The sequence below is a fragment of the Silene latifolia genome, chromosome Y, assembly GCF_048544455.1.
Source record: "Silene latifolia isolate original U9 population chromosome Y, ASM4854445v1, whole genome shotgun sequence".
Taxonomy (NCBI): domain Eukaryota; kingdom Viridiplantae; phylum Streptophyta; class Magnoliopsida; order Caryophyllales; family Caryophyllaceae; genus Silene; species Silene latifolia.
In genome coordinates, this window is record NC_133538.1 from 139,935,284 (window position 1) to 140,007,372 (window position 72,089).

The 72,089-nt window shown below is 39.6% G+C and overlaps 2 protein-coding genes and 2 non-coding genes across 4 annotated transcripts; 2 read left to right on the forward strand and 2 right to left on the reverse strand.

The window, feature by feature from the left end:
• Positions 1–9,947: 9,947 nt before the first annotated feature.
• Positions 9,948–13,025, reverse strand: LOC141629055 (serine/threonine-protein kinase STY46-like). The gene is made up of 4 exons (XM_074442125.1): positions 12,871–13,025; positions 11,467–11,592; positions 11,278–11,332; positions 9,948–10,536 (listed from the first exon to the last, which is right to left on the reverse strand). The coding sequence occupies exons 1-4, from the start codon at positions 13,023–13,025 to the stop codon at positions 10,363–10,365; spliced, it is 510 nt and encodes a 169-aa protein (XP_074298226.1). The 3' UTR covers positions 9,948–10,362.
• Positions 13,026–22,780: 9,755 nt separating this feature from the next.
• LOC141635120 (small nucleolar RNA R71) lies at positions 22,781–22,887 on the forward strand. Its single transcript, XR_012539825.1, has one exon. It is a non-coding gene; the product is annotated as a small nucleolar RNA R71 (small nucleolar RNA).
• Positions 22,888–42,574: 19,687 nt separating this feature from the next.
• Positions 42,575–42,681, forward strand: LOC141635554 (small nucleolar RNA R71). Its single transcript, XR_012540232.1, has one exon. It is a non-coding gene; the product is annotated as a small nucleolar RNA R71 (small nucleolar RNA).
• Positions 42,682–62,357: 19,676 nt separating this feature from the next.
• Positions 62,358–62,756, reverse strand: LOC141629056 (uncharacterized). The gene has a single exon (XM_074442126.1). It carries the CDS (start codon positions 62,754–62,756, stop codon positions 62,358–62,360), a length of 399 nt encoding a protein of 132 aa, XP_074298227.1.
• Positions 62,757–72,089: the final 9,333 nt, after the last annotated feature.

Below are 72,089 nucleotides of genomic sequence, written 5' to 3' on the forward strand. Positions count from 1 at the left end.
CTAACAACTTAGATTAGGCACACACTTGAACTACGAGCATGGTTTGATTTCACCTTTTCAGGTGGATACGTAGGCAGTCCTTTCTTACACAAGAAGGATACAACCACAACACCCAAATAAAATTAACCAAACCTCAGAACTACGATCTGGTTTGATTTCACTTCACGTGAATACGAGGCGATCCTCAAGGACGCAACCATCCCCACTTCCAACTTTTTAGCTCAATTATCAACCATCCCAATTTTCAACCTTTCAACCTCAATTAACATTCCTTCCACAACCAACACCTATATACTGGGGGCTCCTTATTGTCGCCCAGTCTCTCTTTTACCAAAAGTCCAGAGTCATCTTCTTATCCTGGGGGCTTCTCTTCCGAGATGCCACCCTTCCTTTATTCCTCTCTCATTTGAGTCTAGCTAGTACTCGGTCCAGGCGATGATAAGGTCTTAGATCGATTCTCCAAGTTATCGTGCCTCAAGAGGGGTCTCTTTTACAGCAAGTGGCAGCAAAAGATGTCCTAGTAGACAGATGATCCATGGCTCATGCCTTGCTTTTATATGCCTTCATCATTCTTGCGATTCTTATACCTTTGGAACTGATACACGTTGCCACCCACACTTGGCTAAGGGTTGCGCATACTTAAGCAAAGTCTGTCTAGGTCATCCCTGTGTCGCGTCAAATCTAAGTTGGTGTCGCGTCAGTCTAAGTTAAGTCTACATTTCGCGTCGTGTCCTGGTAGGTCTACGTCGCGTCAGTCACGTGTCTAAAACCCATTTGAATATGCATATACGCATTATGAACGACAAACTTCTTTGAACAAGTTTTAAACAACTTTTATAAAGAAACGCCTTTTGCAAAACCTATGTGTTTCCTCATTCGAGGTCCATGTGATAATTGCTTACGTGCATATGTGTTTATGTTCTATTTGCATATTAGATTGCATTCTTGTGTGGCTAATATCCATGCAGGTAAGTATCAGAAGCAGTGCTCACTCCAACTGGGGGCTTCGCCCAAGTCTTCATTCTCCCAGTAGCAGCAAAGATATTTTGCAAAGATTGCTCACTCAAGATTTCTTCCATGACGATCAAGATGTTCCTAGTCGTCAAAATATTTGTCCCCAGCACAGCAGTATTTTGCAGTATTGCTCACTCAAGATTTCTTCCATGGCGATCAAGATGTTCCTAATCGTCAATATATTCCCCAACAAGAGTTCGCTTGAGACCGACGCAAGCAGATTCAACCTCAAGTTTTGCCAGAGTTCGCTTGAGACCGACGCAAATGGATTCCCCCCAGTTTCTACCGACGTCCCGCTACCCTCAATATTATTGTTTCCTCACGGAGTTCGGCAAAGGTGTCGTTCTCCAGAAGTTCCCAAACCAGAGCCTCCTTCCTTAGGTTCGTAAACCCAAAGTTAGGATTCTTACCCCTAGATTCTTAGATCCCAAAATGGCCTCCTTTAGGTTCATAAACCTTTAAGCTCCCACACCAACATCCTTAGGTTCATAAACCCATAAATCCTTTTGGAGTTCTCATGCCTCAGAAAGCTTAAGCGCGCCCATTTTAAAGCAAGAATTAGTAACCCAGTAGTTCCTAAACTTAACCCTAGGATCCCAATTCCTATTAGGTTCATAAGCCTTTAAGTCCCCATACCAGTAGTCCTTTTAGGTTCATATACCTGTGTTCGCACACCTAGCTTCTTTTAAGTTCCCAAACTCCCTAGAGTTCATACACTTATACCCCTTAGGATCATAATCCTTTAGGATCATCACTTCCTTATGGTTCCTACACTCGAACCTTGGTTACCCCTTAGGTTGAACTTATATTTGACCTCCTTCCCGACAATGATTTCCTTTAGGGCCCCACACCCTAGCGCCAATCCTTATATATCCTTTAGGTCTTACCCTTAGCTCATATGCTTAACCTTAGCTCCTACGCAACTCCGGAAGCATCTCGAGAAAGAACTCTCAGGTATGGTCTCTTCTTATGGCTGGCGAGCCTCCTTACGTAGTCTAATGGACTTTAAACGACCCTCCCTAATAGTCGACAGACTCTAAAATGTTCCCGACGACAGGTCCTTGGCTCAGACCCCTTGAGCCGCCTCGTGTCGCCATAGTCGTCAGGTTGTAATCTTCGATTGACCTGATGGCTATACTTTGACTTTCGCTTTGTCCAAGCCTCTGTCAAAGTGGGGGCTCAGAGACACCTCGTTTCGCACCTCCCGCAAATCACCCGGTGATGATTGGCCGCATGTTTGATACGCGGGAACGATTTGTGACGATTCGTAAGATTATCGTCAAGTGATTGCTCAAATATTAAATGTCTACCTCATGGTTGTCATCTACGCGCCGATACGGTCGTTTTGGCAGTAATTAGAGTACATTTGGAGTCCGGGTCAAAAACCGTCTTCATTTCTTAAAACCGTCAAATCCCGAGTCAAAGCAATGTGCTTGTCTACCTAAGGTTGGGATGTCATAAAATGTTGAGATTATATCTCATTTTGAGTCCCATGTCACTTCTTTGGGCTAAACTTAAAAGTTTACATTACAAAATGTGCATTTCATTTGGCTAAAATGATAACCCGACCTTTAGGCCCGTTTTATGAGGTGATAACCACTTTTTTGGGTCAGGCCCATTTCACAGAAAGTTCTAGATCTCTTTCTTAGCTTTCCAACGCCACCGAAATCACCTTAATCCGAGTCTTGTAGAGAAAGTTATGCCTAAAATACGACAGGCTGTCAAACGCATTTTCTACGCGCAGAGGAACCTACCCGGGAAAGGACGCAGCAAGTCGCGCCTCTTCCAAGGGACGCAGATCACTGCTTTGCGCCTTTTCCCAGGGCTTTCTTTTTGTCCAAGTTTCCGTGTTTTAACCTAAGTCGGTTATTTCCGGATCTTTCCTTCCGTATCCTAGTCTTACCATAATTCCGTCGCGTGATTAGTATAAATAGGAGCCTTCGTTCCTCATATTTCTCACGCGAGTGTCCGCCCTTCTCTTCTCCCTTTGCATTCTAGACTTCGTTCTTACTAATTGGCGCCTACGTGCTTGGACTTCCGACCACGTAAGCTCGGATCTTTCCGGGTACCAGCCTCTCCGTTGCATGACCGACCAATTTGACCACTACACTCAATCAATCTAATTAATCAATCTTGTTTTAATCGTTTTCCTCTTTCGAGGGCACTCTTTCCTTGCATTCGCGTCGAGCATCACTAATCGATCTTCTTAGTTCATCTCGCTCCAGTCAACATGTAAGTCTGAGGGTGTATTAATCTCTCTTTTATTTATTGTATTTTAATTATTGTATAACAATTGTAAGGTTTACGTCGAAAATACCTCATTAAAACCGATTTCTAAAAACCGTCTTTAAAACCTTTTTCACGGATCTTCGTAAGATCGATCGAGAAAAGACGCAAAGAATCTGCGCCTCTTGAAGGAGCGCAGAGTTCTCTGCGCGCTCTTCGTGAGGCCGCTGCAGCTTCTCGCTTCTTTTCTTCTTCTTCGCCCCTCTCGTAATTCGCTCTTGTTCGTATTTGATTTGTATTTGTTTGTTCTTTAATTCGTTCACATGATAGCATAATTAATCACATGTATATTATTCATTCATCATTAACATGTTTAATCCGACTTAAATCCTAAATAATCCATATTTATGGGTTTTCGTCATTAAATTCAAACCCGGATTTCAGAGATTCAATTTGTTCATATTGAGTTTCTCGAATTCGTCATTGATATAGTTTTCATTTGTTTATTCACCTGTTCGTCATTAATTTGTCATTAATTCATCATGTTTAGTTTGTTTCATTCACCGATGTCACTAATTAATCGTTCCATCATGTAATTAATTCGTTAATTCCGTCTCATCCATGTTTATTGCTTTTATGACCCATTCGTATGTAATTAATGCATTAAATCACTTTCACCCGAGTCAATAATCTAATCAATCTTTAAATTCACCAATCGACATTAACGGTTTTAGATTAAAACTTCAGCCGGAGAACTCACCCTTGGAACAGACGCAAAGAATCGCCGCGCCTCTTCCATAGGGGCAGATCATCGCTACTGTTCCAGGATGATTGTCTCGAACTCCTTTCGCCTTGACCTAGTTTATTAAGCTTCCGTATAACTAACTATTATCCGTAATATCGCTAATTTCATTCGTAATTCCTTCTTTTATTCTTTTATTCGTTTTATCAAACTATCCGTTTTAAAGGTATTTTCGACATAAATCGCCTATTCCAATGTAATTAATGTAATTTTCATTATTATGTAAATTGTATTTCTTTTATCATTTTGTATGTTTTCCGCATGTAAATCAACATTAAATTCCAACTTCGACCCAATTGTATGCTAATTACGTGTCAACCGACCTAGTTAAATTCTCACATGCTAGGATTAAAACTTGGATGTTGCATTCATGCATATAGCCGACGATATATCGAGTACGAATAACTTCCCTAATCATTAGTAGAGGCCGCTATCGAGGCGGGCGGGATTAGGTGTTCGATCAAAAGAGCTTCCTAATACGCACTCACCCCTTACCCGGATCTCCGTGAGCACCCGTGTTCATTGGCATCCACGAGAGTCATTCTAGACATAGAATGCTAAGGGTAACGATTGCTTAGTGTTCATGTCACTACTTTGTGTCTTGACATGGCACGAGGTATTCGAACGGTTCCAATTTCCCATAAAAATTGGTGGCGACTCCATACAAAATGCAAACGCTTGTTTTCGAGCCCCTTCACCAAGCGCCCCCGTGGGCGGCCCGCTGTCCACAGAATGCCGTCTTGACATCCATTTGATGGATCACTAAATTGTTAATGGTAGCTAAGGCAATTAACAACCTAATAGTGGAGATACGAGCCACAGGCGCATAGGTGTCAAAATAATCAATGCCTTCTTTTTGCCTAAATCCTTGAATGACTAATCGAGCTTTATACTTGTCGATTGTACCATCCACTTTCATTTTCCTTTTGAAAATCCATTTGCAACCCAAGGGTTTGCAGCCATGAGGGAGATCAGTTAAAACCCAAGTGTTATTCCCCAAAATTGAATCCATTTCATCATTTATGGCTTCTTTCCAAAAGGAAACATGATGAGACTTCATAGCCTCATTAAAAGTTCTAGGATCCTCATCAATATTATAACAATAAGAATATTGGAATCCTACTTCATCCCTTGAACCCTCAACCAAATATGTTTGGAAATCGGGTCCAAAGATTTCTTTTTCCTGATTCGTTTACCTCTACGGAGTTCAGGTGTTTTATTTTGAGGTTCTACAACCTGATTAGGTTCAACAATTTCATTACCTTCTACTCCAACATTAATTAGTTGGAGTTATCATACTTGGTCTTGGTATAGATGAAAACCGTGTTTCATCAAAGATGGCATCTCTAGATTCTATTACGGTATGTACCGACACTGCATCATTTGGTTCTATTACATAGAATCGATAAGCCTTGGAATGCATAGCATATCCTATAAAAATGTAGTCAATGCCTGTTTCTCCCAATGTTTTAATCTTGGGATCGATAGTCTAACAATAGCCCGACATCCCCAAACTCGAAGGTAATTCAAGTTTGGTTTCTTTCTATACCATAATTCATAAGGGGTAAATTTGTTTTGTTTATTTGGGACACTATTTAATAAATAGCAAGCCGTTAACATGGCTTCTTCCCAAAATCCCTCACTTAAACCTGAGTAAGATAACATGGTATTAACTATTTCTTTAAGAGTTCTGTTTTTCCGTTCCGCTATACCATTTTGTTGTGGTGTATAAGGAGCGGTTCTTTCATGTATTATGCCACATGAACCGAAATAGGTAGGATCATAGTATTCTCCTCCCCTATCCGTTCTCATCTTCTTAATTAAAGAAGACTGTTGTAACTTTACTTCATTCTTAAAAAGAATGAACTTACTCATTGCCTCATCTTTTGTATGCAACAAGAATAAATAGCAAAAACGAGTACAATCATCAATAAAAGTTACTAAATATCTTTTATTTCCTAAAGATTGAGTAGAATGATAGTCACACAAGTCGCTATGAATTAATTCTAATAACATAGATGATCGCTTTACTCTCGAAAAGGGTTGCCTTGTTATTTTGTTTAACATACAAAAATTACATTTCCTTGTATTTATATCAATTGGCGGAATTAAATCATTTTTCGACATTAAAACCATTCGTTTATAATGAACATGTCCTAAACGAGCATGCCACAATGAAGATAAATCAATTTCGGAACAAACCATAATATTATTAACTTTATTCATGCTAATTATATCAGCATTATTAAGGTTTAGCATAAACATGCCATTACATAAATATCCGAAACCAATAAACATACCAGACTTAGATAATACATAACGATCGGATTCGATCACTTGTTTATAACCACATCTAGATAATTGACCACTAGAAACTAGATTCTTACGAACACTAGGAACATGTAAAACATTCTTTAAACACACTGATTTTCCCGAACTAAGTAATAATATAACATCGCCACTTCCTAGAATTTGAGCAGTCGACTCGTTTCCCATGTAGATTATGGACCTATCTTGAGCGGGCACATACTTGGTGAACCATCCACGATCTTTGCAAACGTGTTTGGTGGCTTCCGAGTCAATCCACCATGATAAGTCATCATCCTGCATGAAACATGCTTCAGGAATCCATGATATATAATTTTCATTCAAATTAAAATCACAAACAAGATTATTACCTTGCTGTTTTAGAGGACCTTGGTCCTTAGACCCTTGTCCAACTTTCATTTTTCCTTTTCCTGCTCCTTTCTTTGCAAGTTTACAGTCTCTTTTCAGATGACCCATTTTGCCACAAATCCAACATCCCGTTTTTGACTTTTTATCCGGATTATTGGGTTTGTCGTCCAACTTAGACCCCCGTCATATTTATTCGAACGAAAATTATTCCGCAATCCCGTAAATAATTATACGAGCGTACACTCCATACTTTCTGAACTCGTATTATATTATTAGGAAATTAACCATCAGTAAACCGATCTTAATTACGCCAAATGAACCGGTAATTACTCTTAAATCACCAACACAAACAACGACCATGAAGATATGGCATTAATGGCACTTATATATCTGTCCAATGTAAGCCTGAAATAATTATTCCCATATTAGGTTTGATATAATTTACTTAAATCATTGGTCATCTGCCTTACGAGCAAGAAGTGAAGATTAATTTTGGTGATTAACAGACCCTCCAGCAAAAGAAAAATGAGCAAGCATTTTGGTAGGCCTAATAAACACTTTCAAAGTGTATTACCTGTTAGGAGAAACAAGTTGGGATTTTTTGTACATCCACCAATAAATTGCACGACATTCTTATGCTGAATTTTCCTACGGTAAACAAGGATTAATAAGAAATCGTTCTAAAAAAAAGGAATTAGTAAGAGAGGCACCGACTAAGGAAATAACGGATATGAGCCTAGTATAGACAGCACTCATATCAGAAGGGTAGGTATGTTCATTAACAACAAACTTTTGAGATTCGGAGAGCTCGGGAGGGGAGGCTTGGATAAGTATGGAATCTCTGGCTAGGGAAAGGTATAGAGAAACTTCATCAGACAATACACCTCATGATATTCACTTCCTGAAAGAACTCTTTAACTACATCGGCACTGACACGCTCGGGCTTCAGGAACTGGACTGCAACTTCTTGACCACAGTATGTTCCTTTGTAGCTTAAAAGTTTGACCATCCACAAGGTGTGTTAGGGTGCAAATCCATGTCCCACATCGGTAGAATAAAGATGAAAGATCATCTTTATAAGTATCTACAAAATATAATAGTACGAGGCCTTTTGGGAAGGAGCCAAGAGTAAATCCGTGAGGGCTTGGCCCAAAGCGGACAATATCGTACTATTATGGTCTGTGGACACAGATGCAGCAGAGGCCCAACGCGGGGATATTCACGCTTCCGCACAACAAGTGGTATCAGAGCCCAAGGTTCGGCTAATCGGAGAGTCTTTCTGACTACCTACAACGGCTGACATCTTTAGCCAAATTCAAATAGTGCAAATTACGTTCATATATAGCTTAACTTGTCAATATATAATATAAAATATACATATGTTTCTTACATAACGTAAACCGCCTATATGTCTCTTAAATTCAATCAGATTTTCTAATAATTATTCGAAACATCTAATCGAAAAAATTTTAACTTCAAAATATGAACCTATAAGCATAAGATTCTACATATTAAGTCGGAAAAGGCAGTTGAGAAGGAATCAGCTAACGAGGGCTTTGTCCCCTACCGGGGGCGTATGGAAGCAACTGCTTCTCGGACCAAGGACAGCTAGCTGTTGGCCCTTTATGGTTCTTTATATCTCGACAAATAGGAAGAGGGACTCGAACGCCAATAAGAGGAATACGAGTGGTTGGACTGAGATCGTTGGACTGCGAAGTTGCACACCGTAAGGCATGGAACTCCTAGCTTGGGGTTAGTCCGTGAGCAAGCCCAATCCAGGGTTAAATGGATGAAAGGCGTCATAGGTCTTGTGGGACAAGGACCATTTGTGTACTAGAACTGTCGATGAGGTGGACCAGGTCTGGTGGGTCCTTTCCAGGTTGGATGCCAGAGACCGTTTGTGTTCTAGGACTTCTGAAGTGACGGACCCGGTCCAGGGTATATTGGATGCAAAGGATGTTCGATATGCATGTGTAGCAAATTCCAAAGAAGGGCACAATGACATGCTAGTTTAGGAGCACGTGGGGGCACTCACTTGACCAGGCGGTGACATGTGGTGCAAGACATGGCTCGTGGTAGCATGGTGTGTCGGCTAAGGGGAGGTTATCAAAACTTGGTGATGCGAGTGTCTAGAAGTTGGGGCTGTATGGTGTGGGAAGTTCTCCATAGAGGTCAAGGGTCCGAGTCAAGATGATGGTCCTTGGTTTGAGGGGAGGATTGTTAGGGTGCAAACCCATATCCCACATCGGTAGAATAAAGATGAAAGATCATAAGTACGGGGCCTTTTGGGAAGGAGCCAAAGAGTAAATCTGTGAGGGCTTGGCCCAAAGCGGACAATATCGTACTATTATGTTCTGTGGTCACAGCAGAGGCCCAACACGGAGATATTCACGCTTCCGCACAACAAGGTGAAACTTAGTCGCAAAGTAGTAAATCACCTACAAATTTTGCAATAAGAAGAAACTTACAGATCACCATGTGAGCCAGATGCAATTTTGCACCCAATTTTCAAGAGACTCTGATCAATATCAACATCATCATTTCTATCGAATTCCTTCACATTTTTACGCAAGATAGTTCCTTGATGCTTCGTACCAGCACTAGCTGATGAAATATATTGAGATTGTGGTTGCTTCAGAAAGAACAAGTTTCATGATTAGCATAGAGAAACATTGAGATAAAGTAGATAGGACAATAGTAAGCTTTCAAAACACCTATTGGCCTCTCAAAGAAGAATCTCTAATACACCTATAGCCTATTAGCTATTTAAGATTCTCGGATTAATGTATCTATGATGTTTAAAGCCCTATAATCTATGCATGTTATGTGTTATGTTATGAGTATCATGAACTTGGGGTCGTTATTAAGAACCATCCAACTTGATATTTTGTTCCTCATTTATTAATCACCATCTTGCTCTACCGACAAAGCTACTAACCTAGAGAGATGAACACAGACTAGAAACACATGACAACATAATCCTTGCTCAATATCCTGAACTTGAAGTAACAATTACATGCACAATAAGACACCTACACATTGAGGCGACAATTAAATTATAAAGAGCAACAATCAATAACTAACCTTCATGTTTTTTATTTCTTTTTCCAGTAGACTTTTTAGCGTCTCAGTCTCGTGTCAAAAACAAGCAAAAAGTTTAATCAGATAAGCCAAGCAGGAGAACTTTGCATCAGATCTTCCGATGGCTTTATGAAATAAAGTTCCGTAGTCCATAGACACCCATAGAGATTTAATCCTAAATTTACTATGTTGCATTTTGAGAGTCTTCATTCATGAAATACTTTTTTCAAGGAAGAGTCTCTCGGTAATGTGAAGACTACATCTATATAAGTACAATTCTTGGCCACGTAACTGTGTTAAGAAATCTGATGAAGAATTGCAGCAAATGTTTAGCCTACAGTCTGATACGCAGAAAGCTGAAATACAAGCAGTACCAGCACTTGGCATTTTTTGACAACTAAAACCCATTAACCATAATTGTGAAGGATAAATTTAAAAATTCAGAGGCAACTAGACAAGTTCTAAGTGTTTTGAATAATAATCAGATGTGAATCAGCAACCAAAAACATAATCCCGAGTTCCCGACCACAACCATACAGACCATTAGTTGCACAAGGATATCTTCACAAAGCCATCCAATAACCATCCAGTCTGCCATTCCTATGAAGAGATGAACAGGACCATACCTCATGAGGCCAGCCATCAACAACGAAAACATCTAATGAGTAGCCATCAGCCGTGGAAAAGGCATGAGCCTCTAGAATGTTCAAGCTCATCTCAGACAGAAGTGAAGTCAGCTGGAGACAGGCCACATAATTAGCTAAACTAATACTCCATAGTAAACAATATAAATGTAATTCAAATAATGTATATGCATATTCTAATAGCAGCAGAGTTCACATTCCATAGTAAACTAATACTCCATAGTAAACAATATAAATGTAATTCAAATAATGTATATGCATATTCTAATAGCAACAGAGTTCACATTCCAAACAAAAATCCCATAATAAGCAAGTAAAAGAAAATCCAAAACAGGAAATAGAAGCATAATTATATATAGTTTAGACCACTGAAAGTAGAAGACGGTGAGAAGCACCTTAGAGTCAACCACTCAATCCTCCAGAGATAAAAGTCTGAAGTACAACAAAATCCACAAATTGTAACACTAATGGACTAAATAGCTGAAACTTGAAAGTAAGACAAGCTACCGACAATTTGCAGCAGTTAAAGTTAAACAGGGTTTGGGTCGTTAAGATAACATCTTGCGAGCTATGGATTACAGTCCATTACACTATTTATCACCCTACATCCCATTAAAATAGCTGATGCAAGAATATAAGAAGGGTTTACGACTTTACGTTTACTTAACAAGCCTACAAAGGCGGGTCATGCAAAGTCCAAACATGCAGCAATATACAGAATCCATACTACATTTCTACTACGACATTTACCAATATATACTTCAACCAGATTAGTTTCGACATCAGTTCGCAATAAAGAGAGAGCGAGAGACCGATTAATGAGTGGCCAATTACCTGCATTAAGAGTTTTGGCTTGTCAAGGGTGGAAAAGGTGATTTCATGCATTGCCCTAAAGTAATACAAAAAAAAAAAAAAAAAAAAAAAGAGCAATGAGAAAAATGTGAAGTATATAACATTATAATATGCTATATCATGCTCTGTAGCCAAATGAGCACTAAATCAAGCAGCTTAAGAGAATATTACCTTGAGGATGATGAGGTAGAGTTGTTTTTAAAGCTATCTTTGTCTTCTGGAATGGAACTTATGCCATGAACCTCAGGGTTTTGTGACGAGCCATAGATTGGTGGATGATGCAGGCTGGGTCTAGCACTAACAACAAACCAAGAAAAAAAACAACTCTATAGAACCCCGTACAAAGCAAATAAATTAGAAAGAATAACATGTATCTGTTGTAACGGAGGCGTCCCGTTACCCAATAATTAATTGATTAAGGTGATAAGAACAAAATATAGCGAATAGCAAAAATAACTGGCTACGTCCACCCTGAAGGAGAGCAAATCAGATCGGTATACACGCGCTTTATATGAGCCAAGAATGTACCCTATTCTACTAACAAAATAGTAATCTCAAGGGGACAAAAGAGACTACCCAAACAAGATAAAGGACAAACGATCTTGAGGCCAGCAAGATCCAAACAGACTCCTTAAATCTCCAAATTCAGACGAACGCCAATCTACTTGAGCCCGGAACAAACTGAAGCTTCCTCCCGGAGGGAACCTCACGAATCGACTCTCATAAGATTGTGCTCTCAAATATCAAATATTATCTCCCTCTCCTTAATTAACCTAGACTAATACAAGGGTCTTTATATAGTTTTATTCCACCCTTAATAAAAGACCTATATTAATTAGGAAATAAAAGACTATTAGAAAATTATATAATAATTTCCTAAACCAAACTAAACAATACGTAAAATAAACCAAAGGAATCAAATTGCAACCTAGGTGTGTTTTGACTAACACGTGTAAACAATTTTCCAAGCCAAGATCACTTATCAACGTATGAAACCAAAACTGTCAGGCATCATTACGCACGGATTGCTAAGGAAGCACATACGACTCGCACAAGTTACGGACACCCTACTTTCTCGTCTTCGTTTATATAGCTCTTTTATTCCTTGGTTTATTTTCATCTTCTTGCCTTTACTTAGTTCGTCTTCAACACAAATTCAAGGCACATATTTCTAACAATCTCCACCTTGACTTGAATTATCCAAACACGAACCAAACCAAGAAGTACCAAACCCAAATCAGCTTTAATAGGATCGCTTCTCAAGTCACAACCTATCCCGATAGTCTTCACTTTGACTTGAACAAAACCCACAAAATGGACAAACGAACCAAGTGTGCACAAAACGTGACCAATATACGAAGTACCCAATGTAGCAAGCTGCAACTACCAAATGTACTATACTAAGTACCCACATATACTGCTGCTAGAGAGATGAGAGATGAGAGAAATCATGAAAAAGCTAGAAAATTCTAAACCACAAAAAATCAACCCCCCTTTTAACCCTCAACCACCACCGTCGATCAAAAATACCAATCCAACCTTCACCTCCCAACCACCACCGCTAAATAAGATTACCAACCACCTCCCCCCCGAGCCACCACAGTCTGCGCCCACGCTTCGCCACCATGTCCCTCTCCCTTCAACCTCTCGGAGTTCTCCTGGCACGCCTTCGCTCTCTGTTCAGGCCCACCCCTCCCCCTCCCCTTCTCCTCTCCCTTCGCCGCCCACATCCTACCGCTCGGCTCTGACAAATTCCATCCTTGAAAACCTGATCCTCCACCCTAACAAAACCCAACCTCCACCACCTTGCGACACCCCGATTACTGCCCCCTCAATCACTCTCCCCTCTCAGGTCCTCATTTCAATCCGATCGAAATGGGAAAATGCTCTAATCGTGAAACTCGCCGGGAAATCCCTTGACTCAAACCACCTCTCCTCCTCCCTCCGCTCCCTCTGGAAAATCAACCACCAGATCCGGCTTATTGGATTGGGCAAAGGCTACTACGTCTATTCCATTGATAAGAAGAACGATCTTGAGGCGATTACGGCAAATGGTTCGTGGTTCATTCACGACCACTACTTGCATGTCCAACCATGGACCCCTAATTTCCAAGCTTCTCAGGCAAAAATTCTTTCAATTCCAACCTGGATAATCTTACCAGAACTACCACTTGAATACCACAGGATGGATGTCCTCCGCGCCATTGGAAACTCCCTGGGTGGTTTCATTAAGTATGACTCCAACGGCCTTGGCAGAAACAATGCTCGCTTTGCCCGCATTTCTGTCCACCTTGATCAGACTTCGCCGCTGCCGGATTGCGTCTGGATTGGCCCATTCCGTCAAGAGATTAAATTAGGGGATGCTACTCCTTTTTGTGTGAAGTGTCAATGTCATTGCACTGGGTTGTGCCTGAATACTGCCCCCACTAATGCTTCCAAACCTCCCCCAAAGAAGTCAACTTTCACAAGTTTAGACCCTGTCATACTTTCAACCTCTGCCATCCCAACCTCTTTTGTGAGTCCTATGGATAATTCTTGGACTCTGGTTCCTTATAAAAAGCCTGTTGTGACCCCACCTTCTGTACCCCTCTCATGCCCTTCCACATCAAATGCCAGTACCCTACCCCACTTTAAACCCTCCTTGACCACTCTTCTTTCCTCTATTACTACCCCACTTTTGGCCTTTCCCTCTGCCACACTTCACCTCTCCCCGTCCTTCTTTCCTTTTACCCCTCCCTCCCCCTTTTCTCCCTCATTTACAAAACTACTACACTCCCAAAAAGACCCACCAGATAAAACCAACAAAATTAAACTCCCTCCTAACAATGCCCCTCCACAGAGACATGATCCTATCCCAAACAACCATCCCCTCCTCCTACAGGCCCCCCCTGCCTCTGTTCCGACAACCTCCCTCTGATCAGGAACCGACCCTACCTTTGCACGTGGTGATCTTTCACCCATCCGTGACTCCCGGGGCATTCTACCAACCCCCTCTCTTAACCTCCCACAGAACTCCCCCTAAACAAAGAAAATCTCATTTTCGAACATCGCCTCGTCTCGCCTCAAGTAAGCATTCCTCTTATCCGATCTATCCTAATAAACTCGTCCTCTCCACCTCCTTCTTGCCTGAGCATCTGCCGGGTAGATCCCCACCTGAGCCACGGGTGTGTGGCCCCTGCTCACCTTCCCGACCTCTCCGATCTCCAAAGAATCTCACCGGTCCTTCTCTGCTTTCTCCTGTGGTCCCTTCAGACCCCTCACACTCCTCACTGCCGGACCGTTGTCCCAGAGTCGCTGGAATTCATCATCGACCCAGTCCCAATCCTCCCTCGATTGCGAAGAATCTTTTCATTGACCTTAACCTCCGTGGATCTCTGGACTGCGAGTCACTCGAACTTTGTAATTCTGTTTTGAACTACAATTCCGATGAGGGAACTACGTCTTTTGATGAGTTGGGACTTGATGCCGGAGACAAACCGAAGGGAACTCCTGTGGACTCTGTCCGGAACAAGCAGTAACATCTTCAGTGCTTGGCTAAACCGAGAACTAGACGTAGTGGACGACGGGGATGACCCGGATGCTTTTCTTGAGCTGCTGAACTCCTTCTTGGTACCCGTCAACATGAATATCCTTTATTGGAACTATCATGGAATAGCTAGACCTTCCTTCCGCACTCACCTTTCTTACCTTATTAATGCTCACAAGCCGGATTTGGTAATCCTCTCTGAAACCCGTGTCACTTCCTCTAACTCCCTGACCATTTTGCGAAGGCTGCCATTTGACTCTTTTGAGGTTCTCGACCCTGTTGGGTTTACTGGAGGCATCATTCTTTTCTGGAATGAGAGGGACGCTGCGGTCACCCTGGTTAGCAAAGGCGCGCAACTCATGACTGTGGCGGTTCAGGTAACCTCCTCTAACTTCCTTTTCCTTCTAACTGCGATCTATGCTAGTCCTAAATTTAGACTTCGAAAACTTCTCTGGAATGACCTTAGTGCTCTCTCTCAGAACATCACGTCCCCCTGGATTTGTATGGGGGACTTTAATGAGGTTACTTGCTCGACGGAAAAACTGGGCGGAAATGGGATAAAACTCAACCGTGTTAATTTATATAAAACCGTTATGGATAGCTGTAGCTTGATCGACATTGGGTTTTCGGGGCCGAAATTCACGTGGACAAATAAAAGACGGATCAACCCTATCTTTGAGCGCATTGACCGTACCTGGGTTAACCAACCCTGGCTGGACCATTACCCTAACACCCTTCACCAACACCTAACTAGACTTTCCTCCGACCAGTGCCCTATTCTTCTTAGGTCCTCTCCCCCTTTCCAGACTCGGCCCAGACTCTTTAAGTGCGAGTCCTTCTGGCTCAATGACCCCGGATTCCTTCCCCTTGTTTTGGTGTCTTGGTTGAACTCTACCGACTGTGTTACCTCTAAGCTTTGCTCTCTTAGCAGTGCCCTTACCCTCTAGGCACGTGACTCCTTTGGTAACTTAGTTATCAAGAAAAACCGCCTCAACGCCAGATTACTTGGCATTCAAAAAGATTTGTGTTCCCACCCCCACTCTACCTTTCTTCATAATCTCAATGACTCCCTCCTCTCTGACCTGGACCGCGTTCTAGACGCTGAGCATGACTACTGGAAGGACAGAGCCCGTGTTAACTGGCTGACTGATGGTGATCGGAATACGTCCTTCTTTCAAAAATCTGTTACCCTCCGACGTAGCTTTAACCGGATCACCACTTTAGTCAATGACGTGGGCCACACTATTTCCGGGCATGATGAGCTCACCTCTCATATTACCTCCTTCTTCAGCTCTCTCTACTTTACTCTCTTTACTCTACTGAAAAACTTTGTGTTCCCCATCTGTCAGATGCCCCCCTCCCCCCACCTCTCACCTGATAGTGAGGTTTGTCGCACTCCCCCAATCAAACAATTTACTCAACTAATGTAGTAGGATAGTCGACGTCGAACCACAAGGAGCAAGGGTGATTATTAGTTGTCTAAATTCGTATGCTTAGCTAAGTCGGATAAAACAAGGATGAATTAATATCTAAAGGACTAAACTAAATAACAATTGAATAGAAATAATTAATGCAAAAGCTAAAGAATAAAAGCAAGCTAAAACAATGCGGCTTTACTCAATAAATAAGGACCTAGGGCGCGACTAAACCACCGACATTCGTAATAAATCATGAGTTCCTTCAACTAGTTGCTAAGGGGGAAGTGTATTGGGTGGAGACGCCTCTAATTCGCCCACCAACTCCCTCCCGGGCTCATGGTGGGACACTAGTGATACCGAATCAACTCCCTCCCGGGCTCATGACTCGATTTCCCCCGACTCAAGACTCAAGGCTCACCAAAGTGGGCCCATTATGCTCACCTCTCAACAAGATCAAGGGCTTAAGCCCGCGATAAACTCCCGGTCATCCCTACCCTTCTCCCGAAGGTGAACTTCAAACCGAAAAACAAAGGCACCCCACTTGGGTTCTCCCTCCCGGGCTCAACCCAAGTCGGCACACGACCAAAAGGGGTAATGTAATCAATCTCAACCTAACCAACTCCCGTTGGTGGACAAGGGTCAAAACCGACAATTACTCCCAAATAGACACAACAATTCAATTCCTTTGTTAAAACCCAACAACCCCTCCCCAACAACTAATTTAATAAAACCCTCAATTAGACAAATTACTCATGTTAGGGTCTAATCGCACCCTAGTGAAAATACTACTCACTAATCATTACTAATCTAACACTAAACACATTTATAACTACTCTAAACATGATATTAAATAAAATAAAGTGATAAAGATTGAAACTTTAACTAATCTAATGACTAAACATGAATAAATTAACACCAAACATGATAAGAGCAATAAAGACTAAAACTTTAGTAAACTAAACTAAACTAGACCAAATTAAACAAATAACAATAACACTAAACATAACAAGAGAGTAAAGATTAAAACTTTAATTAAATTAGACATTAAATATATGAAATCAATAAATGATAAAACAAGAACAAATAATGAAAGATGGAAGAAATTTATACCAACAATGGAAAGGAAAGTGCATAAATGAGGTAGAATTACTCTTACAAAACCCAAAAGATCAAATCTTGGCACTAATTAATCTATTCTTATACTAATTTAAGAGAGTATTTTTGGAGAGAAATAAGACTAAAACCCTAAAAGTAAATTTGAAAATAATGGGTCTCTCCTCTTTCTCTTCTTCGTTCCTCTGCTTGTTTGCCCCCGTCTTGTTCTCTGCTTGTGCCCAGCAGTCCCCAAAATCCCCAAAATGACGGCTGCCTTTTTACAAATGCCAATAATTGGGTAAAGGGCTAGTTCATGGAATTACACCAATTGCCCACTTGCTTGTGAGCTCATTTTTTGGTACGTAAAACATGGGCCTAATGAAATTCCAAGCCTTTTGAGTCCATTAGTTATGTCGGCTATGTAGAATATTGTCCAAAGTCTCCAAGTTTGAGGTATGAGATTGGACGTCGCATCTGACCACTTTCTCGATATCACGCTTTATTCCCGAATCGCGTTGCCTACAAAATAAAATATCGAATTGCAGTACCAATATCCAAAAACTAATTTAAATTGCACTATATAAAACTAGACGACTAATATTCTATTTAATACTAAAATGGGTGAATTAAGCTAACTCGGCTTATTAATTAGACTAAATAAAAGATAAAACGTGGGTTAAAATTGCGTCAAATATTGAATTATCAAATCTCCCCACACTTATCTCTTACTCGTCCTCGAGTAAGCTCAAGTATGATCAAAATGTCTCAAAATGAATGCACAATATAAGCATCACTTGATTATTCTACTATATAATCCAATTGAGTATTAGCGCACTCAACGCCCTTTCAACTCACGTAGTTGTGCTTATGAGGTAAAGCACGACTCGTAAGGCAAGTAAGGTCTTGCAAGAAAAATGCAATGCATCCAACATGTAAGCACATAAGCAAGTAATATAATGCATTTAACAAAAATGGTCCACTTTCCTCATCTAAGTGGCCGGATTTTCAAGCAACAAAACATGGTCTTGGTCGGGAGTACCGTCTCAGAAGTTCCAACGGAGGTGCCAACCCCCTAAGCATGACTCAAGCAACCCTAGTGTGAACAATACTCAAGAAACACATTCAAGAGCGGGGTAAGGAGAAGTAGGCAAGCCCGCCGAGAATTACAAAACCGACTCGATATTCAACCAAAAGACCTATGACTAAGGGGACCTAGGCAACGACATCCTCACGGTTTTCACTCGTCACTCAATGAAAGAACAAGGTGATTTTTTTGTGACAAATAGTAACCAAAGTCACTCTCCTAACTCGACTAGCGAAAACGTGTCCGCAATCTAATGTGTAAGACCGTCCTATGTCCAATAAAATGCAAACAATGGTACAATGCACACAATATGAAACAAGGGTTGTAACGGGGCTAGGGAGTAGGACAAAACGGGATTGGTGCAAGCACCGTTTGGATATGTGAAGTTCAAATCAAGAATTGCCGACACATCGTAACCCATTTCTTATTGCAACACATGAGACACGTCTATGCCCTAACATAGCATGGATCACCAAAACTATGTAAAAATTGCATAAACCCAACTAAAAATGGAAAAACTGAAAATACTCCTCTTATTTCAACAAATGGTAACATTTACACCCTAACAAAGACTCGGTTTCCCAAGTCATGCAAAAAATGTGTAAACCCGACTCATTTTGGAAAAACATCAAATTGCCCCTTAATTTAGCAACGACTTTTTCTACCCCGTTTAATGATGAGGAAGGGTGTTACTTGCCCTTTTCTTTTCTTGACAACATATATACAACACAAGTAACTCACTTTTTTTTTTTTGGATTTTTCATAACTTTTTCACTTTTCTCTTTCGTTTTTCATTTCTTTTTCAAAACCTCTTATTTATATACAACGCCAAACGTAGACTAAATTTTGACCCAATGGACTTGTACTTCATCCATCACCAAATTCCGACTTCACTACCTAGACACTTGTACAATTCACGACCCATTCTTGATCAAGGAGGGTTGTTTTTGGGATGTAGCTCTTTTAGTGGGTATGCCAAAAGGAATAGGCTAAGGCTCGGAGGGGTGAATCAAAAAGGAATTCAATGCAAGGGACGAAACTAAGCTACTTTGGCTATGTGAGGTTCATATAAACGGATTTTGTTTCATAAAATGTGCACAAAAATGAAATGCAATTCACGGTCTAAGGACAAAATGACACACTTTTGCGTCTTGATGTGACACGCCTCGCGAGGAGGCCTACTCTCAAACCTAGATGAGGGTGGGGTATGGATGTACCCACCCTAGGAGGCTCTACCCTTACCTTTGAGTGGCTAAGTCGAGCCCTAGGTCTAGTCTACGGTCCTAGGTCTCACAAGATCGGTCTAAACTCGTTGGTCAGGCCCGCTTCCCTTGACTAACTAAGAGGCCATGGGTGCAAGTCACGGGGAGGGTAAAGGCACAATTGGACATATAGTTCATCATGGGGGTACTTGGTTCCCTCCCTCGACCATGCTTATGCAAAACATTTACAAACTAAGTGCAACTAAGTCTAACAACAACACATGCACATGTGACAAAATGCATGCGGAAATTTAAACAAACATGAAACGAAACGTGCAACAAGTTGGCTAATCCTAGCAACCCATCAACACCAACAATCCAAAGTTCCCCAAAGGAACATTCAAGGCACAAAAATCCCATCCTCCTCCATATTATACAACAATATAAAAAGAGAGAGAATGAAAAAGGAGAAAGAGATAAGAACGAGTTTAACAAGCGGTCTTCTAGTCTCCTTTTTGCCACGGAATGTCAATGTACCTATGTCACTTTGTTAGCCAAATACATGTATATACAATGCAATAGTTTTTGAATTATTTCGAAATTTTTCAATTTTTAGGCATTTTCTTAAGTTTTCTTAAATTTACAAGTATTTACAAATATATACAAATATTCACAAGAGTGGATATTTCCCTCCCCACACTTGAAATGTACATTGTTCTCAATGGACAAAAGCATAGGGAGTGAATAAGAAAAATAAATAACGTATTTTTTTTTTGAATTTTTAAATGTTTGAAACTAAATAACATGTTTTTGTATTTTTAAATTTTGAGAATGTCCTCCCCACATTTATTTATTTACATAAGTCTTGATGGAAATGAATGTGTGGAGGATATTCGAAAAGTAAATACATATTTTTGTTATTTTTGAAGTTTTGAAAAAGTAAAGAACTTGTTTTTGGGTTTTTAGAAAAAATTATCAAAAAGAAAAAGAAGCATAAAAGCTTGGGTTGCCTCCCAAGAAGCGCGGTTTTGAGAAAACCGCCAAACCTACAATCAAACACAACAAACAAGTGAGTTATTTAAAAATCCCATCAAAGATCTCATTAACTTATCAAAAGAAGATGACCAATTTTCAACAAAATGGTTATAAGCAATGAAGAGCAACAAGCATGACAAATGGCATACATAAGAGACAAGATGAGTCATAAGCAATTTGTAAGAAAAGGTGAGCACACCAAATGTGTCATACTCACCCCAAGCCTTATCATTTTCTTCCAAAGGCACAAAAGGTGGACTCTTGAAGTCATGCATATCATCACAATCCTTTTTCACATCTTCCCCAAGAGTGGTGATTATGTCTCCATTCTCAAATTTCTCCATCAAGCAATCATCAAGAGACAAATCACCCTCTTTGAAAAGATCATCACAATCATACTCGACAACCACATATTCAAGTAAAGGGGTAAGAGAAATGAGGTCTAAATGATCGGTAGATGAAAAGAACTCATCATCAACACAAAATCAAGCCTCAAATTTCTCCAAAAGAGGTTCATTGAGTGGAAGCACATCATAACCCCTCACTTGTTCTTCTTCACTAGCCTCATCATCAATGTCAAAGCCAAGTCCATCTTCACTCCTAACAAACTCCATCCTTAAGGAGACACCCTCCCATTTTATCAAGTTTCCAGCACTAACATCATCACAAAGAAGGGTGGGTGTTCCAATCTCCTCAACCACAAAGTTCTCAACTAAATCCACAACAATATTGTTGTAAGTCAAGCCTATAAACTCTTCATCATAAGGCTCATCAACAATCTCAAATTCCTCACAAAAACTCTCAAGCCTTTCATTCTCCAAAGGGGTTTCTACCCTTTTATCTTCCTCACAATTCTTATCATTATTTTTCCTTTCTAACTCAAGAATCATCTTCTCAACATACTCTCTTCCCAATGACTCATGATCAACCACAAATGATATAAACTCCAACTCATTCAAATACAATTGCTCCACAACTTTCTCTTCAAGTAAACAATTTGCCTCAATCAATCCATAGTCACATTCAAACATCATAACCTCTACCTCACACCCATTACTAGATAATTTGAAATTCACATGGTGTGGTGTAGGTTGGCATAAGGAATGTGAAAGTTGTCTTGAAAAATGGTGAGGTGGTTCATAAGAAGTGTTAAAGACATGCAAATCATCAACATCATTCACCGTATAATCATCCATGGGGGTTTGGGGAAACAAAGTGAGACACACATCAATTTTATCTCCAAAACTACCACGTGATTCGCAATTAAATGAAAAGACTTGCATGTCACACACATTCATCGGAAGAAGGGAAGAATGATAAGAGGAAACATCATGCATATCATTATTAACATCATTTATCACATTCATGTTCACAAGGGGTGAGTATGAATAAGGAAGACAAGCATTTGAGTCATATCCTAAATCACCACAAGATTCATAAGAAGATGTTAACTCATGCATAACATTCACATTCAAGGGAGGTGAAATTTGATTAGGGAAAATGTTTGGCGCATCGTAATGAGGTGGAGAATAAAGTGGTGTACAAGAGGGATCAAAGAAATGCAAGTTATCAACATCACTTATCAAACAATCATTCATTGGGGCTTGGATAGTATAGGAAGGGCGCAAGTCAACTATCTTCAAAACCACCACATGACACATAATTTGATGAAGAAACATACATAGAATCCATTAGGTGAAAGGGAGCATGGTATAGTTGAACATTGTGCATATTATCTTCATTATTCATCACATTCATCAACATGGGAGGTGGGGATGCATATAAAGAACAAGTACAAGAATCATTTCCCAAATAACCACATGTATCACAAGAATATGAAAATGAAAATGCATGCACATCATTCTTAGTTATGGAGGGAGGGTTAACACGATTTTGTTGAACATTTTGAACATAAGAGGGAGAATCAACTTCAACTTGTGGTTTAATCAATCGTGTCACTCTCCCAAACCCATAATTAGCATCCGTCTTAGCCACTTTCTCAAGTAAAGATCTTGCCTCATCATCACCCAAACTATCAAAGGCACCTCCGGCCGATGCATTTATCAAATCTTTAACGGCATGATGCAAATTATTAAAGAAAGTTTATGTGATTAGCCAAATTGGGATCCCATGATGAGGGCAAGCTCTCAAAAGTTCATTTAACCTTTCCCAAGCCTCACTTAAGTTCTCAAACTCGCCTTGATGGAAAGTAAATATCTCATTTCTTAGTTTGGCAGTTTTAGAAGGTGGAAAATATTTGGTAAGAAAGGCTTAAACAAGGTCATCCCAACTAGAAAATGTGCTAGGTAGGTGAGAATATAACCATCTTTCGGCTCCATCCCCAAGGGTAAGAGGAAAGAGCATGAGTTTTACAACATGTTCGGACACACCATTCTTCTTTACCAAAATGCATTTTCTATTAAACCTCTCCAAATGGTCCAACACATTCTCATTTGGTAGACCAAGAAACACATCTTTTTGAAAAATTTCAACTCAATTCGGATGCAAGTCAAGCTCCACATCCTCTCCAATATCAATAGGAGAGGCAAACAAGTTCGGATCGGGTCTACTATGATCACTTAAGGACATGGATGAAGACATTATATAATGCAAGACACTAAATGCAAGATTCAAAATGCAAGTGACTAACAATTACAACTAAAGATGCAAGTAAACAAACAACATATTTTTTTCTTTTTTCAAATATTCATTTTTTTTCTTTTTCTTTTTCAAAAGCAATAAAATGACTAATCCCAAAACTAAACTAAGACTTATATCTAACAAAGCACCATCCCCGGCAACGGCGCCATTTTGATAATGGGTTTTTCGCACTCCCCAAATCAAACAAATAACTCAACTAATGTAGTAGGGTAGTCGAGGTCGAACCACAAGGAGATCAAGTTTGAGTACTAGTTTGTCTTAAATTATAAGTTAGCTACGCGAATCATAAAGTTGGTTGATATTAAACTAAATAACTAAACTAAATTAACTAAGACTACTAAATTAAACTAAGAAATCAAGAAAAATATATATAATAAAGGTCTAACAATAAAGAAAAGCCTAGGGTCCGATCTCACCTCCGACATGTTCATTTACTACCATAATCCCGTTAATTGGTCATTAGGGTGATGTGTAAAGTGGAAAACGCCTCTAATTCGCCTACTAACTCCCTCTCGGGCTCATAATAGGACACTAGCTATCCCAACTAACCCCCCTCTCGGGTTCGAAAGTCGGTATCCCAAGTTTAATACCCAACTACCCGAAAACACATGTAATTCTCAGGGTAGCCTAGTATTGACTAAGGTCACTAAGCCCACGTCGGTTTCCGGGTCATCCCTCTCCTTCTCTCGAAGGTTGATTTCAAACACAAGATTAAGGGTGCCCTCCCTTGGTTCTCCCTCTAGGTCTCAACCTAGGTCGCCAATTAAACTTAAATATAGTAACCCGATTCCCAACCTAATCGGCTCTCGCCAATGGACAAGGGTCAAGAGTCAATACTTACCACAAATAAGCCCATAAAACAAATCAAGTCCCCTAGTCAACCTTTACTACACCCCAACAACTAATTAAAATGGAATTAATCAAGTAATTTACACATGTCGGGGTTAAATCGAATCCTAGTGAAAATACTACTCACTACTCATAGTTAATCTAACACAAGACACATTTATAAGTACACTAAACATGATATTAAGCAAAATAGAACAATAAAGATGACAACTTTAACTAAGTTAATGTCTAAACATAAATAAATTAACACTAAGCATGACAAGAATAATAAAGACTAAAACTTTGATTAATTAAAATGATTAGACTAACTAAAACATAATAATAATGAAAATAACAATAAGAAAGAGAGGGAAGAATTAATACCAAATTTGCATTAAATGGAAAAATGAACATAGATCTTCAATTAGGATACAAAAGATTGAAACTTGAACCAATTTAACACTAATTTCTACCCTAAATTAATTATGAGAAGTAGATAAATAAGGAATAAAAATGAATTTCTTTTTGAACTACTACTCCCTTTCTCCTATTTCGTTCTCTGCCCAGAACCAAACACAGAACATCCAAAAATGACGGCCCTCCCTTTATTTCTCACCTCCTGCCTTTTTTTGTTCTCCTGGTGTGAAAACTCCACTTAAGGCCACGTATGGAATTACCAAAAGGCCATTCATTAATTTGTCAAGTCTTTGTAATCAAAATGGCAGCCCAATACAGGTAAACATCAGAGGAAGTGTGAGAAGTAGGCGGCCCATTAATTGACAAAAGGTTGATTTTTGTTTCACTTGTGTCATTTCTTTGGCTATTTGACCCGTCTTGATCCACTTTATCACTTGTTATCAAGTATCTCGGTACCTATACGATAAAATAATAGAAGCAGTCCAAAATTCCAAGAATAACATGAAATAACTTTATTTAAAAATAATCCACTAATGTATGATTTAACACACAAATGAGTCGATAAAGCTAGCTCGAGTTATTAATTAGATAAAATAAGAGATAAAATATGGGTCAAAAACACGTAAAATGGAGTGTTATCAAATCTCCCCACACTTATCTCTTACTCGTCCTCGAGTAAGCAAAATCATGATTAATGCAAGGCAAAAGATAGACCCTTTATTTAGAAGTGTATGCACAATATAAGCATCACTTGGTTATTATAATAATAATATCCGAATGAGTATTAGCGCACTCAACGCCCTTTCAACTCACGTAGTTTTGCTCATGAGGGAAAAACTAAACTCGCAAGGCAAGTGAGGTCTTGCACAAAATTTTGGACACATCCAATAATTAGGCACAAAGAAACAAATAAGGATGCATCAACAAAATGAATAGCCACTTTTGTCATCTAAATGGCGGAGTCAACTAAGAGGGAACAAATATAAGGGCATATACTCCGTCACAAATACTAGTTCAACAAACCACTAAGTCTAAGAGAATGGAACCAAATCACCTCCAAATGGTGTTAAACTAGACTACATTCGTCCTCAATTTCCAAATGCTTTCGTCAAGGGCGATCGGATGGCGTGGAATGATGATCCCCATGAAACTAGTGGCATATGACATGACAAGCCTCGAATTCTCTACAAAAGTAAAGGTCATGGATCGTCCCAAACTCGACAAGGTGGCATAACAAAAAGGTTTTTGGGAATGAAGTGCTCAAGTCATTGTACAAAAAGGTGGATTTGACTATCATTCAAAATTTGACCTCATTTCATCTTTCGCATTTCACATTTCAAAACTTTAAGATGGGTTTTGTCCCTTCCTTGCTAATGTCCTTTGCTTTCGCCAATCGCTTATTAGGCAACCGGTTAACCTCAAGACAATAGCTTTTCGGGGTGATAGTCACTCTGTCCTTGGGCGGTTGAATTCACAACCGTGTGGGGGCCCAATTCAATGGATCCCTCTCCAAAGCACATCGAAGTGGTACGCCTCCATCAAAACAACTAACTTCGCAAAATTTCAACATTTCAAAACACTTTGAGGTTTCATTGGCATTTAAAACGTTTCCACATCACAAAATCTTTGAAATGAGCACTTTAAACTTATTCATGAAACATATTTTTTTTTTTGTCATACCGCCAAGTCAATCAAGGTCACCAAGACAAGTTAACCAAGTCCACATCGCATCACGGGGTTGGATAGGTGACTCACATGCAAACCCTTGACTAGGCTTTGGGTCATGGGTCGAAAGATACTAGGATGACACAACCTAGGGTATTTTAATTCCATTCTAGTAGGCAAAGTCTTAAGTTGAAAAAAGTATTTGCAATGGCCTAATTGCTCTTGTCAAAGTTCTCAATTAGGCACTTTTCCAAAACATTTCCCCTAATGCAACTATATGCCATGGATGCAACTAGTATATACATGTTATAGTGCAAGTGCGACTCTTAACTATATGCCAAGTAAACTAATGCAATCTAACCCTATCAACACATAGGCACACATCACCAAGTTCCAAAATTGGAACATCCTCATCAACATACAAAGACCAACCTCCTCAATTATAAATAAGAGAAAAGAGAGGGAGAAAGGAGAAGAGTAAAGAACGATTATACCAAGCGTCTTCTAACTCCTTAGCATATACCTCCGATGTTCCAAATGTACCTATGCATTTTATTACACAAAAGCAACAATATATACACATGTTAGGGGAGTTTTCTCTCCACACTTATTCGTTTACATAAGGGAATGCAAATAAATAAAAGCATGTTTTTGTAATTTTTGAAAATTTTCAACTCTTTTTTTTTTAGGAATAAATCTCCTCCCCACACTTAAAATGTACATTGTCCTCAATGGACCAAGTATAGGAAGGAAATAAGAAAGGTAAAACATGTTTATGTATTTTCGGAAAAAATTTCAAAAAGAAAAAGAGCATAAAAACAAAGCTTGGGTTGCCTCCCAAGAAGCGCGGTTTTAAGGAAACCGCCAAACCTACAAGTGGATCCATTAACTAGCCGGGATCCCACAATCTATGGCCAAGGCCACTCATCGTCTTCCAATCATTATTTAAGCTCATATCTTTAAGTTTCCCCCTTTCATCTAGAGTTTGATCATTCTCCACCTCACTTTCAAATTCAATGGTGTAAAATATATCCTCTATTGTGGGAGGAGGATGATCAAACCCTATAACACTTGGACGATCAACAACATTGGAGACTTCACTAGTCTCCTTGCCCTTTACTTCCTCTTCAATCTTATCCTCCAAATTCTCACTCAAATAATCATTAAAAGTCAAACAAGGAGCCAAAACAACCTCTTTGGTAGGATTCTCACAATCATCCTCAATAAGCATGGGCTCAAGTGAAGAGGTACGAAAGTCAAGTGGATGCAAAACAATGGGAATAAGAGAGTCATCCTCAAGTATAGGGGTAGTCACGGTTGCTTCCTCAAGGAAGCTCTCAAGAACATCATTATCACACTTCACCTAAATGCTATCATCAAATGTGTGTGCACTCTCTCTTTCCCAAGAACCATTAAAAATATCATTCTCCTCCACTTTCTCTTCAAATTCACACAAACCAACATCCTCAAAGTTCTCACTAGGAAGACTATTTTGCTCATTCAACCATGTATCATCCTCATCCTCCATCACATTCATCTTCTCAAAGGGTGGGGATGTATAAGAAGAACACATATCAAGATCATGTTTTACATCACCATAAGATTCATAAGAAGATGAAAACTCTTGCATATCATTCACAATGTCATGGGAAAGGGGAACATGAAGATTAAGAACATGTGATTGAACATAAGATACATCCACATAAGAAGAAAAGTCCACATTTCCACTTATTGCATCAAACATAGAATAATCATTACGTTTAAGTCTACTTTGTGGTCCTCTCTTAAATGTAGCCCAAATTGAATTTCGATCCTCATCGACACGAGCCATGTTCTCAATTAAATCTTTAGCATTATCAATGCTCAACTTATCAAATGCCCCTACTCCGGATGATATAGTCACAAAGTTTTGAAGAGAAGGAAACAAATTATCAAAGAAAATAAGCATGATTTCGCAAGGTGAAATACCATGGTGGGGACAAGCTCTCAACAAACCCTTAAACCTATCCCAAGTCTCACTCAAAGTCTCAAACTCGCCTTGTTGGAAATTATAAATTTCACTTTTTCTAAAGGCGGTTTTAGAGGGAGGGTAAAACTTGTTTAAAAAGGCTTGAGCTAAGTCATCCCAAGTGCAAAAGGTGCTAGAAGGTGCGAACGTAACAATCTTTTAGCTTCATCCTTAAGACTAAAGGGAAAAAGTAAGAGTTTAACGGTTTGGTCTGATAATCCCTCCTTCTTAACATGGTCACAATTTGCCTCAAAAGTCTCTAAATGGTCAATTGCTTCATCACTATCTAAATCACAAAAGACATCTTGCCGAATCAACTCAATAAGACCTATATCAAACTCATAATCAACATCCACCACCCCAATATTAATAGGTCGGTTAATATGAGTAAGGTTTGGTCTACAATGATCGCGTATGCAAGACATTGTCATGTATGCTCAAAGAAGTGACAAATAAGAGACAAGTCACAAGAAAACAAGTAATGCAACACTTAAGTAATATGCAACAAGTTTCAAGTAACAAGTAAAAGTAACAAATACGTAGTCTAACAAATCTAAAACTAAACTAATATCAATCCGTTGATCTCCCCGGCAATGGCGCCATTTTGATAGTGAGGTTTGTCGCACTCCCCCAATCAAACAATTTACTCGACTAATGTAGTAGGGTAGTCGAGGTCGAACCACAAGGAGCAAGGGTGATTATTAGTTGTCTAAATTCGTATGCTTAGCTAAGTCGGATAAAACAAGGATGAATTAATATCTAAAGGACTAAACTAAATAACAATTGAATAGAAATAATTAATGCAAAAGCTAAAGAATAAAAGCAAGCTAAAACAATGCGGCTTTACTCAATAAATAAGGACCTAGGACGCGACTAAACCACCGACATTCGTAATAAATCATGAGTTCCTTCAACTAGTTGCTAAGGGGGAAGTGTATTGGGTGGAGACGCCTCTAATTCGCCCACCAACTCCCTCCCGGGCTCATGGTGGGACACTAGTGATACCGAATCAACTCCCTCCCGGGCTCATGACTCGATTTCCCCCGACTCAAGACTCAAGGCTCACCAAAGTGGGCCCATTATGCTCACCTCTCAACAAGATCAAGGGCTTAAGCCCGCGATAAACTCCCGGTCATCCCTACCCTTCTCCCGAAGGCGAACTTCAAACCGAAAAACAAAGGCACCCCACTTGGGTTCTCCCTCCCCGGCTCAACCCAAGTCGGCACACGACCAAAAGGGGTAATGTAATCAATCTCAGCCTAACCAACTCCCGTTGATGGACAAGGGTCAAAACCAACAATTACTCCCAAATAGACACAACAATTCAATTCCTTTGTTAAAACCCAACAACCCCTCCCCAACAACTAATTTAATAAAACCCTCAATTAGACAAATTACTCATGTTAGGGTCTAATCGCACCCTAGTGAAAATACTACTCACTAATCATTACTAATCTAACACTAAACACATTTATAACTACTCTAAACATGATATTAAATAAAATAAAGTGATAAAGATTGAAACTTTAACTAATCTAATGACTAAACATGAATAAATTAACACCAAACATGATAAGAGCAATAAAGACTAAAACTTTAGTAAACTAAACTAAACTAGACCAAATTAAACAAATAACAATAACACTAAACATAACAAGAGAGTAAAGATTAAAACTTTAATTAAATTAGACATTAAATATATGAAATCAATAAATGATAAAACAAGAACAAATAATGAAAGATGGAAGAAATTTATACCAACAATGGAAAGGAAAGTGCATAAATGAGGTAGAATTACTCTTAGACCATCCCCAAGCAAAGGTCGCGCTAATTAGGTCGCGACCTGATTTTACTATTAATCACACCTTATTAACCTTGACTCATTTTCACCCTCCCAAGCAGAAGGTCGCGACCTAGGTCATCAACCCAATCATTATCCACTTTACAACATTTTCAATCATTTTTTTTTTATTATTTTTTAATTGTTCCACCAATCAAATTTGGACACATAGGAGGTCACAAAAATGGTCAATTTGTTCAAATATGGTCACAAATTGACCTTTGGTCACAAATTAACAACCTTGGTCACCAATTAAGTACCTTAATTAACTCATTAACCATGACCAAGCAAGGTCATGACCAAACAATTGACCTTGCTTGGGGATAGTCTTACAAAACCCAAAAGATCAAATCGTGGCACTAATTAATCTATTCTTATACTAATTTAAGAGAGTATTTTTGGAGAGAAATAAGACTAAAACCCTAAAAGTAAATTTGAAAATAATGGGTCTCTTCTCTTTCTCTTCTTCGTTCCTCTGCTTGTCTGCCCCCGTCTTGTTCTCTGCTTGTGCCCAGCAGTCCCCAAAATCCCCAAAATGACGGCTGCCTTTTTACAACCGGATTCGTTAATATCGACGACGTTTTAGTAAACGTCGACGACGTTTTTAAAAAAAAAGACGCTCACTGCCCCTACTATCTCACTAACCCATTCTCCCTCATTCTCTATTCTCTCTACTCAAACTCAACCTCCAACTTCCACCAACACTCAACCACCACCACCTCCACCACGACACTGCCACCACGACACTGCCACCACCACGCCGACCACCACGCCTCCACCTTGCGCCACCACGTTGCCGCCGACATCACCAACAAAGTAAGTGCCGTTTTTTTTTATTTTGTTAAATTAGTTTAGAAATTAAAACTAATTGAATGAAACTATGAAATTAAATAGTTTTCTTTCCTTTATTGTTATTGTTAATCGATTAAATTGATTGGATTTTGTTTTGTAATTGAATTAGTTAGTAAATTAGGTTATGTGTTAGGTTTTTATTAAAATTAATTGAATTAGTTTAGAAATTGTTAGTTTTTCTATTAAAATTCATGTTAATTAGTTGTTATTATGTAAATTTTGGTATTGTTATATGTTGTTTGCGAAATATACTTGATTGGGAGTGATTTTTGAGTCGATTTTTGTTGTTGTTAATCGGATTGGGAGTGAATATGTAGCGATTTGGGGCCGATACCATGGGCAAACGTGGGGAATTTTCGTTTGGCTGTGGCTGAAACGTGGTAATTCCACGTTTGGCTGTGGCTGAACAATGGGGTTGGACGTTTGGCTGTGGCTAAACGTTGGGGTTGGACGTTTGGCTGCGGTCAAACGTTGATTTTTCACGTTTGGCCGTGGTCAAACATCCATTTCTATTGTTTGGCCGCGGTAAAAAAAAAAATGTTTAGCCACCGTCAAGTAAGGGATTTTTTTGTTCAACCGCGGTCAAAGAAGGGGTTTGTTTTGTTAGTCCGCGGTAAATTAATTTTTTTTTTAAGAACCGTGTTTTATGCTATTATTTGCCGATTTTTGTTACTTTATATGATATTTAGTTGATTAACGTGTTTTCTAACAACTTCCAATTTCCTAATGCAGATGGCAGATCGAAATGAGAGAGGAAAGGCAATCATGAATGCTCCGCCTCCGCCTAACATACACGACCGTACCGCTGGGCGTTATGTTACGGGCTCTAAGCGTCGTTTGCGAGTTAAGCAGGCCCACAAGCAGCCACCCCCACTTCGAGAGACGTCTGGAATGGTTATGATGCCTACTCCCGGTCACGTCGTTAGCGAGTCGGAGGAGGCGAGGTCACGGGAGGTTGCTGGTAGTTACCAGCATGATAGAGAGGATGAGCCGTCGGATGACGGTTCCGGGGAGGAGGAGGAGGAGGATGCTGGAGAGTATGTGGTCCAACCGAACCCGGCACCGCCGAGAGTGTTGAGTCTGAAGTTGGGCCGGGATAGTAGAGGATGTTATTCGAGTGTTAGAGAGTCCTCTAGCACCGATAGGTCGAGGAGGCCGAGTAGGGATAGTTCTTGGATCCTGAGAGAGCCCGTTCCTGGTGGTCCTAGGAACATTAGCACCCTACGGAGTTTTGGTGGTCACGTTGCGTTCAACAGTTGGTCGGACCCTAACCCGGAGAATATGAGGTCGTGGATCAAGCTCTACGAGAGGCCGAAAGCTGCGAGGGAGATTAGGCACATGGTTCTCACTGAGGGTGTTGCAGCTAGGGTAGAGGCGAGCGGGCTTGGGGTTTTGAAGGAGTGTTTTACCACCGGTCTAGATGATAACCTCCTTAGTGCTTTTATCGAGAGGTGGCACCCGGATACTAACACTTTCCATATGCCTTTTGGAGAGATTAGTATCATGCTCCATGATGTCCAGCATATTCTTGGGATACCTGTTAGTGGTGATCGGGTTCTTGTGGCGGTTCGGGCGAGGATGATGACAGTGGTTTGCGGGGCAAGATTGCGAGGTTTTATGGAGTTCCTGAGTCCGATGTTGCTCCACCGCTCTACAAGAATGGCGGTATACTAACATCGGAGTTGAGGCAGGTTTTTTACCTAGGGAACGAGCATGACTCGTTATGGGCTTACCTCTTGATGTTACTGGGTCATACTCTTTTCATGGATAAGAGTGGTGATAGGGTGTCCGCTCAGTTGTTGCCCTTGTTTGATAGTCTTGAGCGGGTTGGTTCATATGCTTGGGGTGCGGCTTGTTTGGCTTACTTGTACCGACAGCTAGGGATAGCATCGCGCCGAGATAGTGCTGGTGTTAGTGGGTGTCTACCGTTACTCCAGGCGTGGATATACGAGTACTTTCCCAGGTTCCGACCCGGTGGTGGATTCTTTTCTGAGGACCGTCCTCTTGTTGAGGCTTGGGCCAACTTGCCTCGGAGTAAGGGCGAGTCTCGTACTTTTCAGTTGTATCGTCATAGTTTGGACGATCTTAGGTCAGAGCATGTCCGATGGTTGCCATACGGGAACCGTCCTCAGGGAGCTTGCAGAGTATCGCTTTACTCGGGTTTTATCAGACATCTTGATATAGTAGAGCCGTACCAGCCGGATCGGTGCATGCGTCAGTTTGGGTACCGTCAGGATGTCCCGGTCTCGATGCCTATTGCAGTGAATGAGTCTCGGCCCGCGAACGCGCCTTACAGGGTGGACTTCGGGCAAGAGCCCGATAGGACATGGATGTCCGAGATATCCATCATACACCTCCGAAACCTGTCAAAGAAAGCATATATGCCTTTCGAGTGTACTAAGGGATACATGTCTTGGTATGCAGAGCATTCACACCCCTACCTTTATCCCCCCTCACACCGCGTCCATTTTCGGTCTGTCGAGTTTCATGAGGAGCCGGAAGTCGCCCTAGATGTTAGTCGTAAGTTGAAGAATGTCTTCCGGCAAGATGATGAGGAGGCCGAGAGAGAGACTCTAGAGGATTTGTTTGCGGGGATGCGTCCTTACTATGCAGACGTGTATGATGACTAGTTTCTTTTTATTTTCTTATGTTTTTCTATTTCTTTGGATTATGTTTGTTTGGATGATGTTTGTATGGTTTTTTTAGTATCTTTGTATGGATAATTTTTATGTTTTATTTTTATTTTCAGATGTTTGTATTATTGTTTGGAGACGGTATTTAATTAAATGCAACGATATTTAATTAAATGACTTTAAACGTAATTTAACATAATTTAATTAAAACATTCATTAATTGAAATACAACGACATTACATAAACCACTTAAAATATGATTAAAACATAAACCACTTAAAACATAAATTCAAAACTAACAACAACACCACATACCCTAAACCCTAAACCCCATACCCTAAACCCTAAAGCCTAAAGCCTAAACCCCAAACCATAAACGATTATTACTTAAAACATAACATAATTAAATAACTATCGAACTTAATTATCTTCCGATGATGAAGACGACGATTCCTTATCTTCTTCATGGTCATGAACCTCAATTTCTTCAGGTTGGGTAGACATATATTCAGTCAACAAATCATTCAAGTAGAGATAAAGAATTCCTTGGCCCGGCACTCTACCAGCACATAAGTCTGATAGTCTTGGGTAATCGATCACGGTGAGAATGCGCTCAAAATATGTATGTAAAGATGTCACTTTTTAACCTACGAAACTCCCACATCTTCTCGGTTAATGCTTCATCAGAGACAACCTCATCTGTAATTGCTGGAGTTAGCACATCTTCTCGGTTTCCTTGTAAAATTATACAAAGGCTACCAATTGGAGGCTCTTCAAGCATGTGCCATACAGTGGCACTGGGAACCACTGATTCAAGACGCTCAATTAGAATTGGTAAATTTTGAACAATTAGGTCGATTCTTATTTGATAAACTCTGGCTTTTTGTGCATTTGTGAGATCCATTTTAGTATTGTATGTTGTGAATAGAATTGGATGTTATGATTAGAATTGGATGTTGTGATTAGAATTGGATGTTGTGATTGAAATTGACATAGAATGGCCTATTTATAAGCTAGTAATTGTAACGGCTATTTATTAATTGTAACGGCTATTTTGAATTATAACGGTTATTTTGAATTATAACGGTTATTTTGAATTATAACGGTAACATTTGAATTATAACGGTAACATTTGAATTATAACGGTAACATTTGCATTATAACGGTAACATTTTGAATTATAACGGCTATTTTGAATTATAACGGTTATTTTGAATTATAACGGTTATTTTTAATTATAACGGTAACATTTGAATTATAACGGTAACATTTGAATTATAACGGTAACATTTTGAATTATAACGGTGATTTTGAATTATAACGGTTATTTTGAATTATAACGGTTATTTTTAATTATAACGGTAACACTTAATAGTTTTTTCAACGCGAACAACTACTAACTGAGATAACTGTCGCACTATCAGAGACCTGACTTCTACGACGTCTTTCCGGAGTTTCTAACATGAACGCTTGCCAAATATCAATGTTATGTTGGTACAAAGTCTCTAGGTGAACGACACTGGGATCTCGGAAGGTCAACCAAGCGGGATCAAGTGGCGGCATAGGGAGACTCTCAAGGGGGCTGCTAGAATGCAACCGCATCCAATGGCTATGATGTAGGACAAACCACAAAATACCACACGGTAGTCGGCCTTCAACTCGGGTCTTTAATGGCATGATAGTTTTGCCACTTCCTTCCCAAACATTCTTCCCGTCTCACAGTGTATGACCAATCACACATATCGTCCAGTTGAACATCGTTGCAAAAACTAGCAAATCGTCGCTACTCATCCAATGGTCCTGCCCACAACTAATCTGTTGAAAAAACTCAACTCGTCGAAGTGCTAAATCTAACCCTGACATACCGCTGAGTGGTGATAGAAAACCTCCATATAACTCTGCGTAGATAGAGTCGGTTCTCATCTCCCTCGTTGGAAACACTGCCACGCACGCTGAAACGATTCCTCGGTAACTGAATTGATCACCCTAAACCAACCATCTTCATCATTTGAGATGACAAATTTCCTCATACTTTCAGTTTTGAATGTTGTCAAGGCTTTTGCATTGACGGCTTTGTTCACATGCCATCTACACAACAAATGCTCAGCCCGGGGAAATACTTGCTCAAGAGCGCTGATCAAACCCAATTCCCGGTCGGTGACAAATACAGCAGGGGACGCAACTCCGGTGGCATCTAAAATCGCAGCTAACTTTCTCAACAGCCACTTGTAATTCACGTCAGACTCGGAAGGAATCATCGCACATGCAATTAAGAAGGACGATCCCGTGGGTGTCACGCCAACCATCTCAATGAGTGGATTTTGGTAAATGTTGGTTTTATAAGTCGAATCCATGAGGACCACATAAGGATAAGCCCGGAACAACTTAATCGCTTCAGGATGAGCCATGAAAATGTGAGTCAACTCTTTTGACTCCTCGGAATCAATCTCGTAGAAGTGGACGTATTTCGCTGCCACCGCTAGAGCCAACATTTGCTGAGCGGTGTTTCTTTCACCCATTTCTTCTTTCTTAATTTTCCTTGTTTCATTATACAGTTGGGTGCTTGACGGTTGAGGTTTATCGGGGGATCTCAAATGAAGACCGTTTTTAATATCCCTCGGTTGAACCCCGGCCAATGTTTGTTGCCTAACATATGCCTTCTCTTCCGCGTCCAATCCCGCAAAGTGCCGATCACCGTCCTTATAAACGGCTACGTTGTGGTTGTGTAGTCCACCACCCTCGGAGGTTAGAATGTTCCACACCACCGTCTCTTTATCATTTTTAGACACAAAATTTTGAACGGCACGAATACGAAACTTGCATGAACACTTCTGCGACCTCCTTGGCTTTTCAAGATCGTCCGTTTCTTTTGGTTTACCATGTCTTTTACATCGAAAATAACTTGCCAACAACCCGTTCTTTTTCCTATTTTTAGCTCCGTTATTTGCTTTAACCAAAGCAAACCCATTCTCGAATGCGATTTTCTGAGCCCAATTGAAAGCTTCGTCACGCGTTTCGAAATCTATAGTAGTCTCGAACAACGGGTTGTAATCAATTGGATTATCACCAAAATCCTCCCACGATTCCTGTTACAAGCAATAACGACTATAGTAAGACAATAAAAAGGAATCATATACTACATAAATCGCGTAAAACGAAAGAAAAACATGTAAAAACGACTTATTCATGCCTAAAACGCGAGACCCAACAAACGACCGCGGCCAAACATTACTTTCTATCGATCAACCGCGGACGAACAACGAAAACCAACTTTAATCCACGGCCAAACAATGAAAATCAACATTTGACCACGGCCAAACAATGAAAATCAACATTTGACCACGACCAAACAATGAGATCCAACGTTTGACCACGGCCAAACATTGAATTCCAACGTTTGACCACGGCCGAACATTGGAATCCAACGTTGGACCATGGCCAAACGTGGAATTCCATTGTTTAGTCCGTGGCCAAACGTTGGTTTCCATTGTTTGGACCGTGGTCTGAACGTTGGTTTCCAACTTTGGCCATGGTTCATCTTTCGGGGGACATTTTTCAGATTACGCAACAAATTCAAACATTCCCTACTACTAAGTTAATACGTCAATTAATTCAACTATCGAATAGAATGAACGATGCGCAAAAAAAAATTGAAAAATTAAGCAAATGATTAAGTTGTTTACGTACCGTTGAATCGAGATTAGACATATTGTTAATTGTTGTTGTTGTTTGTTTTGAATTTAGTTGAGTTTCAGAGAATTTTTTTTAGAGAGATAAAGTCATAAGGGCAGTCATCGTTTTTTTTATGAAAAACGTCGTCGATATTTACTAAAACGTCGTCGATATAAATCAGCCCCCTTTTACAAATGCCAATAATTGGGTAAAGGGCTAGTTCATGGAATTACACCAATTGCCCACTTGCTTGTGAGCTCATTTTTGGTACGCAAAACATGGGCCTAATGAAATTCCAAGCCTTTTGAGTCCATTAGCTATGTCGGCTATGTAGAATATTGTCCAAAGTCTCCAAGTTTGAGGTATGAGATTGGACGTCGCATCTGACCACTTTCTCGATATCACGCTTTATTCCCGAATCGCGTTGCCTACAAAATAAAATATCGAATCGCAGTACCAATATCCAAAAACTAATTTAAATTGCACTATATAAAACTAGACGACTAATATTCTATTTAATACTAAAATGGGTGAATTAAGCTAACTCGGCTTATTAATTAAACTAAATAAAAGATAAAACGTGGGTTAAAATTGCGTCAAATATTGAATTATCAAATCTCCCCACACTTATCTCTTACTCGTCCTCGAGTAAGCTCAAGTATGATCAAAATGTCTCAAAGTGAATGCACAATATAAGCATCACTTAATTATTCTACTATATAATCCGATTGAGTATTAGCGCACTCAACGCCCTTTCAACTCACGTAGTTGTGCTTATGAGGTAAAGCACGACTCGTAAGGCAAGTAAGGTCTTGCAAGAAAAATGCAATGCATCCAACATGTAAGCACATAAGCAAGTAATAGAATGCATTTAACAAAAATGGTCCACTTTCCTCATCTAAGTGGCCGGATTTTCAAGCAACAAAAAATGGTCTTGGTTGGGAGTACCGTCTCAGAAGTTCCAACGGAGGTGCCAACCCCCTAAGCATGACTCAAGCAACCCTAGTGTGAACAATACTAAAGAAACACATTCAAGAGCGGGGTAAGGGGAAGTAGGCAAGCCCGCCGAGAATTACAAAACCGACACGATATTCAACCAAAAGACCCATGACTAAGGGGACCAAGGCAACAACATCCTCACGGTTTTCACTCGTCACTCAATGAAAGAACAAGGTGATTTTTTTGTGACAAATAGTAACCAAAGTCACTCTCCTAACTCGACTAGCGAAAACGTGTCCGCAATCTAATGTGTAAGACCGTCCTATGTCCAATGAAATGAAAACAATGGTACAATGCACACAATATGAAACAAGGGTTGTAACGGGGCTAGGGAGTAGGACAAAACGGGATTGGTGCAAGCACCGTTTGGATTGTGGAGTTCAAATCAAGAATTGCCGACACATCGTAACCTATTTCTTATTGCAACACATGAGACACGTCTATGCCCTAACATTGCATGGATCACCAAAACTATGCAAAAATTGCATAAACCCAACTAAAAATGGAAAAACTGAAAAAAATCCTCTTATTTCAACAATTGGTAACATTTACACCCTAACAAAGACTCGGTTTCCCAAGTCATGCAAAAAATGTGTAAACCCGACTCATTTTGGAAAAACATCAAATTGCCCCTTAATTTAGCAACGGCTTTTTCTACCCCGTTTAATGATGAGGAGGGGTGTTACTTGCCTTTTTCTTTTCTTGACAACATATATACAACACAAGTAACTCACTTTTTTTTTTTGGATTTTTCATAACTTTTTCACTTTTCTCTTTCGTTTTTCATTTCTTTTTCAAAACCTCTTATTTATATACAACACCAAACGTAGACTAAATTTTGACCCAATAGACTTGTACTTCATCCATCACCAAATTCCGACTTCACTACCTAGACACTTGTACAATTCACGACCCATTCTTGATCAAGGAGGGTTGTTTTTGGGATGTAGCTCTTTTAGTGGGTATGCCAAAAGGAATAGGCTAAGGCTCGGAGGGGTGAATCAAAAAGGAATTCAATGCAAGGGACGAAACTAAGCTACTTTGGCTATGTGAGGTTCATATAAACGGATTTTGTTTCATAAAATGTGCACAAAAATGAAATGCAATTCACGGTCTAAGGACAAAATGACACACTTATGCGTCTTGATGTGACACGCCTCGCGAGGAGGCCTACTCTCAAACCTAGATGAGGGTGGGGTATGGATGTACCCACCCTAGGAGGCTCTACCCTTACCTTTGAGTGGCTAAGTCGAGCCCTAGGTCTAGTCTACGGTCCTAGGTCTCACAAGATCGGTCTAAACTCGTTGGTCAGGCCCGCTTCCCTTGGCTAACTAAGAGGCCACGGGTGCAAGTCACGGGGAGGGGAAAGGCACAATTAGACATATAGCTCATCATGGGGGTACTTGGTTCCCTCCCTCGACCATGCTTATGCAAAACATTTACAAACTAAGTGCAACTAAGTCTAACAACAACACATGCACATGTGACAAAATGCATGCGGAAATTTAAACAAACATGAAACGAAACGTGCAACAAGTTGGCTAATCCTAGCAACCCATCAACACCAAAAATCCAAAGTTCCCCAAAGGAACATCCAAGGCACAAAAATCCCATCCTCCTCCATATTATACAACAATATAAAAAGAGAGAGAATGAAAAAGGAGAAAGAGATAAGAACGAGTTTACCAAGCGGTCTTCTAGTCTCCTTTTTGTCACGGAATGTCAATGTACCTATGTCACTTTGTTAGCCAAATACATGTATATACAATGCAATATTTTTTGAATTTTTCGAAATTTTTCAATTTTTAGGCATTTTCTTAAATTTACAAGTATTTACAAATATATACAAATATTCACAAGAGTGGATATTTCCCTCCCCACACTTGAAATGTACATTGTCCTCAATGGACAAAAGCATAGGGAGTGAATAGGAAAAATAAATAACGTATTTTTTTTTTGAATTTTTAAATGTTTGAAACTAAATAACATGTTTTTGTATTTTAAAATTTTGAGAATGTCCTCCACACACTTATTTATTTACATAAGTCTTGATGGAAATGAATGTGTGGAGGATATTCGAAAATTAAATACATATTTTTGTTATTTTTGAAGTTTTGAAAAAGTATAGAACTTGTTTTTGTGTTTTTAGAAAAAATTATCAAAAAGAAAAAGAAGCATAAAAAGCTTGGGTTGCCTCCCAAGAAGCGCGGTTTTGAGAAAACCGCCAAACCTACAATCAAACACAACAAACAAGTGAGTTATTTTAAAATCCCATCAAAGATCTCATTAACTTATCAAAAGAAGATGACCAATTTTCAACAAAATGGTTATAAGCAATGAAGAGCAACAAGCATGACAAATGGCATACATAAGAGACAAGATGAGTCATAAGCAATTTGTAAGAAAAGGTGAGCACACCAAATGTGTCATACTCACCCCAAGCCTTATTATTTTCTTCCAAAGGCACAAGAGGTGGACTCTTCAAGTCATGCATATCATCACAATCCTTTTTCACATCTTCCCCAAGAGTGGTGATTATGTCTCCATTCTCAAATTTCTCCATCAAGCAATCATCAAGAGACAAATCACCCTCTTTGAAAAGATCATCACAATCATACTCAACAACCACATATTCAAGAAAAGGGGTAAGAGAAATGAGGTCTAAATGATCGGTAGATGAAAAGAACTCATCATCAACACAAAAGCAAGCCTCAAATTTCTCCAAAAGAGGTTCATTGAGTGGAAGCACATCATAACCCCTCACTTGTTATTCTTCACTAGCCTCATCATCAATGTCAAAGCCAAGTCCATCTTCACTCCTAACAAACTCCATCCTTAAGGAGACACCCTCCCATTTTATCAAGTTTCCAGCACTAACATCATCACAAAGAAGGGTGGGTGTTCCAATCTCCTCAACCACAAAGTTCTCAACTAAATCCACAACAATATTGTTGTAAGTCAAGCCTATAAACTCTTCATCATAAGGCTCATCAACAATCTCAAATTCCTCACAAAAACTCTCAAGCCTTTCATTCTCCAAAGGGGTTTCTACCCTTTTATCTTCCTCACAATTCTTATCATTATTTTTCCTTTATAACTCAAGAATCATCCTCTCAACATACTCTCTTCCCAATGACTCATGATCAACCACAAATGATACACACTCTAACTCATTCAAAGACAATTGCTCCATAACTTTCTCTTCAAGTAAACAATTTGCCTCAATCAATCCATAGTCACATTCAAACATCATAACCTCTACCTCACACCCATTACTAGATAATTTGGAATTCACATGGTGTGGTGTAGGTTGGCATAAGGAGTGTGAAAGTTGTCTTGAAAAATGGTGAGGTGGTTCATAAGAAGTGTTAAAGACATGCAAATCATCAACATCATTCACCATATAATCATCCATGAGGGTTTGGGGAAACAAAGAGAGACACACATCAATGTTATCTCCAAAACTACCACGTGATTCGCAATTAAATGAAAATACTTGCATGTCACACACATTCATCGGAAGAAGGGAAGAATGATAAGAGGGAACATCATGCATATCATTATTAACATCATTTATCACATTCATGTTCACAAGGGGTGAGTATGAATAAGGAAGACAAGCATTTGAGTCATATCCTAAATCACCACAAGATTCATAAGAAGATGTTAACTCATGCATAACATTCACATTCAAGGGAGGTGAAATTTGATTAGGGAAAATGTTTGGCGCATCGTAATGAGGTGGAGAATAAAGTGGTGTACAAGAGGGATCAAAGAAATGCAAGTTATCAACATCACTTATCAAACAATCATTCATTGGGGCTTGGATAGTATAGGAAGGGCGCAAGTCAACTATCTTCAAAACCACCACATGACACATAATTTGATGAAGAAACATACATAGAATCCATTAGGTGAAAGGGAGCATGGTATAGTTGAACATTGTGTATATTATCTTCATTATTCATCACATTCATCAACATGGGAGGTGGGGATGCATATAAAGAACAAGCACAAGAATCATTTCCCAAATAACCACATGTATCACAAGAATATGAAAATGAAAATGCATGCACATCATTCTCAGATATGGAGGGAGGGTTAACACGATTTTGTTGAACATTTTGACCATAAGAGGGAGAATCAACAACAACTTGTGGTTCAATCAATCGTGTCACTCTCCCAAACCCATAATTAGCATCCGTCTTAGCCACTTTCTCAAGCAAAGATCTTGCCTCATCATCACCCAAACTATCAAAGACACCTCCGGCCGATGCATTTATCAAATCTTTAACGACATGATGCAAATTGTTAAAGAAAGTTTGTGTGATTAGCCAAATTGGGATCCCATGATGACGGCAAGCTCTCAAAAGTTCATTTAACCTTTCCCAAGCCTCACTTAAGTTCTCAAACTCGCCTTGATGGAAAGTAAAGATCTCAATTCTTAGTTTGGCAGTTTTAGAAGGTGGAAAATATTTGGTAAGAAAGGCTTAAACAAGGTCATCCCAACTAGAAAATGTGCTAGGAAGGTGAGAATATAACCATCTTTCGGCTCCATCCCCAAGGGTAAGAGGAAAGAGCATGAGTTTTACAACATGTTCGGACACACCATTCTTCTTCACCAAAATGCATTTTCTATTAAACCTCTCCAAATGGTCCAACACATTCTCATTTGGTAGACCAAGAAACACATCTTTTTGAAAAATTTCAACCCAATTCGGATGCAAGTCAAGCTCCACATCCTCTCCAATATCAATAGGAGAGGCAAACAAGTTCAGATCGGGTCTACTATGATCACTTAAGGACATGGATGAAGACATTATATAATGCAAGACACTAAATGCAAGATTCAAAATGCAAGTGACTAACAATTACAACTAAAGATGCAAGTAAACAAACAACATATTTTTTTCTTTTTTCAAATATTCATTTTTTTTCTTTTTCTTTTTCAAAAGCAATAAAATGACTAATCCCAAAACTAAACTAAGACTTATATCTAACAAAGCACCATCCCCGGCAACAGCGCCATTTTGATAATGGGTTTTTCGCACTCCCCAAATCAAACAAATAACTCAACTAATGTAGTAGGGTAGTCGAGGTCGAACCACAAGGAGATCAAGTTTGAGTACTAGTTTGTCTTAAATTATAAGTTAGCTACGCGAATCATAAAGTTGGTTGATATTAAACTAAATAACTAAACTAAATTAACTAAGACTACTAAATTAAACTAAGAAATCAAGTAATATAAATAATAAAGGTCTAACAATAAAGAAAAGCCTAGGGTCCGATCTCACCTCCGACATGTTCATTTACTACCATAATCCCGTTAATTGGTCATTAGGGTGATGTGTAAAGTGGAAAACGCCTCTAATTCGCCTACTAACTCCCTCTCGGGCTCATAATAGGACACTAGCTATCCCAACTAACCCCCCTCTCGGGTTCGAAAGTCGGTATCCCAAGTTTAATACCCAACTACCCGAATACACATGTAATTCTCAGGGTAGCCTAGTATTGACTAAGGTCACTAAGCCCACGTCGGTTTCCGGGTCATCCCTCCCCTTCTCTCGAAGGTTGATTTCAAACACAAGATTAAGGGTGCCCTCCCTTGGTTCTCCCTCTCGGTCTCAACCTAGGTCGGCAATTAAACTTAAATATAGTAACCCGATTCTCAACCTAATCGGCTCTCGCCAATGGACAAGGGTCAAGAGTCAATACTTACCACAAATAAGCCCATAAAACAAATCAAGTCCCCTAGTCAACCTTTACTACACCCCAACAACTAATTAAAATGGAATTAATCAAGTAATTTACGCATGTCGGTGTTAAATCGAATCCTAGTGAAAATACTACTCACTACTCATAGTTAATCTAACACAAGACACATTTATAAGTACACTAAACATGATATTAAGCAAAATAGAACAATAAAGATGACAACTTTAACTAAGTTAATGTCTAAACATAAATAAATTAACACTAAGCATGACAAGAATAATAAAGACTAAAACTTTGATTAATTAAAATGATTAGACTAACTAAAACATAATAATAATGAAAATAACAATAAGAAAGAGAGGGAAGAATTAATACCAAATTTGCATTAAATGGAAAAATGAACATAGATCTTCAATTAGGATACAAAAGATTGAAACTTGAACCAATTTAACACTAATTTCTACCCTAAATTAATTATGAGATGTAGATAAATAAGGAATAAAAATGAATTTCTTTTTGAACTACTACTCCCTTTCTCCTGTTTCGTTCTCTGCCCAAAACCAAACACAGAACATCAAAAAATGACGGCCCTCCCTTTATTTCTCACCTCCTGCCTTTTTTTGTTCTCCTGGTGTGAAAACTCCACTTAAAGCCACGTATGGAATTACCAAAAGGCCATTCATTAATTTGTCAAGTCTTTGTAATCAAAATGGCAGCCCAATACACGTAAACATCAGAGGAAGTGCGAGAAGTAGGCGGCCCATTAATTGACAAAAGGTTGATTTTTGTTTCACTTGTCTCATTTCTTTGGCTATTTGACCCGTCTTGATCCACTTTATCACTTGTTATCAAGTATCTCGGTACCTATACGATAAAATAATAGAAGCAGTCCAAAATTCCAAGAATAACATGAAATAACTTTATTTAAAAATAATCCACTAATGTATGATTTAACACACAAATGAGTCGATAAAGCCAGCTCGAGTTATTAATTAGATAAAATAAGAAATAAAATATGGGTCAAAAACACGTAAAATGGAGTGTTATCAAATCTCCCCACACTTATCTCTTACTCGTCCTCGAGTAAGCAAAATCATGATTAATGCAAGGCAAAAGATAGACCCTTTATTTAGAAGTGTATGCACAATATAAACATCACTTGGTTATTATAATAATAATATCCGAATGAGTATTAGCGCACTCAACGCCCTTTCAACTCACGTAGTTTTGCTCATGAGGGAAAAACTAAACTCGCAAGGCAAGTGAGGTCTTGCACAAAATTTTGGACACATCCAATAATTAGGCACAAAGAAACAAATAAGGATGCATCAACAAAATGAATAGCCACTTTTGTCATCTAAATGGCGGAGTCAACTAAGAGGGAACAAATATAAGGGCATATACTCCGTCACAAATACTAGTTCAACAAACCACTAAGTCTAAGAGAATGGAACCAAATCACCTCCAAATGGTGTTAAACTAGACTACTTTCGTCCTCAATTTCCAAATGCTTTCGTCAAGGGCGATCGGATGGCGTGGAATGATGATCCCCATGAAACTAGTGGCATATGACATGACAAGCCTCGAATTCTCTACAAAATTAAAGGTCATGGATCGTCCCAAACTCGACAAGGTGGCATAACAAAAAGGTTTTTGGGAATGAAGTGCTCAAGTCATTGTACAAAAAGGTGGATTTGACTATCATTCAAAATTTGACCTCATTTCATCTTTCGCATTTCACATTTCAAAACTTTAAGATGGGGTTTGTCCCTTCCTTGCTAATGTCCTTTGCTTTCGCCAATCGCTTATTAGGCAACCGGTTAACCTCAAGACAATAGCTTTTCGGGGTGATAGTCACTCTGTCCTTGAGCGGTTGAATTCACAACCGTGTGGGGGCCCAATTCAATGGATCCCTCTCCAAAGCACATCGAAGTGGTACGCCTCCATCAAAACAACTAACTTCGCAAAATTTCAACATTTCAAAACACTTTGAGGTTTCATTGGCATTTAAAACGTTTCCACATCACAAAATCTTTGAAATGAGCACTTTAAACTTATTCATGAAACATATTTTTTTTGTTGTCATACCGCCAAGTCAATCAAGGTCACCAAGACAAGTTAACCAAGTCCACATCGCATCACGGGGTTGGATAGGTGACTCACATGCAAACCCTTGACTAGGCTTTGGGTCATGGGTCGAAAGATACTAGGATGACACAACCTAGGGTATTTTAATTCCATTCTAGTAGGCAAAGTCTTAAGTTGAAAAAAGTATTTGCAATGGCCTAATTGCTCTTGTCAAAGTTCTCAATTAGGCACTTTTCCAAAACATTTCCCCTAATGCAACTATATGCCATGGATGCAACTAGTATATACATGTTATAGTGCAAGTGCGACTCTTAACTATATGCCAAGTAAACTAATGCAATCTAACCCTATCAACACATAGGCACACATCACCAAGTTCCAAAATTGGAACATCCTCATCAACATACAAAGACCAACCTCCTCAATTATAAATAAGAGAAAAGAGAGGGAGAAAGGAGAAGAGTAAAGAACGATTATACCAAGCGTCTTCTAACTCCTTAGCATATACCTCCGATGTTCCAAATGTACCTATGCATTTTATTACACAAAAGCAACAATATATACACATGTTAGGGGAGTTTTCTCCCCACACTTATTCGTTTACATAAGGGAATGCAAATAAATAAAAGCATGTTTTTGTAATTTTTGAAAATTTTCAACTCTTTTTTTTTAGGAATAAATCTCCTCCCCACACTTAAAATGTACATTGTCCTCAATGGACCAAGTGTAGGAAGGAAATAAGAAAGGTAAAACATGTTTATGTATTTTCGGAAAAAATTTCAAAAAGAAAAAGAGCATAAAAACAAAGCTTGGGTTGCCTCACAAGAAGCGCGGATTTAAGGAAACCGCCAAACCTACAAGTGGATCTATTAACTAGCCGGGATCCCACAATCTATGGCCAAGGCCACTCATCATCTTCCCATCATTATTTAAGCTCATATCTTTAAGCTTCCCCCTTTCATCTAGAGTTTGATCATTCTCCACCTCACTTTCAAATTCAATGGTGTAAAATATATCCTCTATTGTGGGAGGAGGATGATCAAACCCTATAACACTTGGACGATCAACAACATTGGAGACTTCACTAGTCTCCTTGCCCTTTACTTCCTCTTCAATCTTATCCTCCAAATTCTCACTCAAATAATCATTAAAAGTCAAACAAGGAGCCAAAACAACCTCTTTGGTAGGATTCTCACAATCATCCTCAATAAGCATGGGCTCAAGTGAAGAGGTACGAAAGTCAAGTGGATGCAAAACAATGGGAATAAGAGAGTCATCCTCAAGTATAGGGGTAGTCACGGTTGCTTCCTCAAGGAAGCTCTCAAGAACATCATTATCACACTTCACCTAAATGCTATCATCAAATGTGTGTGCACTCTCTCTTTCCCAAGAACCATTAAAAATATCATTCTCCTCCACTTTCTCTTCAAATTCACACAAACCAACATCCTCAAAGTTCTCACTAGGAAGACTATTTTGCTCATTCAACCATGTATCATCCTCATCCTCCATCACATTCATCTTCTCAAAGGGTGGGGATGTATAAGAAGAACACATATCAAGATCATGTTTTACATCACCATAAGATTCATAAGAAGATGAAAACTCTTGCATATCATTCACAATGTCATGGGAAAGGGGAACATGAAGATTAAGAACATGTGATTGAACATAAGATACATCCACATAAGAAGAAAAGTCCACATTTCCACTTATTGCATCAAACATAGAATAATCATTACGTTTAAGTCTACTTTGTGGTCCTCTCTTAAATGTAGCCCAAATTGAATTTCGATCCTCATCGACACGAGCCATGTTCTCAATTAAATCTTTAGCATTATCAATGCTCAACTTATCAAATGCCCCTACTCCAGATGATATAGTCACAAAGTTTTGAAGAGAAGGAAACAAATTATCAAAGAAAATAAGCATGATTTCGCAAGGTGAAATACCATGGTGGGGACAAGCTCTCAACAAACCCTTAAACCTATCCCAAGTCTCACTCAAAGTCTCAAACTCGCCTTGTTGGAAATTATAAATTTCACTTTTCCTAAAGGCGGTTTTAGAGGGAGGGTAACACTTGTTTAAAAAGGCTTGAGCTAAGTCATCCCAAGTGCAAAAGGTGCTAGAAGGGTGAGAACGTAACCATCTTTTAGCTTCATCCTTAAGACTAAAGGGAAAAAGTAAGAGTTTAATGGTTTAGTCTGATAATCCCTCCTTCTTAACAAGGTCACAATTTGCCTCAAAAGTCTCTAAATGGTCAATTGCTTCATCACTATCTAAACCACAAAAGACATCTTACTGAATCAACTCAATAAGACCTATATCAAACTCATAATCAACATCCACCACCCCAATATTAATAGGTCGGTTAATATGAGTAAGGTTTGGTCTACAATAATCGCGTATGCAAGACATTGTCATGTATGCTCAAAGAAGTGACAAATAAGAGACAAGTCACAAGAAAACAAGTAATGCAACACTTAAGTAACATGCAACAAGTTTCAAGTAACAAGTAAAAGTAACAAATACGTAGTCTAACAAATCTAAAACTAAACTAATATCAATCCGTTGATCTCCCCGGCAACGGCGCCATTTTGATAGTGAGGTTTGTCGCACTCCCCCAATCAAACAATTTACTCGACTAATGTAGTAGGGTAGTCGAGGTCGAACCACAAGGAGCAAGGGTGATTATTAGTTGTCTAAATTCGTATGCTTAGCTAAGTCGGATAAAACAAGGATGAATTAATATCTAAAGGACTAAACTAAATAACAATTGAATAGAAATAATTAATGCAAAAGCTAAAGAATAAAAGCAAGCTAAAACAATGCGGCTTTGCTCAATAAATAAGGACCTAGGGCGCGACTAAACCACCGACATTCGTAATAAATCATGAGTTCCTTCAACTAGTTGCTAAGGGGGAAGTGTATTGGGTGGAGACGCCTCTAATTCGCCCACCAACTCCCTCCCGGGCACATGGTGGGACACTAGTGATACCGAATCAACTCCCTCCCGGGCTCATGACTCGATTTCCACCGACTCAAGACTCAAGGCTCACCAAAGTGGGCCCATTATGCTCACCTCTCAACAAGATCAAGGGCTTAAGCCCGCGATAAACTCCCGGTCATCCCTACCCTTCTCCCGAAGGCGAACTTCAAACCGAAAAACAAAGGCACCCCACTTGGGTTCTCCCTCCCGGGCTCAACCCAAGTCGGCACACGACCAAAAGGGGTAATGTAATCAATCTCAACCTAACCAACTCCCATTGGTGGACAAGGGTCAAAACCGACAATTACTCTCAAATAGACACAACAATTCAATTCCTTTGTTAAAACCCAACAACCCCTCCCCAACAACTAATTTAATAAAACCCTCAATTAGACAAATTACTCATGTTAGGGTCTAATCGCACCCTAGTGAAAATACTACTCACTAATCATTACTAATCTAACACTAAACACATTTATAACTACTCTAAACATGATATTAAATAAAATAAAGTGATAAAGATTGAAACTTTAACTAATCTAATGACTAAACATGAATAAATTAACACCAAACATGATAAGAGCAATAAAGACTAAAACTTTAGTAAACTAAACTAAACTAGACCAAATTAAACAAATAACAATAACACTAAACATAACAAGAGAGTAAAGATTAAACTTTAATTAAATTAGACATTAAATATATGAAATCAATAAATGATAAAACAAGAACAAATAATGAAAGATGGAAGAAATTTATACCAACAATGGAAAGGAAAGTGCATAAATGAGGTAGAATTACTCTTACAAAACCCAAAAGATCAAATCTTGGCACTAATTAATCTATTCTTATACTAATTTAAGAGAGTATTTTTGGAGAGAAATAAGACTAAAACCCTAAAAGTAAATTTGAAAATAATGGGTCTCTCCTCTTTCTCTTCTTCGTTCCTCTGCTTGTCTGCCCCCGTCTTGTTCTCTGCTTGTGCCCAGCAGTCCCCAAAATCCCCAAAATGACGGCTGCCTTTTTACAAATGCTAATAATTGGGTAAAGGGCTAGTTTATGGAATTACACCAATTGCCCACTTGCTTGTGAGCTCATTTTTGGTACGTAAAACATGGGCCTAATGAAATTCCAAGCCTTTTGAGTCCATTAGCTATGTCGGCTATGTAGAATACTGTCCAAAGTCTCCAAGTTTGAGGTATGAGATTGGACGTCGCATCTGACCACTTTCTCGATATCCCGCTTTATTCCCGAATCGCGTCGCCTACAAAATAAATTATCGAATCGCAGTACCAATATCCAAAAACTAATTTAAATTGCACTGTATAAACCCAATTCGTAAATATCGACGACGTTTTAGTAAACATCGACGATGTTTTCATTCCGAAAGACAATTTTGCCCTTCACATCTCACTAACTCTCTTCTTTTCTCTCTAAGTCAAAAAATCCCCAAATATTTCCAACATCAAACACCATCACCACCTCCTACCACCACGCCGCCACCACACGTCGCCACCACACGCCACCAGTACCACGCCGCCACCACACTCTGCCACTGCCGTTTAAATTAGTTTTTTTTTTTTTTTTAAATTAGCTTTGTAATTGAAATTAAATCGTTTATTGTTGTTGTTAATAGATTATATGACTTTATTTGTTAGTTTTAATTGATTATATGCTTCGATTTGGCTAGTTAATTGAATTTGTTTTGATTATTTTAGATTTTATTAAACTTTATTGAATTAGTTTTGAAAGATAGATTGTTGTTTCTATTATTGTAATTGTATTTTTGTTTTTGTTGTCAATCTTTTGCTAATTAGTTGTAATTGCATAGTTGTTTGCGTAAAATGGTCAATTATATGTCGAATAATGTTGTTGTTGGTGTCGAATTTGAGTCGAAAAAAATGGGGAAGGGGACACCATGGATGTAATTCCCATGTTTCATCCATGGTGAAACGTGAATTTTGGACGTTTGGCCATGGAGGAACAATGATTTTGGCCGTTAAAAAAAAAAAAATTTTTAAAAAAAATAAAAAAAATCTCCGTGGTCAAACGTGGGATTCCAACGTTTTGACCACGGCCAACGTTGCTTTCCCACGTTTGGACCATGGCAAACGTTGGTTTCCAACTTTGGTCCATGGCTGAACGTTAGATCTTAAAGTTTGGTCCATGGTTCAACCTTGGGGTACAAATTTCAGATTTACGTAGAAAAATCGCAATGTTTGCTATTACTAAGTTAATACGTGACGTAAATCAATTATGGATTAGATTTAACGGTGTGCAAAAAAAAATAAAAATTAACCAAATGATGAAGATTAAGTTGTTTAAGTACCGGTAATTCGGGATCCGTCATGTTGTTAATTGTTGTTGTTTTTTTTTAAAATTTAGTTGATTTTTAGTTGAATTTGAGAGGAAATTTTTTAGTGAGAGAAAGTGTTGGATGAGTGGAAGGGCAGTTATCGTCTTTTTTTTGAAAAACGTCGTCGATATTTACTAAAACGTCGTCGATATAAATCAGCCCCCTATATAAAACTAGACGACTAATATTCTATTTAATACTAAAATGGGTGAATTAAGCTAACTCGGCTTATTAATTAGACTAAATATAAGATAAAACGTGGGTTAAAATTGCGTCAAATATTGGATTATCAAATCCATTTGATAGTAGGTATTTGTCGTCACTACCTTTATCAAAACAATTTATAAAAACCCAATTAAATGTAGTATTTAGTCGGGTGTCGAACACGAAGACGGCGGGGGTTTCTACTTAGTCTAGGTAAGAATCAAGTCTAGTCAAAAATTGTAAAGAGGTGAGTTTGGTTTAAACTACTAATCACAACTAAAGCAAGTAATTAAGATAAAAAGTGTTCTATTGATTAAAAGCTAGGGTTTTCGGGGTCATCTAAGTGAACTATGGGCAAACAAGTCGATCAAACTAGTATAAGGTGTAGGTTTGTCCTAGGACGGGATTCAATCTCTTGAAAATCCTATAGGCAATCACCAACTCTCATTGAGCAACTACCCAATCTAAAACATGCAACAAGACCACCAACAAACTCTCATTTAATGGAGGAATTAAGCTATCAAGACAAAAGGCACAAGTTCTCACTCACACAAATTGTCGAACACCTTGCATGCAATGCTTAAGAAAGACAAATTCTAACCCAAAGACTCAAAACTATCAATCTATCATGCCCAATAATCCGATTTAGACTCCCCCTTAACCCTAGAAGGGTAACTACTCACTCATCATGTTTCTAAAGGCAAGGTAAACAATAAAGATGGAATCTTTAAGCATAAACATGGTGGGAGGATGAATTCTACTCCTAAACATGCAACAATCCAACAATAATTATGAAGAAAGATGATTTAATCTAATAACAAGGATGAGTAAACTAAAAGACACAATCTTTAACACAATCAACTCAAATATTGAATCTTTGGGTGTAAACAACAAAGATGAACAATGAAAAGATGAACAATAGAGAAAACAACAACAATCAAACAACAAAGATGCAAATTTAACACAAATAACCAAACCAACTTAAAGGAAAAGCAAATGTAAACTAATGAAAATAGAGAGAGAAATAATACCAACTCAATAGCAAGAAAAGGAATTAGGATAGAATAATAAAGAAGGAGGAACCTTCAATCTTCTTACAACCCAAATTCAATTACTTAACTAATTGAAGAACTTGTCTAATTAAGGAATGATTAACAAAATGATTAACAAAGTTTGAAACTTGGAAAAGGAAATAATTTCAGATCTAGGGTTGTGTGTACGAAGGGTTTAAGGAGGGGGTATTTATAGGATTGCCCAAGATTAAGAAGAAAAGAAGAGAAAAGCCCAATTCGCTTTTTCGTTGCGCGTTTCACGGTGGACCGGCTTTCGGATTCGCCTACCGGCAGGCGGTCAAAATGGCTTCAACTTTGGAACTTTAGCGGCAAGTGTGTTGCCGGTGGGCGGCCACGGCCGCCTGCACGCGAACACGGTCTTCTCGAATCTTCAAATCCCTTTGATGTTGCGTCTTCACCGGTGGACCGGCCACAGGTGCTCCAACCGTAGCGAGGTCAAGCCTTTTTTTCTTCTCTAATTCAATTTAATTCTTCCCTGTTGTGTTCTCCGGTGGGCGTTTGCCCGCCTGCCGCAGTAACACAACCTTCGTGTCATTTCTTCTTCTTCTTTGCCAAGATCGGGACGTGTTCACGGTAGCAGGGCACGGCTGCCGCCGCCGCGCCGTAAACACGACATTCAGCATTTTTCCCTCTTCTTCATGTAAAGGCATTGGGATGCCTTTCTTGCCCCAATTCCTCTATACTCGACTCTGTTCTTGCAAAAGGATACACAAAATAACAAGTACGGGGATTGGGCACAAAATGCAAGGAAAAGCACACGAAACCGACTCGATATGAGTCGGATTGCATAAAAGAAAGAGAGAAATTAGGTGTAAATAAATCATATATCACCACCGCCTTCTTTATTCCCTGTGAGGGTGAGATCAGAGCCAGCCTCTTCTCCCTTGGCTCCAACAAAGCCCCGGGGCCGGATGGCTACCATGCTGGGTTCTTTAAAAAATGCTGGCCTATCATTAAATCAGATCTTTTTCACTTCTTACAGCACATTTTCTCCAACAAACGCATCCCCCCAAATATAAATGGCACCTCTATCTCCCTTATCCCTAAGATTCCCTCCCCTCAATCTATCTCCAATTTCCGTCCTATCAGCCTTTGTAACACTACCTACAAGTTGGTGACAAAGATCATTGTTAACCGCCTTAAGCCCTTTATGACTGATATCATTTCTCCTAACCAAGGGAGCTTTATTCCTGGTCGGGGCACTGATACGAACTTTGTTGTTGCTTCTGAAATCCTTCACTCTATGCATACTTCTAAGAGCAAAGTTGGTTGGTTCGCCCTTAAACTTGACCTTGAGAAAGCCTTTGATCGTCTGGAATGGGATTTTATTAGGACGTGCCTCTTAAAGGCTCGTATTGATAGTGACACCATCGCCCTTATCATGAGTTGCATTTCCACCTCCTCCTCCCACGTCATCATTAATGGTTGCCTCTCTCCTTGCTTCCTCCCCTCTAGAGGCCTGAGGCAAGGAGACCCTCTCTCCCCTACCTTTTCATCATCTGTATATAAGCTCTTTCCACCCTCATCCATAGCGCTTGTCTGGATGGGGATTGGATGCCCTTTCCCGTTGGGAAAGGTGGTGCTTTTTTCTCCCATCTCCTCTTTGCCGATGATATCCTTCTTTTTGGCAGAGCCTCTGAGCGCAACTTGTGCGCCCTCCAAGATACTCTTATCTCTTTCTGCTCTTCCTCGGGCCAGAAAATTAACTGCCTCAAAAGTAAACTTATCTTCTCTAAGCACACTCCCCCCTCTGATATTGCTCTCTTTGAAACCTCCCTTGGTATCAAGACTACTAAGACCCTTGGAACCTACCTTGGTTTCCCTCTTACCCCTAATAAACCAAAGAGAGCTGATCTTCACCACATCATTGACTCCATTCAGACTAGGCTTGCTTCTTGGCAAGCCCGGTTCCTGACCCGTGCCGGCAGACTGTGTCTCATCAAATCCACACTCAATGTTATCCCCTCCCACTCCATGCAGTGTATGCGCCTTCCCTCTTCTATTCTCCTTGATATCGATAAGATCACTAGATCCTTTCTCTGGTCTGGTCACTCCTCAAAGAAACTCCATCTCTCTAATTGGAACCTTGTCACCTGACCCCTTGCACACCGGGGGGGCCTCGGCATCAAAGCTTCCCGCCCCCTAAATGATGCCCACTCCACTAAACTTAGCTGGAAGCTCCTCTTCAACAAATCCTCCTTGGCACATAGTGCCATTAAAAGTAAATACCTTCATCACTCTCCCTCTCCCTTTCACACGGGCTCCCATATTTGGAAAAATGTGGGACTCGGGTGGTCTACTCTTAAGCAGCACCTAACTTGGTCCATTGGTGATGGCTCCTCCACCTGCCTTTGGGATGACCCCTGGTCTCCTTTGGGCCCCTTAGGAGTCTTATCTCAGGCCCACTTAGCTTGAGCTCCAAAAATGCGAAATTTAGCACACTTATCCATAATGGATAATGGTCCTTTCACTCCCTTGACTTCATCCTCCCCGACCACGCCATCACCACCATACTTAGCATCCCCCTCCCCTCCACTCCAAAATCTGACTTTATCACCACCTCCCTTGCGCCTAAGAACAAATTCTCCGTTGGAACCACCTACTCCCATCTTCTCGACACCCCCCTCCTCCTCTACCTCCCTTCTCTCCTGACCACTTTTGGCTATGGGACATCCCCTCCTTACCAAAAATCAAAGCCTTCCTTTAGCTTGCTTGGTGGGATAAACTCCCACATAACCTCACTCTCCATGTTCGATCCATCATTCCCTCTCTTAGGTGTACTCTTTGCGCTAGCCCTTCCCTCCCTGAGTCCACCCTCCACGTACTCCGAGACTGTGATCTCGCTGCTGCCACTTGGTCCCACTTTAATATAAACCATTCCTTCTTCCTTTCTGATCTCCAACTTTGGATCTTTGAGAACTGTACCGCGAAGGGCGAATGGCCCACTATCTTATCCTTTATTGTATGGCATCTCTGGACTAGACGTTGTGACACTATCTTCTCTCCTACCCCTTCCCTCCCTCCTCCCCTGTTCTGCAGCTCCATCTCTTCCCAGGCCGCCTCTTGGAGAGCCGCCAACTCTCGTTCCTCTCCAACCACCACCCTTAGCTCACATGTCTCTGCCTTTCGCTTCCCTTGTAGCTGGGCCCCTTTGCCGCAACATTGGTGTAAGATCAATGTAGATGCGGCCTTCTCTCCCCCCTCCTCGGTCACTAGTTTTGGGTGTGTTGTTAGGGACTCCGTTGGTTCTTGGGTTTATGGGTGGTCCAGCCGGTGCTTTGCTACTACCCCCTTTATTAGTGAGGTCCTTGCTATTAGAGAAGGGATGCGTTTTGCGGATTTGTCCACGGATAAGTTTGTAATTGCTTCTGACTGAATTAATGCTGTTAATGCTATTTTGAGTTCGGCCTCCCCCTGTGGCCCTTATGCTAACATCATCATTGAGTGTTGGGAACTCTTAAAGGTATCACCATGACTGAAGCTCGTTTTTTAGAAGAGATCGGCTAACAAGGTTGCGGATGCTCTTGCCAAGTTCTCTGCGGCGGATGTCACTTCTTCTAGTGGTTGTTTTAGCTGGGACTATGCTCCCTCCTTTGTTACGAACTTATGTACTCTTGACTTTTTAGAGGCTTGCACGTCTCTCAATCCCGACCCCCCCCCCCATGATGTACTTGAACTCTTGGTTCCTTTTTTAATTTAATGTTCGTTTCGACCAAAAAAAAAAAAAGTACCCACATATCTTCATATCAATAGGAAAGGCCAAACGTAACAAACTCCGAAAAAAGGACAAAAGCTACCAAACGCCAACGCAAATATATGAGATACCCAATGTCACTAATGATGGAATGGTGTACCAATGCAAAACAACACACACAAGACTCCAAACAAAATCTCCTCCAAAGTATCATGGCCAAATGTACCGTCGTACCAAATTGTCCCAAAAAGAACACAAACGCCATGAACAAAAAAATGTCTCACTTGAGTATACTAGGTGTCATGACCACCACAAAAATGCCTACACCAAGGCAACAAAACACAATTCGAAACCAAACAAAAAAAACAACATTCTAAGCGACCACAAATTACCTCCTTCAAAGGTACAAATTGTTAGACTAGATAGTCAAACTCAAAAGCTCCAAAAAATAAACTCCCGTCGAAGTTTCAAAATGACCCCTTGGGAGGTCCCAAACGACTCTCTTGCAAGAGCCACAACAGCTCCACTTGGAGCCCCAAACCGTCTCACTGAGACGCAAAAACAGATGTAAATTTGTCTTGAGGATCCATTAGCTTGACATGTATAGTAGTAAACTCCACCTTACCGTCAACACTACCATCCTTACACAAACTCATCAAACTCAAAAGTATGTCAACTTTCAAAATATTCACTGCCAACATCTTTTCATCCATAATTCAACAAACCCAAATTAACGCCTAAAAGACAATTACAGCGGAAGCAGATCCCAAATCAGAACTCTAACTCTGATACCAATTATTGTAACGGAGGCGTCCCATTACCCAATAATTAATTGATTAGGGTGATAAGAACAAAATATAGCGAATAGAAAATAAAGATGACACATAGATATACGTGGTTCACCAGTAAAATAACTGGCTACGTACACCCTGAAGGAGAAGAAATTCACTATTGTGAAGATAATAGTACGCGCTCTATATGAGCCAAAAATATACCCTATTCTACCAACAAAATAGTAATCTCAAGGGGACAAAAGAGACTACCCAAACGAGATAAAGGACAAACAATCTTGAGGCCAGCAAGATCCAAACAGACTCCTTAAATCTCCAAATTCAGACGAATGCCAATCTACTTGAGCCCGGAACAAACTGAAGCTTCCTCTTGGAGGGAACCTCACAAATCGACTCTCATAAGATTGTGCTCTCAAATATTATCTCCCTCTCCTTAATTAACCTAGACTAATACAAGGGTCTTTATATAGTTTTATTCCACCCTTAATAAAAGACCTAAATTAATTAGGAAATAAAGACTATTAGAAAATTATATAATAATTTCCTAAACCAAACTAAACAATACGTAAAATAAACCAAAGGAATCAAATTGCAACCTAGGTGTATTTTGACTAATACGTGTAAACAATTTTCCAACGTATGAAACCAAAACTGTCAGGCAGCATTACGCACGGATTGCTAAGGAAGCACATTCGACTCGCACAAGTCACGGACACCCTACTTTCTCGTCTTCGTTTATATAGCTCTTTTATTCCTTGGTTTATTTTCATCTTCTTGCCTTTACTTAGTTCGTCTTCGACACAAATTCAAGGCACATATTTCTAACAGTATCTACAGCTAGAAAGTTAAGAAATAATCAAGATAAATGCCCCAGGTTAGAGTTCTTTACAATACCATGGCTAGCTTCATCCATAGAACAATGAGAGTGAACAGAGTCATCAAACTAGCAGTGGAAGTGACCTGCAAAATTTGAATTATCGGCTCAGTTGGACTTGGAAACCAAAGCTTATACTTGACAAAACTTTGTGTGTATCAAGTGAGTTATGGCCTCATAAATTCTCTACACGCCCTATAACAACAACATAGCCGAAAATAGAAGTCTTAAGACACTCTTCCAATTCAACCAAGCCGGCATAAATAGAGGCGGTCCCAACAATATATTAGTTTTCATATTATGTTTTTGCTTAAAGGAAGTAACTGGTTTTGTGAGTGTTATACGATGTAATTCCCTTCCCCGGATTAGGGTTTCTCATTAGCAAATATATATAAGAGATTACAAGATATGGTTAGCTAATTACATTCCTAAGAATAAGGCAAGGATCCCGACATATCCTAGCTAACTAAGTCAAACCAATATTTACATATTATTAACATAATACAACGTATCAAATATTCGGTGAATATTTGACTAACACGCCCCCGCAGTTTGAGGGGGAGGAGCACGAACACTCAAACTGGCACAAAACCGGTCAAATAGATATCGAAGGAGACCTTTGGTGAAGATATCGGCATATTGATATTCAGAAGGGACATGAAGAACACGAACTTCACCTATTCGAACTTTATCACGCTCAAAGTGTATATCAATCTCGACATGTTTAGTTTGTTGATGTTGGACCGGATGACCAGATAAATAAACCGCGGAAATGTTATCGCAAAAGACAATTGTAGACCGCTGGAGTGGAACGTGTAGCTCAAGAAGTAAGTTACGAAGCCAGCTAGTTTATGCGACAGTACTAGCAACACCACGATATTCCGCCTCAACACTAGATTTCGAGACGGTGGCTTGTCGTTTAGACGACCATGAGACCAAATTATCACCCAGGAAAACACAGTACCCGGAAGTAGAACGTCGGGAATCAGGACACCCGGCCCAATCGGCATCAGAGTAAGCAGTCAAAGTAAGAGTACGAGTGGGGCGGATGGTAAGGCCGTGGTTAGTAGTGCCTTGAAGATAGCGGATGATCCGTTTCAAGAATTGAAAATGTGAAGCACGTGGGTCATGGATAAAAAGGCATACCTGTTGAATGGCGTAAGATATATTCGGGCGGGTGATAGTGAGATATTGTAACGCTCCAGCCAAGCTACGATAAAGAACAGGGTCCTCAACCTTTGGTCCGGCATCAGCACTAAGTTTGGAACCGGGTTCAACCGGGGTTGTACACGGCTTACAGGAAGACATTTTTGCATGGCTAATGATGTCCAGAGCATATTGTTGCTGGGATAAGAAGAGACCGCGAGAGGTACGTTGAACCGAAATACCCAGAAAATGGCGGAGATGACCTAGGTCAGTCATGGCAAACTCAGTAGATAGACGGTGAATGAGGGAGCGAAGCAAAGCAGGGTGAGAGGTCGTTATCACGATATCATCAACATATAACAGTAGATAAACGGTAGCAGTAGGAGTTTTAAAAATAAACAAAGATGAATCACACTTACTGCCGACAAACCCTTGCGATAAAATAAATGTGGCAAATCGTTCATATCAAGCACGGGGCGCTTGCTTAAGACCGTATAGAGACTTACGCAATTTGCACACATGATGAGGAGCCGATGGATCAACAAACCCGAGTGGTTGATGCAAAAAGACAGTTTCCTCAAAGTTGCCATGTAGAAAAGCATTTTAACATAGAGCTGATGAATGGGCCATGACTTGGAGACGGCGAGACTAAGAACCGTCTGTATAGTGGTTGGCTTCACAACCGGGCTAAATGTTTCATCACAGTCAATTCCAACCTGTTGTGTCTTGCCATTAACAACGAGACGAGCCTTATAACGTTCAAGAGAGCCATCAGCATTAAATTTGTGTCTAAATAGCCACATACACCGAATGATGGACGCGTTAGTGGGTCGAGGCATCAAATCCCAAGTATGATTTTCCTTTAATGCGGAAAATTCGTTCTGCATAGCTTGATTCCAGTTCGGGTCCTTAAGGGCGAGTTGTGGGGATTTGGGTAAAGGGGAAATGGAAGGCGAGGCAAGTAAGGCTTTGGGCTTGAATATTCCATTCATGCCGCGAGTTGACATGGTGTGGGAAGGGAGAAGGGTACGAAGAGGTGGTGGGGGTGGTGGTGGAGGTGGTGGGGTGGGGGTTGTGGCAGAAGCATTCGAGGGGGGTGACTGGGTGGTAGAGGAGGCAGTCGAGGTGGGTGTAGTGGGAGAGGGAGGGGGGGATTGGTTCGGTGGGGTTGAACGGGCAGGGGATGTTGGTGGGGTCTGGGCAGCGGGGTTGGGGTCTGGTGATGGGGTCTGGAGTGGTGAGCGAGTGGAGGAGGGGTGGGGCAATGGGGGTTGAGTCAATGGGAGGGGTCGGTGTGAGGGATTCCTGGAACGGGAAAACGGTTTCATCGAAGACAACGTGACGCGAGATGTAGAGCTTACTAGTGACAAGGTCGAGACAACGGTAGCCTCTTTGGTTTGGAGGGTACCCGAGAAAGACACACTTGAGGGACTTAGGGGCCAATTTATGAGGACAGGTGGCAGACAAATTCGGGTAGCAAGCACACCCGAAGACACGGAGGTGATCATAGGAGGGTTGTTTGAGGTAAAGGACAGAAGTGGGTGTGTTATTTTTAAGTGTGGAGGTAGGAAGAATATTGTGGAGATGGGTGGCAACGTGAAGGGCATCGATCCAAAAGTGTTTAGGGACCGAGCCGTGCTGAAGGAGGACATGAGTCATATCGTTGAGACATTGAATCATACGTTTGGATTTACCATTTTGGGACGATGTGTGAGGACATGAAAATAGAAAGACAAGACCATGTTTTTGGGCAAAAATTTTAAATGAGTTGTTGTCAAATTCGCGCCCTAAGTCACACTGAAATGATTTGATTTTGACATTGAATTGTGTGTGGACAAAAGTGTGAAATTGAATAAATTTCTCATAGACTTCGGACTTATATTTTAAGGGATATACCCAGACAAATTGGGAAAAATTATCAATAAGCACCATGTAATATTTGTGACCTTGTTTGCTCAAAATAGGCGATGTCCACAAATCGCTATGCACAATATCGAAAGGAGCAAGAGTTTGTGATAAAGAGTCATGAAAAGGTAATCGTCTATTTTTACTTATTTGACACGAAGAGCAAATGCTAGCATGAGTTTGTTTATTACAACGAATACGACTCGCAGAATTTAAATAACTTAAAATATAAGTCCTGGGATGACCGAGACGAGAATGCCACACATCGTGATCATGGACCAAAAGAGCGGTAGGAATATCATTTGAGGGACTCGTGGTGGGGACGGATAACACAGGGTAGAGCTCGCCATCACTGTTACTCCGCAAAATCGTTTTCCCAGTCGGAATATCCTTCACAGAAAAGCCAAACGAATCAAATTCGACGCTAACATTATTATCTTTAGTGAATTGTCGAACCGATATTAGATTTTTAATTATGTGAGGGGCATGAAGGACACGATGTAAATGGAGGGTGCGGTCAGGGGTGTTTAAATAGGAAGTACCCGAACCTAAAACCGAAATGCTATGGCCGTTTCCGACATAAATGGAACGAATTTTGCTCGTATTAAAAGGAGAAGTAATCATACCTGGGTCGGAGGTGAGATGTGACGAAGCACCGGTGTCCATGAACCATGGGTCAGACCCTTGCTGCACCGAGAGGGCTTGGAAAGCCTGGCTTAAATCAGTTGGCTGAGGAGGTTCATTGTCCATTACATAGGCCTGACCAATTTGACGTGACGGACCTCCACGGTTCGAAGGCTGCCCATAAGAACGAGCAGGATACATGGGTGGGTTGGGCCACTGCGGGTTCCAACCAGGGTATGTGGGATAGGGGCAGGGTGGTGGGGTCCAAGGGCTAGGCCATCCAGGCGGTGGTCCCCACGGGTAAGCCGGTGGAGCAGGGGTGGAAGGAGTGGTTTGCGTTCTGTTTTGTTGAACGTTGTTGGCATTTTTATTATTTTGATTATTATTATTGTTGTTGCAACGGTATTAACGATTGTGATGGTTGTTATTATTGTGGGTCTGACGTTGGGAGGGTGGGGTGGTCTTTGGTGTTTGGTCAACCCACGGGGCAGGGGAGGCAGCAGCAGAGGGCGCCGCTAAAGCAGTGCCGATTCATCGCGTCCCGAGGTGCGATGCAATTCAAGCTCGAGCATGCTACGAGCAGTTTCAAAATTCGGTGAAGTTTGATTAATGTAAGATGCAACAGTATCATACTCACCTGGTAGACCACGAACCAGTTTGATGACAAGTCAACGGTCGGTGACCGAAGCATCAACCTCTTTGAGCATCCCAACGATTTCCTGGAGTCGTTGACAATACGCCTCCAAAGACGGCATATTTGCGAGTTTAAGGCTGTTAAACTCGGACTCAAGAGCAGCGGCACGTGCCCCTTTGTTATTGTTGAAGATATTTTCGACGCGGACCCATGCTGCACGAGCGGTAGATTCATCCTCAAGAATACGGGGCAAAAGATCGTCGCTGACCGTTCCATATATCCATTGTAGGACATGTGCATCTACTTTACACCAATCAGCGTAAGACGGTTGAGTCTCGGCTGGGGCAGGCGTGCCATCGATATGGGAAAGCACGTCATGACCACGGGCGTGAGGTTTAAACAAGCGAACCCAAGATGCGTATGTGACTTTCATGCCGTCGAGAACACGAACTTTATTTTGGATATTTGTGACGGTAAAAACGGGATGGAGTTGGGATTTGGAAGAGGTGGGAATGGTGTCCTCATAAACAATTTTTAAAAATATAAATCTAAAATCTAAAATATACTAGTCGTACTACTTATACAAATAAGTTTTCGCAAAATATACATTCAATTAACTAGTACACAAGTTTTTCAAACCATGAAAGAGTTTTACAAACAATGAAACGCATGTCCAAAGTAAACAAAGCTGCTTGATCAAATTAACAGAGATTCACTCATTGTTCCCTCAAATCATCTAAAGCTCCGTTAGCATTCTTACCAAGTATCATTGGTTTGGGCTTTTTATCCTCTTGTTATAATTTTCTTTAATTATTATAGTATAATTACTACTACTTATTATAGGTGGGTTGGTGATTTGGAGATGAGTGAGGCAGGTATAAGCGGAGCGGGGCGGGCGGGGTGGGTATGGGGCGGGTTTCATGTGATACCCATCCCCGCCCCACGACCCGCGACGAATGATACTTTTGAAACCCATCCCCGCCCCATGACCCGTCAAATCATTACCCGCGCCCGCCCCAAGTGGGGCGGGTGCGGGGCGAGACCCGCCAAAACCCGCCCCACTGACATCCCTAGTCATGGTGACAGAAGAAATAGGGAAAGCAATATTTTCGAGAAAAAAATGCTAACACAGGGACCGGAGATCGAGAAGATTATCGAAATAATTCTTCAGTGCTCGATACCATGTTATACGATGTAATTCCCTTCCCCGGATTAGGGTTTCTCATTAGCAAATATATATAAGAGATTACAAGATATGGTTAGCTAATAACATTCCTAAGAATAAGGCAAGGATCCCGACATATCCTAGCTAACTAAGTCAAACCAATATTTACATATTATTAACATAATACAACGTATCAAATATTCGGTGAATATTTGACTAACAGTGAGCAATCCAACACCTTGTAGACCACTCACAAACATCTCAATACAGAAGTTTGCCGAAGCTAGTCACTTTGCAGAAGTAGCAAATGGAAAAGCAAACTTAATCCAATTTTTAGAATGGCCCAGGTAGTTTACATCTAAAAGTTGTACTCACGTCAATTTTCAGATCAAGTGGCGCTTTGACTAGAGAAAACCAAAGAAACATAAAGGTTGACCCTATGTGTATTCAGCCTAGATATCAACTAGCAACCTTTGTTCAGCTCGTAAAAATTGCAAGCAGTCCCGAGCTTTGTTACCCCTATACTTCACTTAGTTTTCGTATTCCGTATTCGATACGTATTTTGTCGGATACGATACGACAGTTTATGCTTCATTTTCGACCAAAATATTGAAAATTTCGCACAAAATAGCCGTATTAGATAATCCGATACGTATTTTGCCGGATACGAGTAGACGAGTCTGAGTAACATAGGTCCCGAGTCTATCGGCTTTGACGAAAATAGTGATAATTGTTTTGGTAATTTCCTACCGAATTAGGTTTAGTAAGGTCAATGTGGTCTTATTCGTTGTATGTCGATTGAATCGTTTATGTTAATGCTAAGTAAATAAATTAAAGACGTAAGTAAAAAGTGACACGAGATTTGGTGACGCGGAAAACCCAATGTGGGAAACGACCGCGGGAAGGGACGGTACCCTTCCAAGGATTGCACTAGCCTTCGATATAAGAATGAGTACAATGGAGATGACGTGATAGTATAGCTAGCACAATGTATTGTATATGCGTGGTAATTCTTTAATGAATATTCTTCCTCGTCTTCTTGACTATTTATAGGGTAGGAACCCTAGCCGTGTCCTACTCCTTGTATGGCAAGTAAGTGTGGTCCTACCACGCTTCTTTCCATAATCGCTGCTTTATATACCATTCTCCCTGATCTCCCTAGAATCTCCCTGAAATCTCCCTGATAACCTTCAACGCGCGGACTCCTCTTTAGTTGTCAACTTCCTCAGCCCAATTTATTAAACCAACTCTAATGGACCTAATCATGTGTTGGCCCAATATGCAGAAATTGACCCAAACAGTTTGCCCCTAATTCCTTGTGAGACACGTCTCGAGGCGTCGAGCAAGGAATTACAAATTTTAAATCCCACGCCGTCTTTTGCACAGCTTCCCAAACACTCAACATTGCCCCTACCCCTTCTCCTCATTTCCCGCACCCTACCCTTCTCTCTTCCTTTATAATCCCAACTACTCACCTACCTTTCTCATTAACTTCAAAATTTAAAACCCTTACTTCTCTCTAAAACCCTTCTTCTTCTCCTTGCTCCCTCGCCGGATTTCCGCCATTTTCTCCGTTGCTTTGCTTCATCAGGTACTTCCTTCTTCCTTTAATCTCTCTTTCTTACCTCCTTTAATTATGGGCAAAACTCGCCACACCGCCTCAACCTCTACTCCGGTCGACCAAAATCCAGACCCTACCTTTCCATCCCGTAACCTTTTCGTTCACCCCCATAACTGCAATTCTTCCCTGAACACCGCCGACATCCCCTTAATCACACTACAAAAAAACCGCGGATTAGTGACGGGCATACCGACGGAAAAAAGTGGCCGTCAGAAAACACGGGTTACTGACGGATTGTTGACGGAAATTCCGTCGGTAACGTTTCCTGACGGAAATTTCGTCAGTTATAGTTGGCGCGTTGACAAAGTCAATGGCGCTAAAAACATGTGACGGAATTTCCGTCAGTAATTCCAAACATGTGACGGAATTTCCGTCATTGGCTTCCACACCCAACAGTGCGTGACAACTGTATGTCATTTGGAAAAACTGACGGAATTTCTGTCAGTAAAACCAAAAAACTGACGGATATTCCGTCAGAGCGTTAATTATTTGCATCCCGTGTGTATGACAGGATTTCATAATAATTGACCCACTGGCGAACTTTCCGTCAGTAATATAAAAACACTGACGGAATTTCCGTCAGGAATTCAATTATTGTGACGTGTACAGGCACTCACATTATTGTTCTGAAAAAGTAGATATTGACGGAGTTTCCGTTCAGGAATTCATTTATACTGACGGAATTTCCGTCAGAGTTGTCTTTTATCTGAAACCCGAGACCATTCCCTCGACACTTTACCAAATTTTCCCCTAATTCGATTAAAATCGCCCTAACCCTAACTCTCTAAAAATCCGACACCACCACCACCCTCCTCCACTTCCGGCGCCACCACCACCACCACCAACATCACCACGCCATCGCCGTCACTATAAGGTAATTATCTTTATCTTTTCTTCCTCTATCCTTTATCTTTTTCCTTCTCCTTTTCTTGTTTTTAATTTTTTTTTTGTCCACAGGGTGCCCCTACTGCTGCCGCCGCCCACCCCTGCTGCCGCCGACCGCCACCCCTGCCGGCTCTCCTCTTCTTTTTAATCCTTCCTTTTCATTTTTTTTTCCTTTGTCAAGTTAATTAGGTATTTCTCCTTTTAATTTTTTTTAATTAGTTTAATTAATTTAGATTATTAGTTATTGTTTTAATTGTTGTTGAATTATTGTTGGTGTTGATGCATGTTGACTTAGGATAGAAGCCAATTTTTTTACGGATGTATGTTGTTAAATTTTAATGTATGCATGTTGTTTTAAGATAGCTATTTAATTTTATTGTTAAAAATTTGAATTATTGTTAATAATATTTTTAAAAATTGGAATTTTTGTAAATTAGATTATTGTTAAATGTTAATTAGAATAGATATGAATTAGACTAGATATGTAAAATGAAAAATAAGCCATGTTAGTTTTTGTTAATTGAAAAAGTAGTCATTGTTGTATGTTTTGTTTTTAATATTGTTAAAATTATTGTTCATTGACCTAGTACCCGTTCAAAAATTACTCACTAGGGGTAATTTTTGAATAGTCCCTGTTTTAGGACTGTCTTTGTACGTTTTAAGTCACTTAAGTAGTAAACATGTGTTTTTGATTTGTTAATGAGGAAAGAGTTTGGAGACAATTCCTTTAATGTTCTCTAAATGGATATGTGGAATAATTATTTATTCTACATTGTGTATTTGGAGAACGGATGGGAGTTGCTGCCGAATTTTTTTTCCTCATTAATAAATCACAAGTGCATGTTTGCTAGTGACTTGAAACGTACATTGATGGGTTTAGGTTGGAGTGATAAGGACCCAATTCAAAGAAATACAATATTTATATTGGTTAAAATGTTAAAGTATTGTGTATTATTCTTGATTTTGATTGTTGTTAGGTTATTATCCTTTTTAATGACATATATAAATGTGTAGATACATAATAACATGAAAAGATTAGAACGGCAGTGGATGTATGAAAGATTAGACAAAAAAAAGAAATCCAAGAAAGCATTTGCAGAGGGGGTGAAAGAGTTTATTAAATTCGCGGAAGAAAGTAGTGAGTACAAGAATTTAGGTGAAATGAGGTGTCCGTGTAAGAAATGCAAAAACCTAGGTTTTAAAAGGAAAGCAGATGTTCAAATTCATCTTTAGTCGAATGGTTTCGCCGATAATTATTATGTATGGACATATCACGGTGAGAAACTACCTAGTACAAATACTAGTGTGAATCCTTACCGTGAGTTCGTGGAAAATGCATTGCATGATACTGTTGACCAAATTTTGGAGGATCGACTTAATCCTGATGACCTTAACGATGAAGAAGTGCATTATGAAACCCCGAACCCCCAAGTTTCTTCGTTCTTTAAAATGTTAGAGCAAACCGAACAGCCGGTGTTTGAGGGAAGTGATATGAGTTTGTTGCAAGCAGTTGTTAGGTTGTTATCACTTAAATGTGAGAACAACATATCTCTTAGATGCGCTAATGATTTTGTGTCGTTCGTTGGTGACATAATTCCAAAGGAAAATCAAATGGCGCGCAATTTTAATGAGATTAAAAAAGTTCCGAAGGGACTCCAACTACCCCATGAAAAGATTGATGCATGTCTCAATGGATGCATGCTTTTCTGGAAGGAAAATTCTAATCTTGAAGAATGTACAAAGTGTCGTGCATCTCGGTATAAAGGTAAAAAGAATTCAAGTTGGAGGCGAATTCCTTGTAAACCAGTAACTTATTTCCCGCTTGCGCTAAGGTTACAACGACTATATGCAACCAAGCACATAGCAGGTGAGATGAATTGGCACTACAAAAACTCTCGATTAAGAGAAAGGGGGACAATGGCACATCCAAGTGATGGAGAAGCGTGGAAGCATTTCGATAGAGAGCATCCAGATTTTGCAAGTGAACCCCGGAATGTTAGGCTAGGTTTGTGTACGGATGGATTTCAACCTTTTGGGCAGTTTGGGACGAAATACTCTTGTTGGCCCGTGATTGTGACTCCGTACAACTTACCTTCTTGGTTATGCATGAAGAGACAATTCCTCCAACCGTTGATCAAAGAGTTGAAACAACTTTGGGAAACCGGCGTGGACACCTACGATGTCTCTAAGAAACAAAATTTTCAATTAAAGGCTGCATTAATGTGGACGATCAATGATTTCCCGACATATGGCATGCTTTCTAGTTGGTCCACAAGTGAATATCGTGCCTGTCCTTATTGTCCAGAAAATGATCATGGATCTTTTTGGCTTAAAAATAGAAAAAAGGTTTGTTGGTTTGATTGTCACCGTGAGTTCTTAAGACCTGACCATCCTTTCCGCGACAATTGTAAGCATTTTCTTAAAAACAGAAAAACTGAGAATCGCATAGCCGCATCGAAACTAACGGGTGATGAAGTGTGGGAATCCGTAAAAGACTTGCCTAAAATAGTTGATGCTTCTGATCAAGAATTAAAAAGATTGAAAGATCAGAATGAAGGTTGGTGGAAACAAAGCATATCATGGGAACTTCCACACTGGAAAACGTTGCTGATTCGACACAACTTGGACGTTATGCACATTGAGAAAAAAAATTTTGAACAACTTATCAACACCATGATGGATGTACCAGGTAAAACTAAATTTGGCCCTAAGGGTAAAGAAGACTTTAATGAACTTTGATATAAACGGCCCATATCATCTAGGTTTGTTTTATCAGCCGCGGAGAAAAAGGCTCTATGTGACTGGGTTGCTAATTGAAAATTCCTGGATGGTTATGCTTCAGATTTGAGTCGGTGAGTTGACCAAATAAAGATGGTGTTACATTCCATGAAAAGTCATGATTGTCTTGTCTTTATGGAACGATTACTCCCTGTTGCCTTGAAAGAGTTGCTCCCGACAGGTCCTTGGAATGCAATAACTGAGATAAGCTAATTTTTTATAGACCAGTGTACTTCTACGATTAGAGTTGATTCTATGGAACGTCTGGAGTCAAACATTGCGGAGATAATATGCAAGTTAGAGAAGATATTTCCCCCGTCTTTTTTCAGTTTCATGGAGCATTTGCCTCTTCACCTACCTTATGAAGCGAAAAATGGAGGACCTGTTCAATATTGATGGATGTATCCATTTGAGAGATTTCTTAATCATTTAAAAAAAAAGATTGGCAACAAAGCTCGGGTGGAGGGTTCAATATGCAACGCTTTTTGTTAGAGAAAATTTCAAATTTTTGTTCTTTTTATTTCGAAGATCACATTGACTCAAAAGCAAAAGACTTAGATGTTGGTGTAAATTCCGATGACCAGTTGAAATCTAAGTTACCTGAGTTATTTAATGATGACATGGGAACTACAACCGGGAAATGTATACAGAGGTACTTAACTGAGAAAGAGTATGAAGAAGCTCATTTTTATGTGCTAAGGAACTGTGGAGATTTTTTAGAGACTTATGAAAAGTAAGTTAATACTTCATCATTACTCAATTGTTTTTTAATTATCAAATTAGATCGAATTTATAGGTAATACATAACTAAAACATGTTTTCCCTATTTATAGGGAATTTGAGATACATATCAAAATCAATTTTTCTGATGTCACATCCTCCGATGATGTTTGGGCATCACATGACAAAAGTTTTCCGAAATTGTTCCGAAATCAAGTAAGTGATTACATTTTCTTTCAAATTGAACTACACATTTAGATTTCTTATTAGATATTGAAAAAAATATAACAACTTAATTAACATTTTTTTTATTCAAAGGTTCATAGATTGAAGGATCATCTAATAATAGCTTTAGCATTGTGTCCTAGTAACATGGTGAAGTCTTGGAGACGGTATTCCATCAACGGCTATAAGTTTCGAGCTTTTAAGGAGGGATTTGATGTTTCGAAGTCTACGTTAAGCAATGGGGTTTCTGTGAATTCAACTGAAGGGTTGGACTAATATGGAACCCTAAATGAAGTAATTGAGCTTTCTTATTATGCCGAGCAAAGGGTTTATAGGGTTATATTGTTTAAATGTGATTGGCTTGATAATTCTCCACAAGTACTTAGTATCCATAAGGTTTATGGACTAGTAGATGTAAACGAGAAAAAGAAACTTCATGGACATAACCCATTTGTGGCAGCTTTTCAAGTCGATCAAGTTTGTTATGCTCCTTATCCAACCATTAAGAAAGGTAATCAAGGTATTCAGTGGTCTGCGGTGTTTAAAACCAAGGCAAGATCACAAGTTGATGCTCCTATTGAAGAAAGTGTCTTTCAAGAAGATGTGGTTGTGAATGATCACTCAATTTCACCAATTTTGTTGGAAGATATAGAGGATGAAGATGTATACGAAGTGACAGTGGAAAGAGGTCAAGGGGAATATGACAGAGACGTCGGAGAAGAAGGGGATGAAGATGAAGTTGAAGAACTTATTAGATACGAAAATGATGAATTGGAGGAAGAAGTAGGAGTGCTTTTTTCAGATGATGAATTTGTTTTGATTTGTAGTGACAGTGATAGTGAGGAGGACTAGTTGTAATTGTACAATTATTATTACATTTGTAAAAAATTTAAAGTTTAAACATTCAATAAAATTTGCCTTCCTTTTTTTATTACTTGTCGTTCTAGCCTATTTGGTTTTTTGTTTTATACATGTCGTTTTAGCTTAACATCAATAGTGTGTTAAAATTTCCAAGGTTTGGTTATAAGAAACCTCTCAATTCAACCAATAAAATGCATTAAAGAAGAGGTAAGTGGTAATTAGTTCACAGTTTTCCATAGTTAGTGTTTGTTTCAATTGTTTATATATACCCTGCAGAAATGGTTGATTTGAACTAACGATTTTTTCTTTGAACTAACAATTTGAATTGTTTTCATGCAGTGATTATGCCGAACATTTTTCGCCGTTATTTTGGGAGCAATAGTAATTCATCTCAACATGATCGGGAGGACGGGGAGATTGAGGATGAGGAATATCCCAATCCTCCATCACAAAGACAGGAGAACATGCAGGTGACTCTCTCATCTGCCCGTGCTCGGCCAGATCATTTTTGGTAAGTTTATGTTAATTTGTTTATTTTTAAAACTTAACATTTACAGTTTTAATTTCAAATATTTATGTGTTTTTCAGGTGGGATGACGAACCAATCAAGAAATATGTTACTTGGTAGTTCACCCGTAACATAGGAGATGAGTACATCACTAGGTGGGGTGAAGCGAGTAACGCACAGCGTCAGAAGATGTGGAATTACTTTGCGGTAATTATGTATTTCAATAATAATTTTCTTAAGTTTATAAGAATTTTCTTAAGTTTATAAGAATTTTCTTAAGTTTTATATAACTAATTTCACACTTGTTTTTGAAACAGTCTCATGTAAGATCCATCGATCCTTCCTATGATCCTGTGCTTGAGTGGCAGTCGAGGGTAACGAGGCGGATTACCACTCTTATTAATGGACTAAAATATAATAAGAAACCGCCAAAGTGGGTGCCTGTTACTTGGTGGGAGAAACTTAAGAATAGGCCACAAGATCCTACTTTTGCCAAACATTCGAAAATCAACACGGCAAATAGGAAGTCGGGTCGTAAAGATGGGAAAGCATTGGGCACCCAAACTCTTGATCGGAAGAGTTGCTCCGATGCTTTCAAGGAATTCGTAAGTATTGTTTATATTACTTTTAAAAAGTGGTTAATATATATGATTGACAAATATATACTTGATTTTACTTGTTTCCATACTAATTTCAGGGTAAAGAGGCTACTCCCCACAAGTTGTTCACGAAGACGAAGAAAATTAAGAAGGGCGAGTGGGTTAATCCTCGAGCGGCTGAGATTGACGTAAGTTTTTGTATTCAATTTAATATTTATTTTTATTACAAAGAACGATATTATCCTTCTTATAAAGATAGGTATATATATATACATATATACATCTATATATCTATATATGTATATATATATGTATATATGTATATATATATGTATATATATATATACATATATATATGTATACATATATATACATATATATATATATATATATATATATATATA

Coding starts and splice junctions, on each gene's coding strand:
- LOC141629055 (XM_074442125.1), bottom strand. CDS start 13,025: ATGTGGGCGGCGAAGGGAGAGGAGAAGGGGAGGGGGAGGGGTGGGCCT. Junction 11,333..11,466: donor TCTACCTCATCATCCTCAAG/GTAATATTCTCT, acceptor GTATTACTTTAG/GGCAATGCATGAAATCACCT. Junction 10,537..11,277: donor AGCCAAAACTCTTAATGCAG/GTAATTGGCCAC, acceptor GCCTGTCTCCAG/CTGACTTCACTTCTGTCTGA.
- LOC141629056 (XM_074442126.1), bottom strand. CDS start 62,756: ATGAAAGTCACATACGCATCTTGGGTTCGCTTGTTTAAACCTCACGCC.